Here is a 72089-nt window from a genome sequence, read left to right as displayed (position 1 = left end):
AAGAGATCAAGCACCATTAGGCCGAACACTGAAACACCGAACGCTATATATTAGACCAACACTAATAGGTCGAACACTATTTGGACAACGCTAAGATCGAGCACCTAGGTTGAACGCTAAAACACCGAACGTTATATTAGACCGAACAACATTAGAACGAACACTGTGAGATCAAACTATACCAGGCCGAACGCTCAAAACCGAATACCATATTAGATTGAACACTATTAGGCCGAACGCTAAAACCGAACATCATATTGGATTCAACACTATTTGGCCGAACACTATGAGATTAAGCCCTATTGGGCCGAACGCTAAAACCGAACACTATCGTAAATCGAATACTGTTTGGACGAACGTTCAAAGATCAAGCCTCATCAAGACCGAACACTACCTACGACGAGTACTACTTGAGGACAAACATCATCGAGAACGACCGTTCCCTATGAACGATCACTAACAGAAAAACATCATCAAGACCGAACGTTCACTATGGACGATCACTAACTGAGAATAAACACCATCAAGACCGAACGTTCACTAACACATAATATGACCGAACACTTTAGATTGAAGCCTGAGACTATCTGATCAAGATCGAATGCTAACAATCACTGATACACCAAGATCGAACGCAAACCAGCTAAGCCTCAGAATACCCAATCCAGGTCGAACGCTAACGATTACTAACAGATATCAAGACCGGACGCTCAAGATTGCTATCTGAGGATACTAAATTAAGAACGAACGCTTCTAATCACTAATACAACAAGATCGAACGCTTAAGATTCAAACCTAAGAATCCCAATTAAGACCGAACGCTCACAATCGATCGGTACTAAATCAATTCTGACCGATCGGTACTAAATCAATTCTTGATCGATCAGTACTAAATCAAATCCTGACCGATCGGTACTAAATCAATTTCTTAACAGATCGTTAACACATCAATACCTAACCGAACGGTACCAACTAACCATTTGACCGAACGACACCTTTCGCAATTCTGCAGAATTATGCAGAATCGACTTCCAGAGCACCATTTTCATCCCTTTTTTCCAGATCCTTCTTCAACAACACTATTCTACCATCACTCATATGGATTCATACAAAAAAAGATCACTCTAAACACATATCGTTCATCAAACCACATAATATTACAAATCTCAAACACATGAATTATTCCTACGATCTATAGAAAAAGATCTAGCTCCCCTTACCTGGTTTCTCCAATCACCATAGTCCTACAGCCAAGAACTCAAGCTGCCCCGATCGGAACGACGCAAACGTCCGGTTGAAAATGAAGCTCTCCACTTCACCTCTCCCAGATCTTGCAGCAAAGCTTTTTACTCCCACGGATTTGGTAGCAGGAATTTGCAGAACCCAATTTTCCCCCTTCCATCCTCCATGTTGTGTACAATAAGAAGATGATGATTCTCCTTATCCCACTCTGCACCTTTTTTATTTTTTTGACTTTCTTCAATCAATATGTGCCAAAAGTAAGCAAGGGGGCCCTCCATTTGTGGACATCCGCGTGCTTTCCTCCAAAGGGCACATTCCTTCTATCCATTTTTTTTTATAATGTTTTCACCCCATCATCTTTTAATATTATATATATATATATATATATATATATATATATATATATATATATATATATATAGGTTCTTATAGTAAGTATCATATAATTTCATTATGTTCTTCTAGGTTCATAGAGTACGCGTGTGATTGGTGGCATCAAAGAGTGTATGGTGTTGATAATAGTAGAAAATCACCAATTAGACATTGGAATGATCTAAAAGCATGCATGAGAAAAAAAAATTGTTTCACCTTCTTTAAAGAAAAATCAACAACTTAAACATGAAAAGAGAGAACTCATGGTGAGAGATAGAGAAAATAGTAGAAGTGAAAAAAAGTTCTTTCTTAAAGAGAAGGAGTTTAAAGAGAAAGTTGAAAAGCTCTTGAGGGATAATGAGAGAAGAGATATTGAAAGAAAGAAATATGATCAAATATAACTAGCTAGAAAAGTAAGATAAAAAGATGAGCAAAGACAACAAGCTAGGAAAGGAAAAGAGAAAGAAGATCTAAGAGCTAGAGAAGAGGAAATAAGAGCTAGAGTTGAAGAATTTCTAAGAGCTAGAGAAGAAGAACTCTTAATAGTAAGAGAGGATGAAGCTGACAGAGCGTTGTAGCGGAATGATTAGTGTGAACAATAAACCAAGAGGGGGTGAATTGGTTTCTTATCGCAAATGTGTTCCTTTAATAATTTTCTCTTGTTTAACTAAACAATAATAAAGAGTAAGGAAGAGAGAAAATTGCACAGATAATTTTATACTAGTTCAGATTACAAGGATCCTACGTCTAGTTGCTAATCACAAACGGAGATTAACGTTCCACTAGCACAAATCCAATAAACTATTACAATCACACAGAAAGAAAAGTTTAAGGGTTTATAAAACACCTATCTTGTTTCCATAGGAAATGAAACTCACTTCCCCTAAAGGTCACAAGAGATGAACACCTCCTCAAAATGTTTCACGAAGGATGAACACTTCCTTTGAATCTTCACAAACGATGATAGCCTTCACTCAAAAATAGCAACAGTAATCAATCACAATACCAGTGAAAGTTCTTGCTTTATGCCAACACAAAGTTCTCAAAGCCAAAGCACAAGGGTTACACAAACCCTAGATCACTCTTATCATATAACAAAATACTCATATATGTTTTCGTGTATTAGAATGAGAGTCTTAAACCAATATAGAAAGATCTCACTCAAGGACACCTCCGAAAATCTATTGTTAGCTTTTTCTCGTGTGATAATCGATTATCCACTTATGGTACTTGATTATACATTTAATGAATGCACAACGGCCAAAAACATGCCTAAAAACTCCAACGGCTAGTCGTGATAATCGATTATGGTAAGCCATAATTGATTATGGATAATTGATTATTATAAGCTGGTAATAGATTATTTAAGAGACAAAATGAGTTTTTACCAACCTTTAAAAACCTCTTTGTGATAATCAATTATATTAAGTGTTAATCGATTATTGTAGAGTTTTTATGACTCCAAAACGAATTTTAAAGCATATAATACACGAAATCAACAACAAATGAAGCCTTATACATAAATCTACTTATTACAAAAGCTTTAACACATAAAACAAGTCTTCATGAAAGTCTTCTTAAAACTTGAGCACTTGAGACTTGATTTTGGCATCATCAAAACTTCTATCTTCATGATTTTGCTAACAGAAGCTAGAAAAGAAAGAGAGGAGAGACAAAAGAAAGAGAAAGAAGAAAATGAAAGAAGAGAAAGAGAGGAAAAAGAAAAAGAAGAAATTGAGTGGAGAGAAAAAGAGAAAGAAGAAAACTTACTCAAAGAAGAAGTGTTACTCAAGGCACCTCCTAATCTTCCAATCACAATTGAGTTAAGAGTTCCAAAAGGAGTTTTCCAATATTTCAACTCTTATCATTTCATTAATGCTTCTCATTTCTTGATTCTGACCATTACTTTCGAAAATATTTTAACTCTACCTCCACTCCCCATTGTTTCAAACTCCTCAATAGCTTTTCAAAAATCACACTTTGAGTTGTTGTTGCCTAATAAGTTACAAATAACTCAAGGTGGACAAAAACAATTTTGTGAAGTAGATCTTGTTACTTTTAAAGAAAAATATAAATAAACTATAACGAGAAGTGTTTAGTGCTTCAAGTCTTTTGGAAGAGGAAATATTTATGTTGAATGTCGTCATTAAAGAACATTGTTTTAAAAAGATCAACACATTAAAAGCCTAGATAACTCTCATATTTCACCTAGTGAAAAAAAAAAGGTTTAAAGTCTGTAGAAAAAATAACTACCTTTCATGAAGGAAGCAAAATATTTTTTCTTAAAGAAAATCATTTCAAAAATACAAAAAGAACTTACTCTTTTTTTCATTACTTTAGATATGTCCTTACATTGGTACAAAAACTCATTAAATTTTGTTTTATGGATGTTGCAGGTATATCTTTGATTCATGAGGAAATAAACAACCAAAGTTGTGCTTCCTTAAATACCTTTTCGATTTGAGGGTAGATCGTTTTCAAGAGGGAGGGTATGATGGAAACCCATATAGGGAGCTTGATGTAGATCCATCCAAGGAGCTACAACATGAATCGGGCTAGGAGAATGGAAGAAGAAGAAAGAATTCAATGACTCTAATCTTGTGGAGATGTTGTTTCAAGCTTATTTTTCCCTTCTCTTAATCCTTATAAATATGTACATATGTCGTTTTCGAGGCCTTGTATTTGGGCCAAGGACCTACCCACCAAGGGAGATTAGTAAATGTAGATTATTTTGAAGATTTCACTGCATCCAGCTCAATGTTCTAGAAAATACGTGCTTATAGTCCAATGAAATCCCTTTGAGTCTACTTTCCAACAAAAAAAAATCAGCTCATTTGAAGTTTTGTGAAAGAAGTTATAAGTCAAACAAGCCAAGGTCAGAGCTGCCACGATGTTGTCAATAGGGCTAGTTTTGAGCTTCTAGCGTCATTTGGACCTTGGAAAGGTGAGGAGTGGTCCAACGAACTTGATAAGGAGTCCTAGAGTAGCACGCAGAAGACTTGATTGATGAAGGAAGTGAGATGTGAAGAATGGTCTGGGGAGAGCTCTTGAAGGAGGTTTGACCAACCTCGTAAGAAAGGAGTTAGGAAGAGTCTTAGGAGAAGACAACCTAAGTGATCTTAGAGAAAGTGAGATTGTAATTTGGCGAAGTTTCACTAACATTTATTTCCCAGACCTATTTACAAGAGATAGAACTCTCCTATTATAGGAGACGGAGAACTCTTAGTAGGAAAGAGAGTACATTGAACTAGATTCCTTCTTGAAGCTTCCAATTGTGCAAGGTGGTGAATGAGAGCCTTCTCCCTTAGAAACCATCCAAGGGAGATGCATGGGAGCCTCCTTTAAACTCTAGAATGTTCTTCAAGGCTTCAAACAAGCTAAAAGGTTTCTCCTTATTCTTCTTCCATTCTCCCAACCCAACTCAAGTTGTTGCTCCCTGGATGGATCTCCATCAAACTCCCTAGATGGGTTTCCATCAATTATCAAAGATTTATATCTTGAGCGTCTTTTCGAAGAGGAAGAGGAAGACGTGAATCCAAGAGATCTTTCACTAACATATTTTGAATAGTTAGGTCTGGTAAAGATGAGATTAACTCTCCAGTGTGTTTTCCCATTAATGCTTCCAAACCCACCATTCCAAAACTATAAACATCACATTCTTTTGTCACACTCAAAATATAAGCAAGTTTTGTTGCAACCAACAAAATTAAAATAAAGTTAACTCAACTTATAAAAATATATGGTTACATCAATTCTACATAATGATAAAGATATTGTGGTTTTGTAATACAAAATAGCATTCTTCTTGAGCAATGTAGCCATAGGTGCCAAGTACTAAGGTTTGATTTAAAGAATCAGGATCAAGTAGTATAGTTTTGCAATATATCTCGATTCATCAATTGATGGATCAAAACTTCATGAAAAGGTACAGATAATGACAGTTTGAGACTAAACAGTTTATCAGCCACTTGTTCCATTGATGGCCTCAGGTTTGATTTGGAGCACAAACATGAGAATGATATTGTTAAAGCAAGCTTTATATCTTGAGCATCTTTCTGAAGTGGAAGAGGAAGACGTGAATCCAAGAGATCTTTCACTAACATATTTTGAGTAGTTAGGTCTACTAAAGATGAGATTAGCTCTCCAGGATGTTTTCCCATTAATTCTTCCAAAGCCACCACTCCAAAACAATAAACATCACATTTTTCTGTCATGCTAAATGTATACGCAACCTCTGTTGTAGACAAAAATAAATAAATAAAGTTAACTCAACTTATAAAAATATATCGTTACATCAATTCTAGAGATTGATAAAAATATTGTGGTTTTGTAATACAAAATAGCATTCACCTGGAGCAATGTAGCCAAAGGTGCCAACTACTAAGGTTTGATTTGAAGAATCAGGATCAAGAGATGTGCCAAAGTCTGAGACAATAGCCTCCAATTGTGAGTTTAACAGAATATTGCTACTTGTTACATCTCAATGAACAATTGGTGGGCTACAATCATGATGCATGTAGGATAAAGCCTTTGTCATCCCTTTAATGACATTCACCCTCTTATTCCAATTCAACTCCTTAGCTTCCACCTCATTATTCAAAATATAAAATAAACTACCTCTTTCCATGTATTGATAGACCAGAAACATGCATCGATTGTGGAGGCAAAACCCATGAAGCTTTACAATGTTTTTATGACAAATTTCTGTTAACATCTTCACCTCATTTCGAAAACTTTTGTCAAATGATGAATTTTGAGATTCCATATGGTGGAGCTTTTTTCATGCAACAATGTGTCCACTGGGCAATTTTGCTCTATATACACTACCGTATGCGCCCGTCCCAATGCAATACTTGAGATCAAAATCTTCAGTTGCTTCAATAATATCCTCAAATGCAATTTTCCCATCATAGTTCCATATGGAAAACAAGTCCCCATTCTTTGTTGATATTCCTTCACATTTTTTCTTAGGAATACATGTTGAGAAATATAATATTAGAAGGAGTATTACAACACTGAAGAAAATGACTGGAAGAACAATTAACACAATGATGGGCTTATTTTTTCTACTTTGAGGATTTGTCTCATTGAGCAAGTGGCAATATGTGAAATTGGGCTTGTGGTGATCATCAATTAATGAGTCTTCCTTAAAAGCACAATAGTCTGGTACCTTTGATTTAGAGTCAAGGTCTTGTGAGAAGTCAAAGGAATTGTATGCAAGGTTTATGTATGATAGACTAGCAAGTTCCTTGTGTACTTTGCCCGAAAAATTATTATAACTAAGATCCAATCGCCTAAGTATGAAGCTTATTTTAAAATGAAATGGAATCTCACCAACAAGAAAATTATGACTAAGATTAAGGTCATTGACACAACCAATTTGAGAGGTTATGCTTCCATTAAACAAGTTGTGGCTTAAATCAATTACTCCTACATAAGGACATTTCATGGTTTCTATAGGGATTGAACCACACAACAGATTTGATGAGAGATTTAAAGAGAACAACTTATCCATTTGTAAAAGTTTTGGAGGTACCAAACCCAAAATCTTATTATGAGAAAGTTGTAAAACTTGTAAATTGGATAAGTTCCCTAATTCTTGGGGAATGTGGCCTTCTATTTGGTTAGAATCAACGAAGAGAAGTATCAAATTCTTCAGACGACCTAAACTGGGAGGAATGGAACCGTTGAGGAAATTATTTGACAGATATAATCTTCTTAATCTTTGGAAATTTCCAAATTCTACGGGTATAGGACCAGTAATTTGATTATATTGAAAAAAGAAGTGGGTCAAGTTCTCTAATTGACTCAAAGTAGTGGGAATTGAACTTGTAAATAAATTACGAGAAAGATATAAAGTCTGTAATTTTGTCAAATTCCCTATTTCTGCAGGAATCCTACCTTCAAGATTGTTTGAATCAAGATAGAGAGTGTTTGAATTCTTTAGATGACCCAATGTATACCACTAGTGCAGAAAGGGCTATAGACGTCTGTTCTTTAGGCTTTTTGACGTCCGGCGTTCGACTGACGTCTTTGTGGGTGACGTCTATGTAGACGTCCGTTGTGTCAGGTCGGACGTCTATATAGACGTCCGTTGTGTCAGGACGGACGTCTATATGGACGTCCGCTGTGTCAGGCCGGACGTCTATATAGACGTCCGCTGTCAACCTCTCGGACGTCTATACACTACTGCAGAAAGGGCTTTATTAGACGGGTTATTTAGGGTTATTTACGGGTTATTTAGGGTTATTTAGGATTACAGGGTTTGGACGTTTGTTTGTGCACTGCAACACGTCTGAAGAGTAGATTCAAAATGAAAATGGAGGAAGATGAAGGAGTAAACGACCTAAAACGTAGGCCAAAAAACGCCGCCCAAGAACACGCAACAAACTGCACCAAAATGCACCGAAAACGATTTTTAATCGGTCCAAATGAAAGATATTTCATCACTGAACAATTTAATCGGAATAAAAGTAAGATTAAATGGTCCAAAATAGATAAAAACCAACCTGGAAATGCAAGACGCAGAGGGAACTCTCACGGGTTCGCATCACTCCTTGCGGGTTCGCGTTTTGGTGTGTATGTCCTTATTTTAAACGTCTTTTGAACGTCCGTTGTGGCGAGGGACGGACGTTTACTATATATAGACGTCCATCCCCCTCCAGGACAGACGTTCAACAGACTGATGGGTTCAACTACCCTGTTAGCCCTTGAACGTCCGTCTTGGAGGGGGACGGACGTCTATATATAGTAAACGTCCGTCCCCCTCCAGGACGGATGTTCAAGAAGCTGACAGAGTAGGTGAACCCGTCAGCCTCTTGAACGTCCGTCCTGAAGGGGGACGGACGTTTATTATATATAGATGTCCGTCCCCCTCCAGGACGGACGTTCAAGAGACTGACGGGTTCAACTACCCTGTCAGCCCTTGAACGTCCGTCCTAGAGGGGGACGGACGTCTATATATAGTAAACGTCCGTCCCCCTCCAGGACGGACGTTCAAGAGGCTGACAGAGTAGGTGAACCCGTCAGCCTCTTGAATGTCCATCCTGAAGGGGGACGGACGTTTATTATATATAGACGTTCGTCCCCCTCCAAGGCGGACGTTCAAGAGACTGACGGGTTCATCTACCCTGTCAGCCCTTGAACGTCCGTCCTGGAGGGGGACGGACGTCTATATATAGTAAACGTCCGTCCCCCTCCAGGACGGACGTTCAAGAGGCTGACAGAGTAAGTGAACCCGTCAGCCTCTTGAACGTCCGTCCTGGAGGGGGACGAACGTCTATATATAATAAACGTCCGTCCCCCTTCAGGACGGACATTCAAGAGGCTGACGGGTTCACCTACTCTGTCAGCCTCTTGAACGTCCGTCCTGGAGGGGGACAGACGTTTACTATATATAGACGTCCGTCCTCCTCCAGGACGGACGTTCAAGGGCTGACAGGGTAGTTGAACCCATCAGTCTCTTGAACGTCCGTTATGGAGGGGGACGAACGTTTATTATATATAGACGTCCGTCCCCCTCCAGGACGGACGTTCAAGAGGCTGAATCGTCAACTCTCCCGTCAGGCTCTTGAACGTCCGTTAGAGGGGTCGGACATCTACTATATTATAGACGTCCGGCCCCCTCTAGGACGGACGTCTCCACACTCAATTATTTACATTTATGCCACCGGTCAATTATTTACGTTGGGGTTTTGGTGGACGGACGTCTATGGGGTGACGTTAAAGATCAATTCTGCACTAGTAGATGGGATTGAACCTGCTAGAAAATTATCAAAGAGAGATAATGTCTGCAATTGTGTCAAGTTACCAAGTTGCACCTGTAATTGGATCAGAATAAGAAAGAAATAGTTAGATTCTCCTATTCAGTGAATTTGTAAGATGAAATGAAGAGAATTACAATAACCTACCATGGAGATGATTCTTAGACAAGACAAGAGAAGTAAGGTTTGTAAGTGTGGTTATTTCTGTGGGGATGGTTCCTCTAAGACCCATTCCAGATAGATACAGAATGAGTAAACTGGGAAAGGCAGTGATGTTCAAATTCTGAATCCAAAGCAATTCTTTTGATGAAGGAATTCTCAAGGGACCTCTGACAATTTCAGTAACACTTTCAGCTTCATTGCAAGAGATACCCTCCCAATCACAATGGTTTGAGATATTTGGATGATCACCAACCACTGCGGAGCAAAGACTGTCGTTCCTGATTAATGGATGAAGAAGATGATAGCCCAAACATCATATAGAAGACCATAATTAGTAAACTAAAAACACAACTGGCCATACTTGATTGAGTCAGATTCAAGTGCCTTCAATAACTCATCAACTATATTTTTTATAATGTAATTCGCCATGAGATTTGTTGGTTGCATACATATATAATAGTGGACAATGTACGCTCATGCTGAAACATCCTTTTCAACATTCCTTTCAACCATTTTCCAATTAAGAAAATGGGAGTACAAAGATGCAATTTTTTCAAAGAATTATGATAAGATTAGTTGGAGGGGATCCATATTGTTTAAAAGATAGAGAAAATGTGTGTTGAGTGCATTGACTGAGGAACCTGTGTGACAAAGTGCAGTGAAGACAAAAGTAACCATAACGTCATATTGTTAATAACAAATATCAAATAAGAGTATACATAGACAAAATTAAAGAATAGTTTGAATACTATTTGCCTCTAGGGTAGACTGAACGGTCAGCATTCAGCACCGTTCGGTCCATCCACTCAGGGTCGTTGGGTTTATCCATTACGGTTAATCAGGCAAAGATTGGGCCACAATTGAGCCCGCGCTTAAGCTATTATTGGGTCAATAGTCCAACAGGTGCTAAAATCAAAAAATATTTGATTAAAGATATTGATAAACAGGTTATAAACAACCAACCGGATTTTCAAGTAATTTGTTTATATCTTATTCTGTTTATATTTTATTGAGCTTGTATGAGCTTGTATGAGCTTAGGATCCATGAGGTAAATTATAAATACAAAGTCAGGGCCGAAAGTTACGTTCTATTCACGCTCAATTCATACTCCAATACGTTTCACTCACACTCAACCCATTCTCAAATTTTCAAATAGTGACAACCTTCACTAAGCATTCAATTAAGAGCCAACACTCGTCAAATCACACCCCTAACTTGGGCGTCGAAGTGCCTTTTGTAGGTACCTCCCCCCTCGTCCAGAAGGAGACCGATCGGTCCTCACCAATACTGATCGGGCAACAACAGTAGATTGAAGGTAACCGAGCGGTCCAGATTGAAGAAAGGCAGGTGATCCCAGCGTTCGAAAGCGGGAAATACACGTCAACAGATTAGTCTCTCGGTCTCGAAAATATTTACCGAAACATTTTGGCGCCCACCGTGGGGCTGGGGGACATCCCACTGTGACCACAAAGAACCAGGACTAGCGCTCAGTCTCAACATCGCTACTTCGGATCAAAAACAAGAATTCTCATCAAAGCGCTACACTACATGAATCATCATTTCTACATAAAATTTCATCAAAAGATAAGTATTTTTTATATATGAGTATTTCATATGAACAACTATTTAATTGACAGTAGATATTACAACTATTTAATATAACAAGTTCACGTGTTTAAGATGGAACTCAAATTTTGCAGCGAAGCTCAAGGAAAGATAATCTCTTCCTTCTTAAACTTTAATAAAAAAATAACAAATTTTCATTATAAAAATATATTAGAATATATTATAGAAAGATGTCATAGACCACGACGACTCCAACCTCTGGAAGTCGCTAACTACTTTCTCGATTGCTACAGGAAAATTGGTTTTCCATTATCTTGAATTGCCATTGTGGGCCAAGGGTGAAGTTCTCCCCTTGCAAGTTGGGATGCAAATTGGGATGGGTCTTCATTAGAAAATTTATCTTTTCTCTTCCGTGCGGCACTCTGAAAACGCCTTCCTTCTTTCCATGCGGGATTAGCCTCTTCATCTATACGAGCGACAGCGAAAGGCTTGGACAACTTACGGAGGACCTCGACCCTGCCGAAGGCAACGGTCCTGACCGATCTTCTTCAGAGAAAATCTCAACTGTGACAACCTTCACTCTTCCGATCTCTCCTCCATATGGTTTGGGTCCCCGCCACTGACCACGATTTCCGCATTTACAATGGCAATCCCTTTGGCGAGCAAGTCCGCTGTGAATTTGACGACGAAGGAATCGGTCACGCCGCGATCTCTTCCGCTGCAACATCATCGCCCTCATCAGCGGCAAACCCAATACCCATTACCCTTTCGCTAATACAGTTTCAGATACAAAGTACATAACCCAGTTAATCACAATATTTTTCTGGTGGTTCTCAGCCCTAAATCGGGAAACCAGCGCCCACAACCAATTCGCACAAATCGTATTTTCTCATTCGCGACTAAAACCTGCAGGAAATCATAGGACAAAGCAACCTCCACTGCCTCCACAATCGAAATCGCCACAGCGATACATGACAACTTGGTTCTTATTCAAGCCTCAACCGAGTTGGATGACAATAAAGCACCTACAACTCACCCCTGACATATCTTAATATGGATTCTACATCGAGCGGTCTTACTTGCTTGCTTTCCGGTGATAGGACCCGACGTATAAGCCATTTGATCAAACGAGAGCTTACCGTTCGATGAGGAGCATCCTCAATTGTTCGGCCTTCCATGGCCTCAAGTGTTCAAACATTCGGCCATAAGGCCTTAAAAGTATTCGGACATTCTGCCTCAAAAGTACTCAGCCATTAGGCATCACAGGTATTTGGCCATTTGGCCTCACAAATGCTCGACAATTCAGCCTCTAATGCTCGACCCATCCGACCTCACAGTGCTCGGCCATTTGACCTCTAATGCTCGGATGCTCGGTCATCCGACCTCTTAGGTGCTCGGTCATTCGGCCTCTAACACTTAGCCATTTGGCCTCACAAGTGCTCGCTCATTCGGCCTCTAATGCTCGGCCATCCGGCCTCACAGGTGCTCGACCATCCGGCCTGACAAGTGCTCGGCTATATGGCCTCACAGGTACTGGGTCATCCGGCCTCCCAAGTGCTCGGCCATCGGCCTCTAATGCTCAGCCATCCGGCATCACAGGTGCTCGGCCATCCAGCCTCACAGGTGCTCGTCCATCCGGCCTCTCAGCTGCTCAGCCATTCGGCCTCTAATAATCAGCCATTTGGCCTCATAGGTGGTCGGCCATTCGGTCTCTAATGCTTGGCCATCCGTCCTCACAGGTGCTCTGTCATTCGGCCTCGAACGCTCGGCCATCCGGCCTTACAGGTGCTCGGCCATTCGGCCTCTAACACTCGGTCATCCGTCCTCACAGGTGCTCGGCCATTCGGCCTCTACTGTTCAGCCTTCCGTGGCCTCAAGTATTTAGGTATTCGGTCGTTCGGCCTCACAGGTACTCGATCATCAACTCTAACAAGTATTCGGCCACTCGGCAACTACCGTCTGTCCTTCATGTCTGGTGGTTGTCAGCCCTAAATCGGGAAACCAGTGCCCACAACCAATTCGCACAAATCGCATTTTCTCATTCGCGACTAAAACCTGCAGGAAATCAGAGGACAAAGCAACCTCCACAATCGAAATCGCCACAGCGATACATGACAACTTGGCTCTTATTCAAGCCTCAACCGAGTTGGATGACAATAAAGCACCTACAACTCACCCCTGACATATCTTAATATGGATTCTACATGGAGCGGTCTTACTTGCTTGGTTATCCGGTGATAGGACCCGACGTATAAGCCATTTGATCAAACGAGAGCTTACCGTTCGATGAGCGTCCTCAATTGTTCGGCCTTCCATGGCCTCAAGTGTTCAAACATTCGGCCATTAGGCCTTAAAAGTATTCGTACATTCCGCCTCAAAAGTACTCGGCCATTAGGCATCACAGGTATTTGGCCATTTGGCCTCACAAATGCTCGACAATTCAGCCTCTAATTCTCGGCCATCCGACCTCACAGTGCTCGGCCATTCGACCTCTAATTCTCGGCCATCCGACCTCACAAGTGCTCAATCATCCGACCTCTCAGGTGCTCGGTCATTCGGCCTCTAACACTTAGCCATTCGGCCTCACAAGTGCTCGCTCATTCGGCCTCTAATGCTCGGCCATCCGGCCTCACAGGTGCTCGACCATCCGGCCTGACAAGTGCTCGGCTATATGGCCTCACAGGTACTCGGTCATCCGGCCTCCCAAGTGCTCGGCCATTGGCCTCTAATGCTCAGCCATTCGGCCTCACAGGTGCTCGGCCATCTGATAACATTTGTAAAACTTTTTTTTTCATGCTTAAAGTTGATACTAAAAGCAACCTTTATACTTAGAAACTAGCTTGAAATCATGCTTTTACTCATATTTTCAGAAATAAGAGAGCTGGACAGGTTTATGCTTGATTTCAGTGTTTTTGTGCAGGTTTTAAGGTGAATTTAGTGAAAGAAGTGAAGAAAGAGAGAGATGGAATCAGAAAAGACATCAAAAAGTGCAAAAGGAGAAGCCGCAACTGCCGCTCAGCGGCAGTTTACCGCCGAGCGGCACTCAGGAGCTCACGGGAGAACCGCTGAGGGGCAAAATGGTCGTTGAGGGGAGAAAACGACTCACGCAGTTACCGCTGAGCGGTAGTTTACCACTGAGCGGCACTATTTTTGGGCTTGGGCCTAATTTTCTGTAATTTACGAATAGTATATAAGCTTTAGGGTTTCCTAGGGTTTGTATCTTTGCCTGGGACGAAGCAAACACTCTCTCTTCCACCCCTTTGAAGGAGGATCTTGGATGCTCAGGCTACCTCTTCACCTTTTTAGGGTTTTATCTTTCATTCTTTCATTATTGTTCATCTAGGTTCACCATGAATATGGTGAACTAAACCTTGTATGTTTGTTGGGGAATCAATGTAATCTTTTGAAGCTCTCATATATGGAATTTGTGCTTGCATCTTAATCTAAGACTTATGCTTTCTTTCATCATTAGTTAGGGTTTTTCCTCTTTGCTCAAGGCTTGCTTTATTTAACTCATTCAATGCATGATTATTGATTTTGTCGATACGGGAACGTACGGGGAAGTCTAGATCCGGGGAATTACTCCCAATAGTATATTGGTTGTCGTTAAGCTTATGTGCTAAAAGAACTAATTATTAGGAATGCTAGGAATTGTATGAACTCGTAATTGGGGATAGGCCTTCTCTACAAGGTAATTTAGAGAGTGGCATTAACAATGATGACTTGAATGTTGAATTCCTAAAATATATGAGAGTGGATAAGATGAAATTGACCCCCAACAACATACTCATCCATATATTCCATTGAAAGTATTTGTATTTTGTTTTAGCCATTGATCACCCTCATGCATACATGTTTATTTTCGTCTTTTGCATATAAAATCCAATTATTTTGTTCTTAAGTCTTAGCTAATCAACAAATCACATCACTAAACTAGGCCGTGAGTCCTTTGGGAGAACGATACTTGGTCTTACCAAGTTTATTACTTGAAACGATTCGGTCATACTTGCCGATTGTAAAACAAGTTTGTGACATCATATTTTTGGTGATCATAAATTTGTCATCAAGTTTTTGGCGCCGTTGCCGGGGACTCGTGGTTTAACTGGTTAATTTGTGTGATTATTGATTATCTTTGACTTTAATTTTCAATTTCTGTTTTTATTTTCTGTTTTTATTTTTTCGGTTTTTATTTTATTTTATTTTATTTTATTTTATTTTATTTTATTTTATTTTATTTTATTTTATTTTATTTTATTTTATTTTATTTTATTCTCTGAATATTATATCTTCTCCTATATCTTTTTGTGCTAACCAATTTTTTTTAGGGTTTTGTTTTCTTGTGCATGCAGGAAGCAATTAGAACAAGGAGCAAGAAAACAACAGAACCTCTTCTTGAAGGTTTAGACGAGAGTAGACGGAGGAGAAGAATCCGAACATCTAGAGAACTTTTCCCTTCTCCGGAAACTCTGCTGCAACCATCACCATAAGGAACTGACCATAACGCAATAAATATGGAGAACAATAATATCAGAAGAACTCTTGCTGATTACACCAATACAGCTGGACCTCAGCACTTTAACAGTATAGCTAGACCTAGAGTCAATGCAGCTAACATGGAGGTCAAACCAGCATTGATCCAACTGGTGAAGAGCAATCAATTTAATGGGTTATCTCATGAAAGCCCATATGAGCACCTCACTACCTTCAATGAGATTTGCAACACAATCAAGATTAATGGGGTGCCAGATGAAGTGATCAAACTTAGCTTGTTTCCTTTCTCATTGGGAGGCAATGCTAAGCTTTGGTTAAATTCTTTCCCAGAAGAAAGTTTCATAGAGTGGGAAGCAGTGGTAACAAAGTTTTTAAACCAGTACTTCCCACAATCCAAGGTGACTAAAGGCAAGCAAGAGATTTCTTCATTTAAGCAGGGCATGGAAGAATCACTGGGGCATGCATGAGACAGGTATAAAAGCTTGTTACGTAAAACTCCCATGCATGGTTTTGAAGATCAGGAAGTAGTCTTAACTTTCCTTGGAGGTCTTGGTTCACAAACCAAGATGATGCTAGACGCCTCAGCAGGAGGCAATATTAAATGGAAAACTCCAGAGGAAGCAACAGAGATTATAGAAAACATGGCTACTAGTGATAATGAGCTACACAGTGAGAGAGGAGCTCCTATGCAACAAAAAGGAGTTCTCCAATTACAGACACATGATGCCCTGCTAGCTCAAAACAAAATTCTAACTCAACAGATGGAGACTCTTACTAAAACTCTTGGACAATTACCCAAAGAGTTGAAGACTGCTGCACAGGTACAATCCCAGTTGTGCGAATTGTGTGGAGGTGACCATATCAATGGTCAATGTGCCTTTCCAGCAGAAGCTTTGGAAGATGTGAATTTTATGGCCAACCAGTTTCCGTACCGTCAAGGGAACTACAATCAGGGGTGGAACCACACCCAAGTATTGGTCAAGGGCAAACTGGGCAAGCTGGTCAATATAATAAGCAGCAGCAGCAACCCACCTTATGGCAACAGTTATCTATGCTTAATGAAAGGTCCATGAGGATGGAGGAAACTCTCAACAATTTCATACAGAAAACTGAGTCTACCCAAAAGAGCACTGAAGCTGCTATCAAAAATTTGGAGACTCAGATGGGGCAGATCACCAAGCAGGTGGAAGAAAGGCCAAATAGAAATTTTGGGGCTAATACTGAGGTTAACCCCAGAGAAGAATGCAAGGTGGTAGAGAGTGCTGAAGATGAGACAGTTGAGTTAGAAACAGGAGAAACAGAAGAAATTGAGAGCAAAAATACTTCTTTTTTTCCAATGCATCAAGGGAAACAACTGGACTTCACAAAATTATTCAAGATGGTGGATAATGATGCACCTTGGGAGCAGATTCTACAACAAATCACAGTTTACATGAAATCTGATGAAAACATCTCTACAAAGAAAAGACGTAGAGATGATGAGGTAAAGGAGTGTATAACTGTTAAAAAAGAGCCATTCCCTCCTAAAGCAACAGATCCATGTAGTTTTTCTATCCCTTGTACCACAGGGAAGAAAAGGGTTAAGAAAGCTCTTCTTGATTTAGGTTCAAGTGTTAACTTGATACCTTACTCTTTACTGGAGCAAATTGGCAATGTTAATGTGAAACCTGTAAAGGTTAATCTAGTAATGGCCGATGGATCTTCAAAGGAGCCATGTGGAATTGCAGAGGACATTATAGTTTGTGTTGGCAAACTTTAGTTCTTGGCAGATTTTGTGGTGATGAAGATGGAGACAGAGAAGATACTTATCATACTTGGAAGACCGTTTATGAAAACGGCCAGAGCTATCATTAATGTAAATGAAGGTATAGTGGTGCTCTAGGACCGAGAGGAGAGAGTGGTTGTAGACGTCTTTAAAGATGAGACACAAACACAGGAGGAAGAAGCTAGTTATAAAGCTGCATTTCAAGATGCACACATGACTAGCCATAAAGATGAAAATCCCAAGGTTGCAGATAACCATTGTTTGTTGTTTCAGGTGAAAAAGGAAGAAAAGATTGGAAGAGGAGGAGAAATTCCTGATGACTGGGAGAAAAGAAGACCCCAACTTGGTGCACCTGTGAGAATCAAAAACAAGTTGTGGGTTGTGAAAGGCTTCAAAGAGAAGGAGATGATAGAGATAGAATCTCCATGTCTTAGAAGAATCAAAACAGTGCACAGGAAACAGCTAAGAAGTTGGTGGGATAACAACATCAACTATGAAAAAGGAACTTGAACTTTACTGGGTCAAGCTAATGACGTTAAACGAGCGCTTGCTGGGAGGCAACCCAGTGATTTAAAAACTTTTGATTTTATTTTGGTTTTGTAATTTTTAATTTGTTGAACATTATTGTGTAAATATTTTGTTGGACATAGCATCTACTGAAGGATGCTAGTTGGATATAGCATCTACTGAAGGATGCTAAGTTGTAACACCTACTGATGGGTGTTGGTGAGAAAATTTTGCACCTACTGATGGGTGCTGGTAAGTTTGTAACACCTACTGATGGGTGTTGGTGAGAAAATTTTGCACCTACTGATGGGTGCTGGTAAGTTTGTAACACCTACTGATGGGTGTTGGTGGATTTTGTAACACCTACTGATGCGTGTTGGTGGATTTTGGGTCAGGCTCGTGACGTTAAACAAGCGCTACCTGGGAGGCAACCCAGTTGATTGATTGTTTCTGTTTGTTTCATTTTAGTTGCATAATAGGGTTTGCATAAGTATTTTAAGCATTGAATTGTAGGGAACCAGTGAGGGGCATGCCTAGGAGGCACGTAGGTTAAGAAAAGAAGGAGAAGAGCACTTCACGAAAGTGCCGCTGAGCGGCAACTTACCGCTGAGCGGCAACTTACCGCTGAGCGGTACTCTCGCAGATGGGCTTTAGTTTCCCCTTAGCGGGACTGATGGACAAATTTGTAAGCACCAAAATATGATGTCACAAACTTGTTTCACAATCGGCAAGTATGACTGAATCGTTCAAGTAATAAACTTGGTAAGACCAAGTATCGTTCTTCCCAAAGGACTCACGGCCTAGTTTAGTTGTGTGGTTTGTTGATTAGCTAAGACTTACAAACGAAATAATTAGATTATATTATGCAAAACGAAAACTAAACATGTATGCATGAATTGATCAATGGCAAAGACAAAAGATAAACACTTTCAATGGATTATATGAATGAATATGTTGTTGGGGGTCAATTTCATCTCATCCACTCTCATACATTTTAGGAATTCAACATTCAAATCATCATTGTTAATGCCACTCTCTAAAGTACCATTCTAGATGGCTTCTCCCTAATCAAATAGTTCATACAATTCCTAGCATTCCTAATGATTAGTTCATGAGTGCAGGAGCTTAACGACAACCAATATAATATTGTCAGTATAATATTGGGAGAAATTCCCCGGATCTAGACTTCCCCGTACGTGTCCGTATCGACAAAACCAATAATCATGCAATAGAATGAGTTAAACAATGCAAGCATTAAGCAAAGAGGAAAAACCCTAACTAATGATGAAAGAAAGCATAAGTCTTAGATTAAGATGCAAGCATAAATTCCATATATGAGAGCTTCAAGAGATTACATTGATTCCCCAACAAACATACAAGGTTTAGTTCACCATATTCATGGTGAACCTAGATGAACAATGAAAGAATGAAAGAATAAACCCTAAAAAGGTGAAGAGGTAGCCTGAGCATCCAAGATCCTCCTTCAAAGGGGTGGAAGAGAGAGTGTTTGCCTCGTTTCTGCCAAAGATGTCTAACCCTAGGACGTGCAAGTCCTTATATACTATTCTAGAGTTACAAAAGATTACAAAAGCCCAAGCCCAAAAAGTGCCGCTCAGCGCTATTTACCGCTCAGCGGTGGTTGCGTGACTCGTTTCTTCCCCTCAGCGGCCATTTTGCCCCTCAGCGTGACTCCCGCAACCTCCTGAGTGCCGCTCAGCGGTAAAATGCCGCTGAGCGGTGCCTTCGACTTCTCTTTTTGCACTCTTTGCTTCCTTTTATAATTCCACTTCTCTCCTTCTTTACTTCTTTCACTAAATTCACCTCAAAACCTGCACAAAAACACTCAAATCAAGCATAAACCTGTCCAGCTCTCTTATTTCTGAAAATATAGATAAAAGCATTGATTTCAAGCTAGTTTCTAAGTCTAAAGGTTGCTTTTAATATCAATTTTAAGCATGAAAATAACAGTTTTTCAACTGTTATCACAACCCCAAACTTAGAACTTTGCTTGTCCTCAAGCAAACAAAATGTAACTCCATCTCCAACCAATTCATATGATGATTCACTCATTCAAAATCCTTTTCTCAAGATAAGTAACAACTTCACTCAAACTTATGACCAAGAGTTCATTCAAGATGTGCACATGCTTTAGTGTTCACAAAGTCATTTAAATTCCAACAAATGCTATTTTTCATGAATGATCAATCAATTAAGCATGGATGTTCATGTGCTTATGGAATATTTCCTCACTAGGTAAAGTGTTTCACTCAACACACAAGTGTATAAGAGGTAAAGTGTTTCACTCCTTCACTCTACTATCACAATGTCACATGAATCAACTTTGCCTTTCATTTTACCACAATCAAAAACATTCACAAGCATGCATCATCACAAGGACTTTTTAATGGCTTATAATGTGGCTGGGCTAACAAGAAAATTGGTTTTTCTGGATCACAAAATCCTTGAGTTAAGAGAATCATAACAACACAATCATCTTATTCATTCCCAACTTTCTTTTACCTTTGCATTTGCATTGAGCTTTACTTCTTTTTCTTTTCTCTTTGCATATTCTTACTTTTTAGCTTCTTAGCTCAATGCTTTTCTTTTCATGTTTTCCCAACAACCCCAAACTTGAACATTTAACAATACCATACAAGATCTTCTACTTAACTCAAGGTAAAGATTTTCAATCAAAGGTTTCAAGTGTATGTTCAAGGCTAAGGGTTCAAAGGATATAACACAAAGTGTTCTCTTTTAGTGGGCTAACTTTATGAATTTGGCCAATAAAAAGGGTTCCAACAAATGGCCTTGATCACATGATGCAAAACAAGCAATTGATTCAATCATAGAAAACCTGGGCAAAATCATTCATGCTTTCAAAGTAATAGCATTTAATCATATCAAAAACTCTGGAGCTCAAAACCTCACATATAAGCTCATTCACATTTGACATACACATCCTGCTTAATTTCACAATCACAATCATGATATCATGCATTTGTTCACAAAGCTTGTGAATCACCTGTATAAGCATTTAATGTGCACATCATCTCAACATCAATCAATCAATAAGCATCATCAAGCATTACTTATCAAACAATCACAGTTAATAGCAAACCATTACACAAAACAGGTTTCCAACAGAGTACATCAAACCCTAATCTAAAAACAAAAACAAATAAGTTCAGAAAACTTAAACCACAAAAGCATAATCATTTGATAGCATTCATCAGTAAATGCTATCTCAGCTCCTCATCAGTCTGAGCTGTCCTCTGTATCTTCCTCTTCCTCCTCATCTTCATCTTCATCAAATGCATCTTCCTCCTCAGCTTCATCTTCTTCCATATCTCTTGCTGAAGCTTCAGCTGCTCCAGCTCCTCCTCCATGTACTGGTTCTTCTGGCCAAGCTACGACATTATGGAATTCATCCATAGTCCACCTGTGGGCTGGAGGTGTATCATACATCCCCACTATCATCTCAGCAGTGGCCACATGCCCTCTGTGAATGGACTGCAACTGAGCACCTATAAGAGACATATACATGTCCCTCATCTGGAATGGTTCTGCTTCATGTGTATCAGCAGATGTCTGGCTCTGTGCTGGCCCTCTCTCTCTACGAGCACGGCGTGGTGGAACTGGCTGAGCTACATCCTCACCTCCACAGTACTGTCTATAATAAGCCTCATCAATAGCTTTTCTTGGCCTCTCAAATGGTGGAACAGAAGTGTCCACCCCTGCTAGCTTGCAAAGGTGAGTGATCAAAGAAGGATGTCCTAGTGGTGCTTTGTTGTTTGAGGTGTTAGCACATACACTGATTTCATCAGCTATTACCTGCCCAATATTAACATTCAAGTTTCTGATAGCACAGTAGATGAATAGTGCCCTGCTGAGAGTAATATCTGACACATGTGAACATGGCTGAATGTTGGCATGAGAAAATGCCATCCAATACTTTGCAAGAGGAGTCAAATCTGTCCTCCTAATGTTAACCACTGCGCCAGATCTATTCCTTTGGAAGTGTCCTCCAGATATACACATTACTCTCTCAACATCCTCAAAGTCAGCACCTTCCTCCATGCTAAGAGCAAACTGACATTGCTCACCAGCCCACACAGTATCCAGGAAGTTGTTGATAGAATCAGGATCAAACCTGATAGCATGGCCTCTGACATAGCCCAAATAATTCTCAGCTGGATGATCACCAATCTTCTTTGCATTGGTGTAGAATTCCTTGACCACAGCTATGTTGGCAGGTGCTGGATAAGTGGCTAGCTTTCCCCAATCATTCCCTAACACTTGCTCTCCAAATTGAGGAGCAAAGTTAGGTATCATTCCAACCTTTCTCTCCATTAGAAGTCTCCTGTCCTGAACCACCCTAAAGTGCTTCTCATGTTTCCTAGAGAGGAACCTACTAGAGTGGGGTTGCTCTGGTTCCTTTTCTTTCCTCTTAGTTGCCATGGTTTTCAATCTCTTTCCTGAAGAGGATGCCATTCCTGCATTCAAAACACAAACCAAAACCACAGAACATGATGTTAATCATTAGTAAAACACAGAACATAACTCCTTTTGAAGCTACAACCACCGCTGAGGGCCAGAATTTCCCCTCAGCGCCACCAGCACCACGCAACAAACCAGAAAGATCAAATCTGGCAGAGTGCCGCTCAGCGGTAAATGCCGCTCAGCGGTGACTCTGCAGATTTTTGAAAATCTTGTTTTGAAGCTTTCCTAACTCCACCCAAATGCAATTTTCATATTTCCAGTTCATAATCATGCAGTTTTTAAGTCTAAAGGTTGCTTTTAGTATCAATATTAAGCATGAAAATAACAGTTTTTCAACTGTTATCACAACCCCAAACTTTGATGGCACACTAGTGAAAAAGTGAGTGAAAGAGAGATTTTCTAAAGATGGAAGAGTGTAAAGATGTGGAAAACCTAAGAGAATGTGTGTGGAAGTGTTTGTGCAAAGAGAAGCCAGAAAATAAACCCTAAAACGCAGCTTGGGGTATAAAAATACCCTAATGGGCTCGGGTCCCGCTAAGGGGAACTTAAGCCCCTCTGCGATAGTACCGCTCAGCGGTAATTGACGCTCAGCGGCACTTTCGTGAAGTGCTCCCCTCCTTCTTTTCTTGACCTACGTGCCTTCCCTACATGTCCCTCATAGGTTCCCTGCAATTCAATGTTGAAAATGCTTATGCAAATCCTAACTAAAAATAAACAAACAAAAACAATCAATCAACTGGGTTGCCTCCCAGGTAGCGCTTGTTTAACGTCACGAGCCTGACCCAAAATCCACCAACACCTATCAGTAGGTGTTTCAAACTTACTAGCACCCATCAGTAGGTGCAAAATTTCTTACCAACACCCATCAGTAGGTGTTACAAACCTAGTATCCTTCAGTAGATACTTAACCACCTAGCATCCTTCAGTAGATGCTAAATTCAACAAAATATTTACAAAATAATATTCACAAATTAAACCAAATCAAAATTTAAAAGTTTGTCAATCACTGGGTTGCCTCCCAGCAAGCGCTCTTTTAACGTCATTAGCTTGACCCAAACTCGAGTTCCTTCTTCTTTTTCTTCTTTCTACTGAACTTCTTCAGAAATTTGATCAAACCAGGAACCTGTTGCAGTGTCTCAATCATAGGAACTTTAATCTCCAATTTCTTGAAGATTTCCATAAAGCACTTAAATTTTCTTTCCTTCCTATGATTCTTCTTTAGATGAGGATGGGATTTTTCATATGATTTCTTCTTCTTTCCTCTCATCTTCTTTTTCTTCCTTTTTCTCTCCCCAAATTTTCTCTTTTTCTTTTCTTTTATTTTTTTCTTCCCTTTTCTTTTTCTTTTCAACTTCTTTATTTTCACACAAATCTTCTTTCTCTCTTCTCTCTCAACCACTTCTTTCTCTTTTTCTTCATCTTTATTTTTCTCACTCAACTCTTCTTTCTCTTTTCTCTCTATCTTTTCCGCATCTCCCTCTATTCTTTTCTCATCAAGAATCTTGTCACTTTCAGTGACATTGGTTTGCCCTTCCTCCTTAAGGTTAACTTCAGTATTAACCTCATCATCCAATCTCTGATTAATGTAACGAAAGTGCATCTCCATCCTTTTACATGATTCTTCAATGCTTTTCTGAGTAGAGTCGGAACTTTTCAAAAATCGTTGAAGGGTGTCCTCCAAACTTTCTGATAGAGAGGATTTTTGCTGCCATTGTTGTTGTGGTTGGTTCTCAAATTGTCCGGCAGCTTGCCAAAATTGGCTTTGATCCATGCTTGAGTGAGGTTCCCACCATTGGTTGAGATTACTTTGGTAGAATTGAGTGCCCATATAGTTAAATTCTTGACCAAATTGCATTCTGCAGACATTAGGCACAAAACTCTAGAAAATATTTGTTAGCACAAAAAGATATAGGAGAAGATATAAGATTCAGAGAATAAAATAAAATAAAAATAAAAACAGAAAATAAAATAAAATAAAATAAAATAAAAACAGAAAAATACAATAAAATAAAATAAAATAAAATAAAAACTAAAAACAGAAAATAAAATAAAATAAAATAAAAACTGAAAAATATAAACAAAAAAAAATAAATAAAAAATTCGAAATTTAAATTAAAAATTGAAAAACAAGTCAAAGATAATCAATAATCACACAAATTAACCAGTTAAACCACGAGTCCCCGGCAACGGCGCCAAAAACTTGATGGACAAATTTGTAAGCACCAAAATATGATGTCACAAACTTGTTTCACAATCGGCAAGTATGACCGAATCGTTCAAGTAATAAACTTGGTAAGACCAAGTATCGTTCTTCCCAAAGGACTCACGGCCTAGTTTAGTTGTGTGGTTTGTTGATTAGCTAAGACTTACAAACGAAATAATTAGATTATATTATGCAAAACGAAAACTAAACATGTATGCATGAATTGATCAATGGCAAAGACAAAAGATAAACACTTTCAATGGATTATATGAATGAATATGTTGTTGGGGGTCAATTTCATCTCATCCACTCTCATACATTTTAGGAATTCAACATTCAAATCATCATTGTTAATGCCACTCTCTAAAGTACCATTCTAGATGGCTTCTCCCTAATCAAATAGTTCATACAATTCCTAGCATTCCTAATGATTAGTTCATGAGTGCAGGAGCTTAACGACAACCAATATAATATTGTCAGTATAATATTGGGAGAAATTCCCCGGATCTAGACTTCCCCGTACGTGTCCGTATCGACAAAACCAATAATCATGCAATAGAATGAGTTAAACAATGCAAGCATTAAGCAAAGAGGAAAAACCCTAACTAATGATGAAAGAAAGCATAAGTCTTAGATTAAGATGCAAGCATAAATTCCATATATGAGAGCTTCAAGAGATTACATTGATTCCCCAACAAACATACAAGGTTTAGTTCACCATATTCATGGTGAACCTAGATGAACAATGAAAGAATGAAAGAATAAACCCTAAAAAGGTGAAGAGGTAGCCTGAGCATCCAAGATCCTCCTTCAAAGGGGTGGAAGAGAGAGTGTTTGCCTCGTTTCTGCCAAAGATGTCTAACCCTAGGACGTGCAAGTCCTTATATACTATTCTAGAGTTACAAAAGATTACAAAAGCCCAAGCCCAAAAAGTGCCGCTCAGCGCTATTTACCGCTCAGCGGTGGTTGCGTGACTCGTTTCTTCCCCTCAGCGGCCATTTTGCCCCTCAGCGTGACTCCCGCAACCTCCTGAGTGCCGCTCAGCGGTAAAATGCCGCTGAGCGGTGCCTTCGACTTCTCTTTTTGCACTCTTTGCTTCCTTTTATAATTCCACTTCTCTCCTTCTTTACTTCTTTCACTAAATTCACCTCAAAACCTGCACAAAAACACTCAAATCAAGCATAAACCTGTCCAGCTCTCTTATTTCTGAAAATATAGATAAAAGCATTGATTTCAAGCTAGTTTCTAAGTCTAAAGGTTGCTTTTAATATCAATTTTAAGCATGAAAATAACAGTTTTTCAACTGTTATCAGGGACCCGAGCCCTTAGGGTATTTTTAAACCCTAAGCTGCGTAATTGTTCATTCTTTCAGGCTCTTCTCTGCACAAGCACTCCCACATACCTTCTCCAAGGTTTTCCATATCTTTTCACTCTTCCCTCTTAAGAAAACTTCTCTTCCACTCACTTTTTCACTAGTGTGCCATCAAAGTTTGGGGTTGGAAGAGAGCATTTTAGCTTGGAAGCATTCTCATTGCATCTAGTATCTCCACACAAGTAAGTAAAATGCATTTTGTTCATTCTAGGGTTCTTGATTTTGAATGTGATTGTCAAAGCACGATTATTTAGGGGTTTTGATTTCTATGCATGATTTGATGATATATTTGATGTTTGAACCGATTAAACTGCATGATTATGAACTGGAAAACTGAAAATTGCATTTGGGTGGAGTTAGGACAGCTTTAAAAGAAGTTTTTCAAAATTCTGCAGAGTTACCGCTCAGGGGTAAACTGCCGCTGAGCGGCATTCTGCCAGACTTGTTTTTTTTGTGATCTGGAATGTGGCACTGGTGGCGCTAAGGGGAAATTCTGGCCCTCAGCGGTGGTTTAGCTTCGAAAGGAGTTGTGTTCTGTGTTACTAATGATTAACATCATGTTTTGTGGTTTTGTATCTGTGTTTGAATGCAGGAATGGCATCCTCTTCAGGAAAGAGATTGAAAACCATGGCAACCAAGAGAAAGGAAAAGGAACCAGAACAACCCCATTCTAGTAGGTTCCTCTCTCGGAAACATGAGAAGCACTTTAAGGTGGTGCAAGACAGAAGACTCCTCATGGAAAGAAAAGTAGGAATGATACCTAACTTTGCTCCTCAATTTGGAGAGCAATTGTTAGGGAATGACTGGGGAAAGCTAGCCACATATCCTGCACCTGCCAACATAGCTGTGGTAAAAGAATTCTACACCAATGCAAAGAAAATTGGTGATTATCCAGCTGAAAATTATCTGGGCTATGTCAGAGGCCATGCTATCAGGTATGATCCTGATTCTATTAATAACTTCCTGGATACTGTGTAGGCTGGTGAGCAGTGCCAGTTTGCTCTTTGCACGGAGGAAGGGGCTGATTTTGAGGATGTAGAAAGAGTACTATGTATACCTGGAGGACACTTCCAAAGGAATAGATCTGGCTCAGTGGTAAACATTAGGAGGGTTGATCTCACTCCTCTTGCAAAGTATTGGATGGCATTTTCTCATGCCAACCTTCAGCCATGTTCACATGTGTCAGATATTAGTCTCAGCAGGGCACTCTTCATCTACTGTGCTATCAGGAACTTAAATGTTAACATTGGGCAGGTGATAGCTGATGAGATTAATGTGTGTGCCAATACCTCAAACAACAAAGCACCCTTGGGACATCCCTCCTTGATTACTCACCTTTGCAAGCTAGTTGGGGTGGATACTTCTGTTCCACCATTTGAAAGGCCAAGAAAAGCCATTGATGAGGCTTATTACAGACAGTACTGTGGAGGTGAGGATGCAACTCAGCCAGTTCCACCACGTCCTGCTCGCAGAGAGAGAGGGTCAGCACAGAGCCAGACATCTGCCGAGACACATGAGGCAGAACCGTTTCAGATGAGAGACATGTACATGTCTCTTATAGGTGCTCAGCTACAGTCCATTCATAGAGGGCAGGTGGCTACTGCTGAGATGATTGTGGGGATGTATGACACACCTCCAGCTCACAAGTGGACTATGGATGAATTCCATAATGTGGTAGCTTGGCCAGAGGAGCCAGCGCATGGAGGAGGAGCTGAAGAAGCTGAAGCTTCAGTCAGGGAGATGGAAGAAGATGAAGCTGATGAAGATGATGCAATTGAAGATGATGAAGATGAGGAGGAAGAGGAAGATACAGAGGACAGCTCAGATTGATGAGGAGCTGAGATAGCATTTACTGATGAATGCTATCATATGCTTATGCTTTTGTTTGGTTTAGTGTTCTGAACTTATTTACTTTTGTTTTAGATTAAGGTTGATGTACTCTATTGGAAACCTGGTTTGTTATGATGGTTTGCTATTGACTATGATTGTGTGATAAGTAATACTTGATGATGATTATTGATTGATTGATGTTGAGATAGATGTGCACATAAAATGCTTATACAGGTGATTCACAAGCTTTGTGAACAAATGCAGGATATTATGATTGTGATTGTGAGATTAAGCAGGATGTGTATGTCAAATGTGAATGAGCTTGTATGTGAGGTTTTGAGCTCCAGAGTTTTTATTGATTGAATGCTATTGCTTTGAAAGCATGAATGACTTTGCCCAGGTTTTCTATGATTGAATCAATTGCTTGTTTTGCATCATATGATCAAGGCCATTTGTTGGAACCCTTTTTATTGGCCAAATTCATAAAGTTAGCCCATTAAAAGAGAACACTTTGTGTTCTATCCTTTGAACCCTTAGCCTTGAACATAAATTGAAAACCCTTGTTGAAAAGCTTTACCTTGAGTTAAGTAGAAAATCTTGTGTGGTATTGATAAATGTTCAAGTTTGGGGTTGTTGGGAAAGCATGAAAAAGAAAAAGGGAAAAGCATTGAGCTAAGAGGCCAAGAAATAAGAATGTGAAAAGAAAAAGAGAAAGAAAAGAAAAGAAAGGCAAAGCTCAATGCAAAAGAAAGTTGAGAAAAATAAGAATAATTGTGTTGTTATGATTCTCTTAACTTAAGGATTTTGTGATCCAGAAAAACCAATTTTCTTGTTAGCCCAGCCACGTTATAAGCCATGCAAAAGTCCTTGTGATGATGCATGCTTGTTAATGTTTTTGATTGTGGTTAAATGAAAGGCAAAGTTAATTCATGTGACATTGTGATAGTGGAGTGAATGAGTGATTACCTCTTATACACTTGAGTGTGAGTGAAACACTTTACCTGGTGAGGAAGTATTCCATGAGCACATAAACATCCATGCCTAATTGATTGATCATTCATGAAAAATAGCATTTGTTGGATATTAAATGAATTCGTGAACACTAAAGCATGTGCACATCTTGATTGAAATCTTGGTCATAAGTTTGATTGAAGTTTTTACTTATCTTGAAAAGAAGATTTTTGAATGAGTGAACCATCATATGAATTGGTGGAAGATTGAGTTACATCTTGTTTGCTTGAGGACAAGCAAAGTTCTAAGTTTGGGGTTGTGATAACAGTTGAAAAACTTTTATTTTCATGCTTAAAATTGATACTAAAAGCAACCTTTATACTTAGAAACTAGCTTGAAATCATGCTTTTACTCATATTTTCATAAATAAGAGAGCTGGACAGGTTTATGATTGATTTTAGTGTTTTTGTTCAGGTTTTAAGGTGAATTTAGTGAAAGAAGTGAAGAAGGAGAGAGATGGAATCAGAAAAGACAACAAAAAGTGCAAAGGGAGAAGCCGCAACTGCCGCTCAGCGGCAGTTTACCGCTGAGCGGCACTCAGGAGCTTGAAACGATTCGGTCATACTTGCCGATTGTAAAACAAGTTTGTGACATCATATTTTGGTGATCATAAATTTGTCATCACCATCCAGCCTCACAGGTGCTCGTCTATCCGGCCTCTCATCTGCTAAGCTATTCGACCTCTAATACTCAGCCATTTGGCCTCATAGGTGGTCGGCCATTCGGCCTCTAATGCTTGGCCATCCGCCCTCACAGGTGCTCTGCCATTCGGCCTCGAACGCTCGGCCATCCGGCCTTACAGGTGCTCGGCCATTCGGCCTCTAACACTCGGCCATCCGTCCTCACAGGTGCTCGGCCATTCGGCCTCTACTGTTCAGCCTTTCGTGGCCTCAAGTATTTAGGTATTCGGTCGTTCGGCCTCACAGGTACTCGATCATCAACTCTAACAGGTATTCGGCCACTCGGCAACTATCGTCTGTCCTTCATGGCGTCAATTGTTCAGGCATTCAGCCATTCGGCCTCACAGATTTCATCTACTCGGAGATTCTCGAGGAACTCCTAGGCCACGGGCGACCAATCTCGTTTACTAGGATATTCTCCAGGAAGTCCTGGGCCATGGACAGTCATTAACGTCTATTGAGAAGTTCTTCAGAAACTCCTGAGCCACGGACGGTCACTCACGTCTACTGGGAGATTCTCCAGGAACTCCTGGGCCACAAACGATCATTAATGTCTACTGGGAAGTTCTTCAGAACTCCTAGGCCACGGACGGTCACTCTCGTCTACTTGGAAGTTCTCCAGCAACTCTTTGTCCACGGACGGTCAATCTCGTCTACTGGGAGATTCTTCAGGAACTCCTAGGCCACGGACGATCACTCTCGTCTACTAGGAAGTTCTCCAGGAACTCCTAGGCCACGGACGGTCGATCTCGTCTACTAGGAGATTCTCCAGGAACTCCTAGGCCACGGACGGTCACTCTCGTCTATTGGGAAGTTCTCCAGGAACTCCTAGGTCACGGACAGTCACTCTCGTCTACTGGAAAGTTCTCTAGGAACTCCTAGGCCAAAAACATCGAGTTGAGGAACAGTCACTCTCATTCGGGCATCTTTAACCGAGCGGTCTCCCCTGCTTGGCTATTCGACCTTATAAAATTAGTCTAGTGGTTTACATTCTTTTGACAGTTCATATTCAGTTGTTATTTTCCCTCAGAACAGGTAAGTTGGATAATATCAGTCACTGATCAAATGGGAAAAAGTTCTAAAAAGGACTCCAATCATTTAATGCTCGGTACATGGAAAGTTCGAAAGGAGAACTCATAAATCCCGCCACAGGTGAACAACGACTAAAACAGCCTCCCTCAAACTCATAAGTCCTATAGTTAACTACCGCTAAAGCCGAACGCTTAACTCGGACTTGGGGGGCACATGTATCGTACCTAGGGTAGACCGAACGGTCAGCATTCAGCACCGTTCGGTCCATCCACTCAGGGTCGTTGGGTCCATCCGCTACGGTTAACTTGGTCAAAGATTGGGCCGCAAATGAGACAACGCTTAAGATATTATTGGGCCAATAGCCCAGCAGGTGCTAAAATCAAATAATATCTAATTAAAGATATTGATAAGTAGGTTATAAACAACCAACCGGATTTTCAGTTAATCTGTTTATATCTTATTCTGTTTATATTTTATTGGGCTTGTATCAGCTCAGGATCCATGAGGTAAATTATAAATACAAAGCAAGGGCCTAAATCCAGGTACGTTCTATTCATGCTCAATTCATACTCCAATATGTTTCACTCACACTCAACCCATTATCAAATACTCAAATAGTGACAATCGTTAACTAAGCATTCAATTAAGAGCCAACACTCTTCAAATCACACGCCTAACTTGGGCGTCAAAGTGCCTTTTGCAAGTACCTCCCCCCTCGTCCAGAAGGAGACTAATCGGTCCTCACCAATACCGATCGGGCAACAACAGTAGATTGAAGGTGACCGAACGGTCCAGATTGAAGAAAGGCAAGTGATCCAGGCATTCGGAAGCGGGAAAGACACGTCAACAGGTTAGTCTCTCGGTCTCGAAAATATTTACCAAAACACTATTAAATGAATTTTTTTAATAAAAAATTAAGTAAAAATATTAAAACAAATAGTTCGAGTACTAATATGTTCTTATGTCAATTCCTTTTATTGAACTAAAAAAATAGCATGTCCTGCATTATTGAGAAAATTGACATCCAACAAAACTGATTTACATGTTAAACTAGAATAAAACTAAAACAAAATACAAAAAGTTAGGGATTAAGCCAAATTCATATCACCACCTCTGTAAATCAAATACACCTAAAATTAATAAATTAATGGTGCTTTAATAAATTAAAATGAAAATCCTCATACTCAATTTAAAATATCATATATTAATCAATACACAAAGGGTTCATGTAGGCTTTTTTTATTGATCATATACGATTCCTGTAAACAACATGTTAGACAATATACACTTAGGAAAATGTTGTTCTGTATGTTTTTATTTCGAAAAGACTTTGTATTTGCACTTGGACGATTTGCGTAGCTTCTCGTATAAAACTTTAGGTTTTCATTTGATTAAGCGAACACTTAGATGCTTCAGGTCAAGCAGGCGCTTCTCTTTCTGAAGAGATATTATGTTTAATACTTATTGATAAACTTCAAACTTTGGGTTGCTAGACACACAGTCTAGTCTCTCTAAACAATCTTGTCTTAACATCTTTTTGTGATGCTTTTAGTATTCCTTATAGGTTGTATCTAAAGATGACAACGGGTCAAATCGGACACGAATAATGTCTACCTACTATCAGACTCGCAAAAACACCCGCTACTCGCTCGCTACGATACCCATTTAAAAAATATCATCGAGTATTTTAAAACCCATGAGTACCCGCAAATAATTAAAATTATATATTTTATAGATTTTTAAAAAAAAATTAAAATAAAATTACAAAAAAAATATAAAATATAATATAAATTAAAATTTAATTTTAATTAAATTTAACCTAATAAAATATAAATTAATTTTAATTTTAATTAAATTTAATCTAGTAAAATTTTCATTAAATTTAATTTAATAAAATATATATTAAATTTTTATTTTTATTTTTTGTGGATAACAAATATCTGTAGATACAAATGGTGTAATACTCGCACCGCTACATTTATAAATAGGTATTAAAATACTCATTACCTGCTACATGTGGATATTTATTATCCACATATACCAATCATCTATCTCAAATTTTATGTACAGATATCACATACACGATTTTTATTTTTACCTCCTAACTCTCTTGAGCAGTCAAAGACTCAGTCAATAAAGGTTGTAAAATGCATAGCACTGTTTAAACAATTCGACGGTACATAACCATATTTTTATTAATTTGATGTAAATATGTTTGCCTCAAACATTTGTGTTTCTTCAAAATAAACTTATTAATTAAGTTGCAACAAAAATAATTGAGTGGTTATTATAATTAATAAATGTTAATCATCAATAAATTGCAACTTCAAATAATATTATTTCCAATTTTAAAATTAATAAAATTAAAAAAGTATATATTTCACAATGTGTGTTATAATGTATAAGATAATATACTTTAATTCTTAACCAAAATAAAGGTAACCATAAGTTTGTGATCACTAGTAAAAAAATGGGATTAGAAAGTGCAGTATACGCTTCGGTTTAAGCGAACCCGAAGCGTATAATAGTGCGGTGGCAGAGTTGTAATAATAGCTTAAATATATGCTTCGGTTGTCCTATAACCGGTGCCTAAAGCATGCTACTAACTCGGTTCTACATAAAACCGAGGCATAAAACTATGTCCAAACCTGCTCCGCTGACAACTGTTGGGTCTGATAAGAGCTACTAACTCGGTTGCCCAGCAATCGATGCCTAATGGGCACTACTAACTCGGTTTTAGACGAACCGAGGCATACAACTCTTGCCACCTAACTCGGTTCTCACGTTAACTCTTCATTTTCACTTCTTCTCTCTGTCCGTGGTCTCGGTTCTCACATTAACTCTTCATTTTCACTTCTTCTCTTTGTCCGTGGTCTCCCATTCTTCTTCTCTTCTTCCTACTCACTCCCCTCGTGCTCTCACTCCCCTCGTTCCTCCGCCGCTGTACGTCCTCCGCCGCTGCCTCCGCCGTTGCCTCTGCTGTTGCCTCCGCCGCTCTAGATCCACCGCTCCAGATCGCCATCGCCAAGCCGCTCCAGATCGGTGAGCCCTCCGTCGTTGCTGCGTCCGCCGCCGCTGCCTCCGCCTCTCTAGATCCACCGCTCCAGATCGCCGTCGTCAAGCCGCTCCAGATCGGCGAGCCCTCCGTCGTTGCTGCCTGCCTCCGCCGCTCTCGATCCACCGCTCCAGATCACCGTCGCTAAGCCGCTCCAGATCGTGTTGCCGAGAGGGAGGCTTCGTCTGGAACGAGGCTTGTCGTCGCAGCGGCGGTTGACGCCGTGGCCGAGGCCGACAAGGAGACGAAAGCGTACGTGGCGGATTGCGGTTCTCTGATTTCGATTGTGTTTTTTGTTTGATTGATTCTCTGGGTTCTCTGATTTCGATTGTGGCTATGCCTTGGTGGAGTTAGAAGTTCAGGGTTCCATCAATTGTTTTCTCATTTGATATTCAACGCTGTTCTTCAAATGGTTTTGGGAAAGCGATATTTTAGTTTAGGAACCGTGGATGATGAGAAGGCAGGGAGATGTGTGAAGGCTGTGAAGGAGTTCATGCGTCTTTTCGGGGTGTTCACAGTGGGAGATGATGTTCCTTGGTTGAGATGGTTTGATTTTGGAGGCCATGAGAAGGCCATGAAAGACACTGCCAAGAAAATGGATAGTCTTGTAAGTGAGTGGTTAGAGGAGCATAGACAAAACAAGGCTTTGGGTGGAAAGGTTGATGGATTTCAAGATGTATATATGTTCATACATGAATTTCGATTTTCTGCTGTAACTTTTGTATAATTGTTGATGATGACGAAAAAGAAAAAATCACTTTACTGCCTCGGTTAGATTTAAACCGAGGCATAAGCACTCATCATACTACCTCGGGTGGAGTGAACCGAGGCATAAGCACACATTTTTTTGACTCGGTTCACAACCGAGGCATAAAGCTTATCATTTTTTACCTTGTCTGGATATACCTCGGTTGCAGAACCGATGCGTATAAGCAAAATCAACCGGTGTCATTTCCCTTCATTGTACTAGTGGATAAATGATTTCATGTTTACTTCATATTTATAAACAATTTTTTTTGGAAGAGATTTCTTTAATATGCATTTTTATTTTATCACAATTCACAAGATTACTCATAAATAAAGGTAAACTAGAGAGGTGGTTAAGCTATTAATGTATAGTATATTAACATGTGTTTTGTTGTATTAAATGATGGAAAATATCTTATTCTAAGTATGCAAAGAGTTATTGGGTGGCTTATCAACATGATGGATCAAAGTTTCATGAAAAGGCAAAGATAATGGCAGTTTGAAACTAGAGAGTTTCTTAGCCACTTGTTGCATTGATGGCCTCAAGTATAGGTTAGAGCATAAACATGATAATACTATTGTTAACACAAGATTTATATATCTTCAGCATCTTTCTAAAGAGAAGAGAAAGACGTGAATCCAAGAGATCTTTCTCGAACATGCTTTTAATGGTTGGGTTTCATAAAGATTAGATTAGCTCTCCAAGATGTTTTCCATTTATTCCAAAGTCACCATCCCAAAACTATAAACATCGCAATTTTTTGTCACGCTCAACGAACAAGCAAACTTTGTTGTAGACAAAAAATAAATAAAGTTAACTCAACTTGTAAAAATATATTATTACATCAATTCTAGAGATTGAAAAAAAAAATATTATGGTTCCAGAATAGAAAATAACATTAACCTAGAGCAATGTAGCCATAGGTGTCAACTACAACGGAAGAATCAGGATCAAGGAGTTTAGTTGCGCCAAAGTCTGAAACATAAGCTTGTAATTGTGAGTTTAATAGAACATTGCTAGTTGTTATATCACGATGATAAACGTTGGCTACAATCATTATGCATGTAGGATAAAGCTTTTGCCATCTCTTTAATCATATTCACCCTCTTACTCTAATTCAACTTTTTAGCTTCCACCTCATTATTCAAAATATAAAATAAACTTCCATCTATGGATAGACTAGGAACATGCACCGATTGTGGAGGCAAAAGCCATGAAGCTTTACAATATTTTTATGATGAATTTCTGTTCACATTTTCACCTCATTCCGAAAACTTTTGTTAAATGATGGATTTTAAGATTCCACACGATGGAGCTTTTTTAATGCAACAATATTTTCACTGGGTAGTTGTTCTCTATAGACACTGTCATATGTGCTTGTCCCAATACAATACTTAAGGCCAAAGTCTTCATTTGGTTTAATGATATCCTCAAATGCAATTTTACTATCATAGTTCCACATAGAAAAAAACTAGTCTTCATTCTTTGTTGATATTCCTTAACATTTTCTCTCACAAGTAGAACTTGTGAAATATAATATTATAAGGAGTATTAAAAGAAAAAGATAGGAAGAACAATTGACATGATTATGGGCTTACTTTTCCTAGTTTGAGGATTTGTTTTGATGAGCAAGTGGCAGTATGTGAAATTTGGCATGTGGTGATCATTAATCAATGAATCAAGATTTTGTGAGAAATCAAAGAAATTGTATGAAAGAGTTATGTATGATGGACTAGTAAGTTCCCTATGTACTTTATCAAAGAAATTATTATAACTGTGATTTAATTGACTAGTTTGAAGCTCCTTGTATAAAGAAATGAAATTTCACCAACAAGAAAATTGTGACTAAGATTAAGGGCATTTACACAACCAATGTGAGAAGTTATGTTTCCATTAAACATAAACTGTTGTAGCATAGTGACATCTCATTATTTTTAAAGGGATTGAACCTCATAGATGATTTGCCAAGAGATATAAAGAGGTAATTTTGTCCATTTGCAAAAGTTTTGGGGGTCTTATGAGAAAGGTGCAAAGCTTTCTTTTGATGAAGCAATCCTTTTCATAAAGGAATCTTCAACGAAAAAACTGAAAATACGTGTAACACTTCCAGCTCCATTGTAAGATATACCCTCCCAATCACATTGGTTTAAGACATTTGGTTCATCATTCCACTAACAACCGGGAAACAAAGCATGTCCACTGCTGAGAAAAAAAAAGCTTTTTTTTTAGCTTTGACGTTTGATCCCTTCCTGATGTCGTCATATTGGGTAGAGTTGTCATTTTAATTTGAAACCAAGCCCAGCGTTGGAGGGTTACTCCCTACACCCTGTCATTCCTCTTTTTCCCTTCTTACACGGATGTCGACATCCGTACATGGATATTCGACATCCGTCGAAGAACTCTTCTCCCATTTCATTCCTTCATCGTTGGTCACAAACTGGTCTAGTTTCACCTATTTCAAAGCCCTAAGACCCCTCACTGAATCATGCTTTGCAGCAACAATGCAGAGGTTTTGGAACCCACAGTGGGCTTACCAAAGTAGAAAGTGTCAAGTAGAACCCACACCATGATGCTAGCAGCGGCACACACGTGTGTGTTAAGGACAGCCACAGAAGCCACCGTGCTCACCATGAATGGACCACCACCGTTGAACCCACTCCAACCCATTAGCAAAGAGGGTTTATGGGGTTAGAATACGTGTACCAAGCTCTGCAGCCATGGTTGGGATTGTGATAATTTTTGGATCTGGGTGATGGAGACTAAGCCAATCTTTGCAGGGTACACTCACTGACATTTAAGATAGATAGATAGATAGAAAGATAAAGAGACGGATAGAGGGGATGGGGATGAAATTTGAGCAAAATTAAAAACAAATTAATTTGGTTAAATAGGAGAATGGGGTAATTAAGCACACAGAGAGAATAGGGGTGCGGATCTCTGGGTATGCACTAAGAACAGTTCTATGTGTATGCGCTAAGAACAGATGAAGAGAGAAAGTAGTTTGTCTCCCATCAGAGAAAGATAAAAGGGAAGGATGAAGGGAGGTTTAGAAATTTAGAAAAGGTAAATAAAATTAAATTAACATAGGGTATTTTTGAAATAAAAAAAAATAACAAAGAGATGTAAGGAGCACTTAAGGTGATAAAGGGAACAACTCCTCGTACCCTTCTTTAAAATAGGTCCCATTTTCTTGGCTCACGTTCAGGGCTTTTTCCAAGCCCCTGGCCCCAAAAACCTATAAAAGGGATTGATATTGGGTTAGGGTCGGGTCAGCCCCTTGACCCCAAACAACAAATTTCTCGCACTCACACAAATCCTTCTTCTGACATCATTTCCTTCACATTTCTCTGAAACTTTCTTCCTCGATCATTCTCTTACAAGCCCAAACCTACTTCAATCTCTAAAATCCCAAATTCAAATGCAGAGAACACTCCCCCACTGATCCCAACATCTTGAACAAGCATGACCAATCGTTGCATTTTTACTATCAAGCAATCACTCTGAAAAACCCCAACTTCTCAGAACAATCTCCACCAATCAAAACCACTTTTTTTAAATGTTGAAGTTGTAATATGTTAGTATGAAGATGTAGAATATGTTCGAACGGAATGTGATTGTTGATTTTGTTAATGAGTTGGATTGAATGATTACTAACTATAATTCTGAAGTATCTGTAAAATGTATGTTGTGAACACTGCTTGTCCAGTTATTGTTGACCGTGAGTAGAAATTTAATTTTAAATTTGGAGTTAAACGTCATTGAAATTTAGCAAGATTATTTGAATAAACTTCTCTGCCATCCCAGTAAGTAGCACTGAGAGAGGATCAAGCATGTTGCCACCCCTTAAGGGTTTTTTATTGTTGATTTTCTAAGAAATGAATCACTTAGCTTAATTTATGGTTGTGTTACATAAAGCTGTAATGGCAATGTGGCTGTTTAAGCTACATACACCAATGAAATATCATATATACGTTTTCATGAATATATATATATATATATATATATATATATATATATATATATATATGTGTGTGTGTGTGTGTGTGTGTGTGTGTGTGTGTGTGTGTTTTTGTATGAATGACATTTTGATCCTAGAGAGAACAATACCAGGTGAGATAAATTGGGTTTACACTTATTTCGGTTGTACACTTCTACTTTTCCTTTTGGTTTTCAACCATTTGGGAATTTAATAAATTGGTTCAGAATGTTTTGAATGCATAAAACTGTGAATTTTATATCGGACCAAGATAAATTGAATTAGAATGTTTAGCCTTCTTTAATTACTTGTGTGCAGGTTATAATCACGTGGAATGATTTTATAAGACGATGTTGTTTATCTGTTTTGGTTCATTTTCAATAGATTTGTTCGATTAATAAGCACTCCAGAAGTTCTAGAGAGGTTTGTGATAATAGAGAAGGAGATTGTGCATATTGAAGAGGGGTCGATTCAGTCAAGTGAGAGGACCAATTTGGTCGTAGAAGCAGAAAGTATGAATACAAAATAGTATTCTCGTTATTCACTTGTTGTGTTGATTGGAATTGGAAATCATAGAACATCTAGGTCCTTCTCAATTATTTTCCCCTATCATCATTTTTAATTAAACTTTCTTGTGCTAAATTCTTATTTCTTTCAATAATTCTGCAACTATTCAATTACAAAGGTCATTACTTTTTTTCTTCTTGGCTAATCTAATTGGAAGGGTATCAAATTACTTTGATTTTTTGTACGATCTTTTGTAAGAAAGACTAGCACATGAACCCCTAGGCAGTACCATTAGCCACTTCTCACCTGGTGTTTCATAAAGTTCTATAAAGAAAGACCTATTAAAAATATTTTTCATTTATCTATGCAGTTGTGTGCAATAGCTTTTAAATACGGACCACCTTAAGAGTAATTCTTTAACTTTGGTTGATGATCTTGCATCTAAAACTCTTGGTCCATGCGAGAGTGCTACTGTTATGTATTCGAGTGGGAGACTTAATTAAACACGATCATAGTAGGTAGAAAACACAATGAACGAATGATAATGGACGAATGAATCTCTTTTATTGATGGTAATATCTGAATAAACAAAAGTAAACAAGGGTAATTGGGAGCATAACCTCCGTCAATTACTTGGGAGCATAACCTCCCTCATATGAGCATAGCTGTCTGTTAACAAACTCAATAGTCAAAAGCATAACCCTAACAATAGCCTCTAGCTTTATTTATACTAATTATTTTCTGCCCATTGTGCTAAATCTTTCCCTAGAATATTATTCTAAATAAAATATTTCCGTAGAATAAAATATGAATATTGTTCTAAACAAAATATTTTCCTAGAATAAAATATTTCCCTAGAATAAAATATGAATATTGTTCTAAATAAAATATTTCTCTAGAATAAAATATTTCTCAAGAATAAAATCTTTCCCTAGAATAAAATATGAATATTGTTCTAAATAAACTAAATATTTCCTTCCTATCCTAACTACGAGCAGTTAGGATAGTAACTTCTTCAACCGGTCGGCTCTAGCTTTTCACCGTCTTCCGTTCGACTTACTTCCCCTTAAATCCTCCGCCTTCTGTTTGTCTTGCTTCCCGTTGCCTCCTACCATTCGACTCCATCTCTTCTCGCCTTCTGCCGTTCGGCTTGTTTTCTCCTGTCTCCTACCGTTGGCTCCCCTACCTCCTAGCGTTTGGTTCCCCTGCCTTCTCTTTCAACATTGTGGGCAGTGAAAGTGATCATAGACTCGATGACACCATAGATTTAATTTACTTTCTAATTATTAAATTTTTTACTTATTGTTTATAATTTTTTGGAAATGGTGATAAGATAGTTTAATTTATTCGGTAAACAATTTATTTTGGATGCAGGGCATGCAGCATGGCTTAATTGGATTTAGTCACCTTCTTCCCGGTTTTCTTCCTCAAACAAATTTTACTGAAGATTTAATGGTCGTTCAAAGGGTCCAAGACTTCTTCATTGGGTGGTAAGTAATAATCCAGGCATATTTCAGATTCCATCCAACTAGGCTTGTGTAGCTACTATTCTGATTAAAACTCATATGGCCAAATGGTTTTGGATTAAAATTGGTTTCATCTTGGTTGCATAGTCAGTTTTAATTGCCTTTAATTTTTACTGCACATGTTGCACTAATCTTTGCAAACTTATGGGCAATAATTGAATTGTAAAAGCTAACCAACAATTGTTTCATCACAATTATCTTTTCCTACTGTCATAACCAGATTGGTCTGTTATTATTTCACTTAAACTTTCAGTCTGAACCAGTTTGTCATTAGATGTTCAATGTTATTTATGGTTTAACTGATTGAACTGCAGTATAAGTCTTGAAGTTTTAAAGCTAGAAACAACAACAGCCTTCATCTTGGAACCTTGACAGACCTTCCAAACAATTCATTCTCAGCACTTGAATACAGTAGCAGAATCACGAAGCTGTGAAGCCAAAGAAGCGTAAGTCAAGTTGTCCATATGTTACAATGTATCGTTACAAATATTGTGTGTACTTGCTGGATTTGGAATGTTGTAGTTATGCAGATTTATTCTGGAAGTTGAATGAACTTTATTTGGAGATTCAATGTGGTTTAAGAAGCCAAAATTCTTGCAGAAGCTAAAACTTTTGTTCCTCTATTTTTGCATTGTTTCTGGACCATAATATTTTTCTTCTATACATAAAATTTAGTAAAAAAAAAGCCCACAAGCTAGTTCTGACCCATGTTTTGGCCCTATGAGCTTTTTTGGACTCCAACTCACATGAGCTAAGATTAAATCTTATCAAATGGACTAACTTCATAGCTTTAGTATTAGGTGATGTCAATTGGATGTCAGATCACCCATTAGACGTCAATAGACGTCGGCTTCCCAACCTCAGATGTCAAAATAGATGTTAGACATTGGGGATCTGACGTCTCTCAACGTTGAGCGTCCACTGGCTTGCGTTATGCGAGAAAATCTTTAGACTACTACGGGAAGACATTTATCGTCAAATAGTGCACTATAGACATCAAATAGTAGAGCTGTCAAAACGGGTAATCCGGTCCAGCTCGACCCGACCCACCACGGGTTGGTCACCTAGTGAGCCAACCCAATCCGACTCATTTATTAGCGAGCCGAAAAAATTCGAACCCGACCCAACCCACCACGGGTTGGTGGGTTAAACAGGTTGGCTCATTGGCTCACTTTATTAATTTTTTTTTCATCCTCTTCTTTTCAGATTCTTATAACATGTTACTTTGATCGATCAAATTGAAACAGTAATAATTGGACCAATTGATATAAAAAAAATGAAACAAAAGAAATATATTGTTATATATATTCTAAGTTATCAAACATAAAATTTTGTCAAAATTTAATTTAATGAGACATACACAACCGTTTGACCAAGAAACTACATATAGCTGTTAACAAAAATATATAACACAAGATAAAACTGTCATGCTTGTATATAGGTCTAAAAAAAAGATAAAACAAATGATATATTCTTGAATTATCCAATCTATAATATTATCCATCTATTAAATTGGAGTCCTGAATGGATAATTCCAGAGTATTATACTCTTTTGAAGCATCTTCTTCTTTATCTGCATCTATAATATTATCCAATCTATAATCTTAGAGAGTTTTATTTGTAGAGGAGCACTTTTGGAAAGACAGCAACGCGAAAAACTTTATTGCTAAGTAAAGGTTTACATTTTGAATAATTAATTTAATTAATTTGATTTCACTAAAAAAAATAGGATTTGAATAATTAATTTAATTTAATTAAAAAAAATAGGTGGGTTGGTGAGTCAACCCGACCCACCACGGGTTCAACCCATGTGAGCCGGGTTCTTAGTGAGCCGGGTCAAAATTGGCTCGCATAAAAAATTTTACATTTTTTTTTAATCCAACCCGGCTCAAACCCGTGATGAACCAGATTGACTCACAAGTTTCAATCCATTTTGACAGCCCTGTCGGATAGGGTACTAACCAACGTCAATAAACGTTAGGACACTGACACGACGTGGTTCCTGATTTATGGTAGAAGATATCTCAGCAATCATATAAAAGGCCAAAGTATTAAATTGCAAACACAATTAGCCATGCTTGATTGGTTCAGATTCAAATGCCTTCAATAACTCATCAATTATATTTGTTATATATAATTATGCAATTGGCCATTACATTTGTTATAACTCATCAATACTTAAATAATAGTTTCCAAATGGAAGCATCCTATCAAAAATTTTCTACCCTTTTCGGTAATTTATTTTTATTTAAATTATTGTTATTTTTGTATTTTTACTCTAATTCCACAAACTTCTTCCTTTATGAAAGTAAAAATCGTGTCATTTCATTTACAATAAAAATCAAATGATAAGATATTCAGAGAAAATTAAAAAATATTTGGAATACTCAATAAAATGAAATTTTTTAGTAGAGATTTGATTGGAAAATCTAAATTAAAACTTGATTAAACCTAAACTTTTATTCCCAATTAGTTTTTGAAAGTTTTAGGAATTGTTTTGAAAATGGTCCATATAACATCTCAAAATATAACATAAAATTATATCAAAGAATGATCACAAACATAATATTATAAAACAGTCATAAACTAGAGTATAAAGTGACATTTACAATCATACAAAATTTATATGTTAATAATTAAAATTATCCGATAAAGTTTTTACTAATATGCTTTTATGTTATTTAAGTAATATGGTGCAACTAGTTTGTTCAGTACAATAAATCCGCTAATTTAGTTTAGACTCTATTAATCGTTGAGATAATTCAATATGTATTTGTTCTTTAATAATTGTTGTAACCTTGTGTTTACCTACACATAGCTCCCATTTTTCTTATCTCTCCCTCCCAAGTTTTTTAAAAAAATAAATAAATAATAGTAAAGTAATAAAAAGGAAGGAAGGGATAAACCTCACTTTTACCTAATTATTCTCTCTCAGTGCATATATATAAGCTCTCTTATTCTTCCCTTCTCTTTCTCTTTCTCTTTCTCTTTGCACCTTCAATCATCTCTTCCACTTTGCATCTCCAATTCATTTTTTATCAACTAACTCCATAATATAGGCACTCAAAACAACAAAGAATATCAGGCAAAAATATTCCATGAAATACACAAGAAATTAATTAATCAGATTTTTGTTGAAAATTCAAGTATGAATCTAAGTCTCATATTTGATAGAAATAAGAAAGTAGAGCACTATATAAAGATGAAAAACTCATTAACAAATTGTCTTAAGTTTTTGGTAGAGAGTGGTGTCAATCCTTTATATGGTTGGACTCATATCTCATTAGTGTTTGTATCTCTCTGGTGAACCCCCCTCCTTGTTAGACCCAATAGTGGTATCAGAGCCGATGGTTTGTCTTGGTGACCAGCTCAGACGAGTATAATGGTCCCTATACCGAAAGTCTTCCTGGCAAAGGGTATTCAGGTAAGCGAGTTTCGTTAAGATGAATGGTGGTTGGAAATGGTTACTCGTGATTGTGGTTGGTTGGGAATGCTTCCGCTAGAGGGGGAGTGTACCTATGTGGAAGGGACTCACCCTTGAGGGAGAGATTGTTGGAAATCCAAGTGTGAGTCTAAGTCTCATATTGGATAGAAATTGGTGTTTATGTCTCCCTAGTGAACCCCCTCCTTGTTAGACCCAATAATTTTAAAATAAATAAGTTTTTATTTACTCTACAGAAACGTTCCTTTTTAGTTTTCGGATTATTTTAATCATTAATATTAGTGAGGACAGTTGAGAAAAGTGTTCATCTTAGTTTAATATGAAATTACAAGAAAAACACTAGAAGGGAGTGAATAATATTTTTCAAATCTTTTCGCAAAATTGATAACAGTTGATTTCACCGTTATCTGTGGTGCAATTTTGATAGTAAATTAATCTTTTTTGACTTTGAAGCTTGCTTAAACTCTTGTTTTTAGTTAAATTTTGTGAATAAGAGAATTGAGGTTATACTTAATGATTTTTATCACTAATCCTCTTTATTTTGTAGGATATTGGTATGTTTTGGAAGAAGAGCAAAAGTATCAAGGAAGTGGAACTCAAGAGGGACAACAAAAGTACTGGAGAAGAAGGCTGAAGAAGGCGCATGGTGCCTGGTTGCCCTTTTTTGGGGCCCTCAGTGCAGGTAGGCTCGTATGGACGCCTGGTTGTCCTTTTCAAGGGCCCTCAACACTGAGGTTCGCGCATCATCGCCTGCTTGCCCCCATTTGGGGTGCTGAGCGCCACTCTTCTCGTAGTGTCGCCTTCTTGCCCCTATCCATGGTGCTCAATGTCAGCTACATGTCACGCAGCTCGCCTGGTTGCCCCACTTAAGGCGCTGAGCGCTAGCGACTTTGGCCCATGATCCATGTTTGATCTATTTAAAGGCTTTTACACATTATGGTTGGTATTTTTTGACGGCTGAAGCATAGAGACACAATTTTCGACCCTTTGGAGGCAGATTGGGATGCGGGAGCTTTCCTTCTCATTTTCTAGGGTTTACATTCGTTTATTCTTCCATTGTACACCAAGATTCTCCATGACAATGGAGAACTAAACTCATTTGTTGTTGGGGATAATGTAACCTCTAAACTTTCATGTATTTGAACATGTTTTAAATAATTTATGCTTCTTTCATTGAATGTTAGTGATTTTCTCCTATTCGTAATGCTTGTCTTGTTTTGGCCATTCATGACTTGATGTTTGATTTGTTTTAGTATTGGGAAATATCTTATGAATCATGATCTGGAGGATTTCACCCAAAGGGAATATTGCCTAGAGATAAGGATAGGACGTTTGGTTGTCTTAAGCTTTTTTTCTTAATGTGAAATTGGTTATTAGGGATTCAAGGGATTGAGGCCTAATAATTAAGGCTAGGATTTTTACGTCGAGGAATCGGGTTCTAAGTAATTTCGTAAGTGACATTAACATTCCAATGAAGAAGATGAGTTCTAATATACATGAAAGTGATGTAGGTAAAATCTAACCCCAACAACATCATTATCTCATATCATCTCAATATCATTCATTCATTCTTGTTTTAGCCTCAATAGATCAATTTTACATTCAAGTTATTATGTTTATTTTTACCGCAATTAAATCTCATTCAAATAAATTGTTCTCCAGTCTTAATTAGTTAAGTGATTATACAATTGTTTAGTAACACAAGTCTCTTGGGAAATCATACTTGGTCTTACCATTTATTATTATTTGATACGATTCGGTACACTTGCCGATTCATTAACAAAAATAGCATCTAATAACAATAACTTGCAAAGATAAAGTGTAAGGATTTTAAAATGATTAGACGATGTGTTTTATAATATGAGTAAATAGAAAACGTTTTGAATAGAAAAGTAGTAAGTTGTAGATTTTTATACTGGTTCACTTAACTTGAGTTACGTCCAATTCTCTCTTAAGAACTCTTAAAGGGGTTCCACTAATATTTTTCAAGATTACACGATTTTTGTCACTTAAGCATTTAACTGAGTATTCTCACCACTTTTCGTTACAACGAATATTAGTACCACTCTTGGTTTAGTCAACACGACTACAACGAGTTTAGCCTCTCCAGTATCTTATCCTAGACAAACTGTCTAGACGTTCAACTCAACTTGAGCTGAACAATCAAGTACCTGAGTTCTCTTTAGAACTTACAACAAATCCACAAATCGATTTTCTACAAGGTACCCTTTATTTTTTGCTTTGTAAATTTAAAAAGAAAAATGAATTCTTTAAGATTAAGTGTATATTAATAACATTAATTTTATATTTAATAAACACATTACAATAACTAAATACCAAACATATATATCTCAATTATTAATGAAATTTAAACAAAACTAATAAAATATATCAATATTTGTTATATTAAATTGATAATTTATTTAATTCCTTTTATTGAATTAAAAAAAAAACATACCATGAATTGCATTATGAGTATTTACATCCTAGCAAAATTGACACTTTAATATCCACACATCATATTGAGCATGCTAAGCTAGAATAAAATATAGACTTGCATCTAATTCTTGTTCCGTAATTGTCCAAGGCTTCACAATATCATTAGAAAACTAGAACCAACAATATTCTAAATCGTGTTTCGACTTAGTTTTAATTACCTAATATTTTAAAGAATCGCCTCTCATCTTCTAATATTAAAGTACTCCATCAATATTTTAAATATTCATAAATATTTATAATTTAGATTAAAAGTATATTACATATTTACATGTTTTAAATAATACAATTTAAAATTTAGTAATTTTTACATAATAATTTATCTAATTACACATTAAAACAAATTATTAAATAATAATTCATTTAAAAAAATAATTAATCATTATATGAAGTAAGTTAAAAATTATTTTATAAACTAAAAATTATAAATATTCAAAACCGTATTTATTATAAATAAAAAATTATAATTATTTTTTGAAATAATATCTAATATTAGGTACCAAAATTTGGACAAAGGCCTACGAGGGCATTTATATACAGGTGTGAATTTGTATTTTTAAATTAAAAATACAGTTTAGTCGACGGAGACTAAGGGTTAATTATTGATTCATAATCATTAATTGCATGTGTAAGAAAGCTTTTGAGATGCAATGAATCTTGTTGCCACCTAACCACAGAAACATTACAATAGCCAAAGCTTTCTTATGTTACCTCTTGAATATGGTTACAACTTTGTTTTACTATTGTTATAGATTTTGTATCCAAGGTTATTGCTTTCTGGAAAAAAGTTTCCAAAGTTGTTTATAATGTTTAGAAAAATAAATTCTGGAATTGATAGGGTGTTGAAAGAAATATGCAGGGTGCAGGAAGCAATAGCCATAAAATAGTGATTGTTTCTAAGCCCATTACAAGTTTAACTTTCAAATATCAAACCCAAACAATGAAAGAACTTATTAACAAAAGAACCTCTCTAATATATAAAGGGTTATGATAGGTTGAAATCTTCATCACTTTAATAGATCCTTCATCAATATCTTCTTCAACAAAATGCAATTTGAAATCAATATTTTTACTTTTAATCTCTTCATTGGATACTTAGTTATTTGATGATAATATGACACAATTATTATCATAATAGATTATGATAACTTAGCTATACACAATTCAACTTCTCAATTATCCTCGTTAGTTAGAATGCTTCTTTTACAACTTGAGTTGTGACAATGTACTCAATTTTAGTTGTTAACAATATCTACCTTTTATAAATTGGTCTTTCAGCTAACAACGGTTTGACTTGTAATTATAGGATTTGTGATAAACTTTCTAATATTCAAACATTCTATAATATAATTTTATAAGTTCTTACATTGTAGTATCTTTAACCATCCTTCTGACTCTATCATAAACAATAACTTTATCAAATGATCTCTCTAATTATATTAGGATCTACTTAATAAGAGTCTTAAAATAAGTTCATAAAAGATTTGATATGAACCTGCTAACCATACTCACTATGTTATGTTAGGTCAAATATAAATCATTGTATATATCGTGAAACTAGCATGTTTATAAATGGAAATTGTTTATCACTTATCCTAAAATGTTGTGCCAAATGTGTAGAAATAGGTTCATGTCAAAAATTTTAAGGACTTTTTTCTATGATTATAAGCTTTTGTTTTCTCTATATGACATCAATCCCCAAAATCCTAGTAACAATTTTAAGATCTATCATAGTAAATTCTCCTTTCAACTCAACTCATTCACTCTTTTGACTTCAAACATATTATTTACTAGCTATATGAATAGCATCAACATATAAAAATAATACTATGAATAAACCTTCTGTCTTAAATTTAAAGTAAATTATCATATTTCTTTCTCATGAAACTAACACCGGACAATACATTATCAAATAGTTTGTTTCATTGTCTTGGTGACTGTTTTATTCCTTAGAAAGATATGTTTAGCTTACAAACATAATATTTCTTGTCTTTTTCCTCAAATCCTCTTGGTGACTTCATGTAAATGGTTTTATCAAGATCTCTATACAAATATGAATAACAATAAACTTGTATTCAAAGTAGTGTCTAAAATAATTTCAATTACTTTTACATAATCTCCACATTAACTAGAATAAGTATAAGAATAAAAATAGGTGAGTGTACATGTGCACAAACATGTCTACGTGTGTGTAGTGCTTGTCTTAATTTTGTTTTATTTGACAAAATTCTTCTTTTATTTCATTCTCTTTCTCTCCATTGTTTAACTCATTTGATATTTACCAAATTCACTCAAATCCTCCAAATACTTTCTCTCTCAACATTTTCAAAAGTAATTGATGTGGTAATTGTCATGAAATTTTAGTCATGTGTAATTGTTTACTCTTTTGTATAATTAGTTAACATTTATACAATTTTACTTGATATTCTATTTTAATATTTATGTAATTATAATTTTTTTCCTTAATATTTAAAATTGAAAAAAAAATGTATATATTTTTAGGACATCTTTAATAATTTCATATTTCTCTTTTGTGACTTTTATTTTTTATGAAAAAAAAATATTTAGTTAATATTTGGAATGGCATAAAATTGGATACATATGGATACAAGGATATCTAACAAGAATGGGGGATAAGACACATTTTATACCCGAGAAACATGAATATGATTTTTGATTCTAGAATGGATATGATAAAAAAAAAACTCACCCACCATGTTCTAATCCCTACATACAAAATGTCATCTTGACATTCATATATTCCAACTTGACACAACAACCATGAGTGTTAAAATCCTAACAAGTTTATGTTTCACTATTGGATTGGAGAGAATACTTCATTATAATAATTATTTTTTCTGAGTAAAAAATCTAGTCACTATCATCTTTGATCACTTCCTAGAATTTAGAGGTAGCTAATCTCATCTTTAACAAACTCATTTGCTCAAAACATTTTATCAAAGCACCTTTTGGATTCACATCTTCCTCTTCCTCTCTTACCAAACTAATGTACTCAAGGTATAGTCCATATTGTAATACTAGCATTGGTGTCCTTGAATTCTATAACAAAGTCTACACCATCAAAGAAACAATGGCTGAAGAACTTTCTTCTTCCAAACTACCCCACCTTTGTTTTTTCATGAAATTTCTACTAATCAGGTGATGACTCGGAACATATTGTCTTTCATTTGAGCATCAACAATAAAATCTTACGGAAGTCATATTGTTCTGAATAAAAAGAGAGCTCTACCGTAACAAGTTTAGTGCTTCTACAATCTTGGAGACATAAACAAATGCATATAAAAAGGTAAAGGCACTTAATATTGGATATTTTTCATTTGGATTTCACATTTGGTACAATGCCAAATTATCAATGGCATTGAACATCACTTTTGTCATTCTTTTTGTATTTTAAACTAGACCATCAACTTTAATCTTAGAAGGAAAAATAATTTGCATAACCTAAAGAAAGAAAAATAACCAAATTTTCACTTCTGTGCAGAAAAAAAGAAAAAGAAAAAAAGATGAATATTTATTATAATATTCTGCATAAAACCACTTATTACTTCTACTCTTTTGGTGCAACCTCAAGAAATGAACATGCTGTTCATGTTACATGCACACAATATCCTACTGAGTAAATGCTTTCCCTGCTTCAAACTTTATATCCTATCACTGATTCCATGATCTTTCTACATGTTCGATGCACACAGCTCAAATAGTGGCCAAATCTAGAAATGAAAAAAATAAAATAGCAGAAATAAAGTAGGGTTGAGTTTTTACCAATCATGACTTGCACATAGATATAAAACTCTTCAACACTTAGAAAGTTTGTTAATACAATATAACTTCCATGCCAATCCTACATATTGTAACATATCCACCATTGTTGTAAAATCTGGTAGTGAATGTGTTGCTTTTATACATGGTTTATCATTAACTAAGTTACAATAGTGATTATGTATCTAGAACATCTTTAACTGAAGCTTTGAATTTCAACAGCCTGCAAATCAAAGTCATTGATTATATTGTAAATAGAGATGAAAAAAGTTGAACAAAAATACAATCCAGAAAGTTAAACAAAATTGAACATGAATCTAATACTATGTTAATAGTTAAACAGCAGGGTATCCGCCAAAAAAATGTTCAACAGGACTAATCTTCAGAAAAATAATATTACGTAACAATTTTCTGATATCAGTAAAGTTGGTTAAAGGAGGTTGTTTATGTTCAGAAAAGTCTAGCTATAGTTGCAGAATAAAGATATTATTTGTAGCTTAGTCATAAATGCTTTCTGTTTTACTTAATCAAACACTTCATAGTTTTTCTATTTAAACTATTCATATAACACTTCATTTTAGCTATTTGTTTTGTGTAGTCTTATGCCATGTTTCATATATGATTCTCCACAGGTATGCATTTGAGTTCACAACCCCATTACCATGTGCTTTCTATACATCAGAATCGGTATTAAAACCAATAAAACCTAGAGGTTTACCAATTATGTCTATTGTATTTTCTAAGCCTGTCTCCATGCATGTCCTAAGAAGCGATTGGAAAAAAATAAACTTAATCATTTAGTCTCTAGAGTTACAATGATTTCCCTTCTAGCTTATATACTTAAACATTTCCTTTTAATCTCATCACATCATTCTTTTAGTTCTTACAATGAGGACTAAAGAGTGCAGGATTAAAACAGGATTTTTAAGTATAACAATGAAAGAAAAAATAATTATAAGAACCAACTGAGTAATATAGCCTAGAGAAAATTAAAAGGTTAGGGGCATGCATCTTACCTTTTTGGTTGGACATACAAGGCAGTTTAAACCTGTCAGTGATTTCTAATAGAAAAATCACCAAAAACTATCTCATTTAGTACTCAAACAACTTGAGACTTCATAATTACAATTATACTTTGTCTTTCAATAGATTGTAAAGATTATGGGCATTCTAATAGTGAAGACAAGTCTTAGTGACAAATGCTTCCAACCAATATGAACGCTAACATGTAGGTTCCAACTGCACTAAATCTTGATGACCATTGAATATTCAAAATTGATAACCTAATTAGACGACAATTTATATGCTTAATACATGTATAAAGTAGGAACCTCATTCCTTTAATCAAAAAGTGTATTACACTTAAAAATGGCAAATTTATCATAAATAAAGTTAAAGGTATTTCTAAGGAATCCAGCAAAAACAGTGAGTGGAACCAACACTCATGTCAAGATAACCACTCCCAAATTAAAATCTGCAGTTCTTTTTTATCAGAAAGGGGCAAACTTAGATATATACAAAGGAAGAGAAAAAACCAAAAAGGTATATTCAAATGAAAAATTACATTACAGAAATTAGATATAAAGGGGAAATGAAAAGAAAGAAAAATTAGATAGACAACTTACATTTAAAAGAATGTCTTTAACAGAAAGACTTCAGACATATACGTAGAACCGTTCTTAGTGAACAAAAACATAGGGACACAAGCAAAACAGATATTTATGAAAAATGCATCAATATTTTTAGATAACAAGAGACCAAAATGCAATGAAATTGCAACATAATTTCCAAAATAATATTTCAAAAACAAATCCATTCAAATGATGAGAAAGCATAAAAAGAAAGTCTGTCAATACTTCTTACAACTTATGAATCATTTATCTGACAAAAAATCCAGTAGGTGCACTTAACATTCAAGAACATTCTAATAATCTGCTGATAAACATAAAGGTGCCTGGTGTCACAGCACCGCCAAAAAGCAATAATAGCAACACAAAGTAGTAGAGCTGTGCAAGAATTATTAAACAGGAGTCCATTTATAGCTGAAAAATTACATAAGCAAATAAAATACATGTCTTATTGACTCATTCAGTCAGAAAACTGGAATTCAAACTATCGTGTGATTTTACTAAATTTTCTTAACAATTATTATACACTGCCACCAATCAGCATATGCTCTATCAGTCATGAATGCTACATTTCTAAAACTACAACAATTACATTCAGGAAAAAAAGAATAAAAGAGAATATGATGTATCTGGTTTTCTTGGCATTAATCTCCACCAACAACAAAACTTCCTCAATGCAGGCAGGAAACAAGGTTCCTACTTCCTTCTAATATGGCATCATCCTTGACTCATGAAACACGGTGATCGCACAACGAAAGAAAAACGCTAAGGAACAATCACAAGAATCATAACGAACAAGAATTCAAAGACATTATCACATGGTTAAAAGAATCAGTCACTCATCAGCTTTCTTGCCATCAGAATAGTAATTCAAGTACCACCGCACAAATTTCTTCAAACCACTATGCAGATCTGTGGTCGGCTTATACCCAAGCTCCCTCTGCGCGTAGCTAATGTTGGCATGTGTAAACTGAACATCACCATTCCGTGGCAACCTCATTATATTCCTCTTTGCCTTCACCTTCAGAAGCCTCTCCAAAATGCCCACAAGATCACTAACCGGCACCGGTGAAGTATTCCCCAAATTGAACACCCTCAACTGTGCAGGCCCCCTCTTCTTCCCCCCACTCCCTGTGCTTTTTTCTGCCGTATCTAGAGCCCCTAAACAACCCCTCACAATATCATCAATGTAAGTAAAATCCCTCGCAACGGTGCCATGATTGGCAGCCTCAAATATAGGTATCACCTTCCCCTTGAGAATATCCCTTGTGAAGAAGAAGTAAGCCATATCAGGCCTACCCCAAGGGCCATAAACAGTGAAGAACCTCAAGCCAGTCAATGAAAGACCATAGATATGGTTATAAGTGTGAGCAATCTCCTCACCAGCCTTCTTAGTGGCAGCATACAAACTAGCAGGCTGATCAGTCCTATCCCTCTCAGAGAATGGAACCTTAGTGTTGAGTCCATAAACTGAGCTACTAGATGCCCAAACAATAGCAGGTTGCGGATTCACACTCTTACAAACCTCAAGCAAGTTCACAAAACCAGCAATGTTGCTATGCACATAAGAGCCAGGATTCTCCATGGCATACCTCACACCAGCCTGAGCAGCCAAGTGCATAACGTGAGTGAAAGGAACAACCTCAAAAAGCTTCCTCAAGAGTGCTTCATCATTGATATCACCCTCAACTATGTACACTCCAGTGCGCTCCAAAAGCAACTGGCGTGCACGTTTCAGTGAAGGGTCGTAATAGTCATTGAAATTGTCAATTCCCAGAACCCCATCACCGCGGCGTTTCAGAGCCGCAGAAACATGGGTGCCGACAAAGCCGGCGGCTCCAGTGACCAAAACGGCAAACCCATTTCGGGACCGGACCCGGGCAGAGGCTCGGACCCGTTTCTCCCAGACGGGTCCGCCCCAATTGTAGGTCCTCAATGACCTCCGTGAGAGGTCCGCCGGCACCGGCGTTGACGCCGGCGACCGGAAAAAGAAGATCAAGATCGCGCCCAAAAACACGAAGGACCACATGGCGAGCTTCGCCAGCGAGGTGTGCCACCGCACGCGATTAAAGTACGTGCTTTTCTCCATCTTGAACTTCCCTGGAGTCGAAGGGGCACTGTCTATGTGCGACATTTGCTTCAGTTGGGACTTTCGATAGGGGAAATCTAGGATTTTGAAAGGTGCCCACGATTTCTCGTCCTCCGGTTCGACGAATTGAGAGGTCAATTTTGGTTTCTGGGATTGGGTTTGAGGCTCCCAAAATTGTTGGGTTTCTAGGGTTTTCTGGTAGTGTTATAACGGTGATGATGAAATGGTTTGGTTTGGCTGTGTTTATTTCAGAGATGGGAAAGTTATGGAGAAAACAGGAACAAAATAAAAGGATGGTTTGGTGAGTTGTTTTTTTTTTTCTTTTTAAAAACAAAAGAGAAAAAGAAATATTTGTATGTGGGAAATGGGAATCTTCTAGTTTCTTGGAGGAATGGGTTGAAGGTGCTGCCTCTCTTTTGGGTTCATAGGTTTACTCAAAAAAAAGTTTCAAAATTTAGAGAAGAATGTTAAAATGCATATCAAAGACACAGATGGGTAGAAATATTTTGAGGAAATGTAGATGAAGATGGTGTTTGAGTGTATATTTTTGTGTTAGTATTTCCTCCCTTTGTCTATGAAAGCACAAAAGGTGTTCATTGGAGAAATGCAATGCAAGTGGGTGGGTTGTAAAAGATGCAAAATGCTAATTTGATTGGCTGGAGATCCTTGAATTTGGGGAGGTTTTAAAATAGATTTGTAGAGGCTCTTTGTTTAAGGATATTTTTGTGTGGAGGAAACTTCCTTTGGAGGAGAAGGGTTTTCAAGTGTGAAATTTATCAAGGGGACATAATAATAATGGGTGGTTTGTTGAATTGTGCAAATCCAATGGATGAGATCTTTAGAGCCTTTTTTCTATTAAAGGGAATATGTGTGAGATTCGTGTGAATTTGAATTTTAATAGTTTTAAATGAAATATTTGAGAAAAAAAAGGATTGGGATTAAAGGTTTAATTATAGAGCTAACACCACAATTAATGATTTCTAAAGTTAGAAAAATCTCAATTTAAGTTGTTAGAGAGTCAAAACCCAAAACTTCTTCTTACTAAGTTGGGCACAAAATCCTACTAAAAATTGTCTTGAATATAATTGAGTAAGAGATAGTAAAACTTCTCCTAAATTTAATAGTCAAAACTCTCTAAATTCATAGAATCATTTTAACAATAGTTAGATTTACTTGAGCGGTTATTGAGGCAAAATATTCCCACTTAGTTAGTTTCAATTAATTGATTTGCACATTAATCACATCCATTTCTTGCAATCAAAGTAAACATTGGTCATTAAGTGTAGCATATGATCTTTGATATAACTTTTCCATGAAGACACTTCTTGATTTTCCCTTTACATCAAATTCAACTATACCAATGAATCACTTAAAAGGTTGAGTAATTTACCATCATAAGGAAAAAATACCCTAAATTTATTTTGACATATCTCTTCTTAGAAGTTGAAGCTCATCTTAAAACATTTCCATTCAAGGCATGGAAAAGTCCAAACACAATTTGTTATACATTTTCATTCATACTTTTCTCTCACACCCCATTTTTCTTACCATATACTTGATTTGTCGTAGCAAACTAGCTAAGGTTGAATTTGTGGGATGCCCTAGTATTAGTAATGCTCTCATCACCTTTCTCTTTTGTAAAGTCCCCCTAAAGACCATGAACTCCAACACAAATTTTAATAAAATAAACATTTCACAATAAAGTCAAAATCAAATCATCAAAGTTAAAATCATACTCTATTGGGTAGACTTAAATATAAACAATTTTCAATTTTTATACTCTATTTAATGTTATTATTTCAAAAATATCATTTTTTTCTTTACTCCTACTCATTATTATTCATAACAAATACAATGGAAATAGAAAATGTATCTCTTTGTAGTATACCACAAGAATATTAAACAAAATTTCTTATTAATATGAAAGTAACTAATTTTACTTATAACTCTAAGGTAGTAGATTATCATGTTCTATAATTGTTTGTGTAAATACAAGTTCAAGGACACTCATAACACATGTAATATATGAAATTATAAGTTAGTGGAAGCCATGTATGAAGTAGTAGTGATTAATTATTGTCTACTTGTTTTTGTGTGCTGGAGTCTTAAAGAGAGGTGGACCCAAAAGAAAAGAGAATGCATTGAAAGAACAACTTGAAGTGTAAACAAACTTGAAAATGAAGGCAAAAGCATCTCCCAAGAATCCTTATCAAACAATTTATGTTAGTGCAGCAAAGTATCATGTGCAAAGGTACACGTAAGGACTGGTGTAGAACAACCACAGGATCAGGACAAGATTGCTTTGTTCACAAGGTCTTTCAGGTTTTAAGACTAATATTCAAGGATAGAGTAATACTTAAGAAAACAAAATTGCTCTTCTTGTAATAAATACACATAATATAAACCAGCGCATATGTATTACTTTATATACTAATTTGTATATGAGAAAAAGCATATTATAAAATAGTATTTCAGTTGGTCCATTCACAGATCATAGTAGAATATTAATTTTTATAATGATTACTTTAAAAATCATAAAAATAAGGAAATAAAATTGGTTTATGTTGTTACTACATGACATCTCTTGGAACAAAAGTACTAGAATGGACTCATTGATGAAAATATTTGAATAACTAAGGATTGAAGTGTTGTTCCTTTGTTGAAGAGCTGCAAATGTTCTCTCACATGCAACCGAATTTGAAAAGTGATAAAATAAATATGATTTTGAAGCTGAAATTTCAACCTCTGGAATTTATGTGGCATTTTTCTTCTGAGGATGATATCACATTGGTCACTATCAGAAGGCAACAAACAAGGCATGAAAGAGTAGTGAAAACAGAACAAGAGGTGGTAGAAGTGCTGTACTCTTTTTAAATAGTTATTTTCTCTTTCTCTCTTTTTAGGTAAGGGACAAAAATTAATATCCCACATGAGCCAGTACCCCCTCCCATGTGCAACCTTCTGTTATTAAATAATATTAAAAAGATAGAAAAGAAAAATACACTTCATTATGGTTTTCTTTCTCCTAATTCACATATCATCATTTTCCATGAATTAACATAAGCTGTACTTTGTACATATTTTATTGTCAAAACAGACTGTATAGTAAAACATTTAGTACATTGTCACATGCATTTTGGTGTTACAAAAAAATCTCAGGAGATATGCCATAATCTATGTGTTTTTAGTACTTGGAAAAGTGGATCTGAGCAATGAACCTCACCTGTAGATGTGCAATAATTTATATATTTTCTTAGTCTCTGCCGAACAGCATTTATAATGAGAGTGGTCAAATTGTTGCATAGGCCATGCCTGTGACTAAAGAAAATGAACTGATGAACAAGGAAGCATGTGGTGAATTTCATGTGACTTTCATAGATTATTTTTCTCTGCAATTGCAATGAATATGAACTTTCAATAAAATGAAAAACAAAAGTACATCCTCTAGGACCAGGGCTTTGAAGTTGGTGGGGAAGTTGTACATGGCCATTTGGTCCCCAAGGTCATGCTTGCACTCTACTTGTTGCAGGCCACTCTAGCTTAACATGTCTATTTTTTTACACCATGTAAAGGTCTAGATTACAGAAATTTATGCCTTCTTGCAAAGCACACTAACTCATACAAAACTTTTAATATCTGATATTTTCGATTTTCTACGTCAGACATTATTGTGAGTGACATAAATTGACATTAAAAAGTATAAACTGACGTGAAATAACGATGGTTTTATCCCACACCGACATGAATTTAACGTCAGATATCATACAACACGCTAACTTCATGAAATTGACGTCATTTTTAAACAAGATTGGAATAACATTTAAAGTCTGTTAGTGTAATAACATACGTTAAATACTACTTAGTGAGCAGAAATTTACTTATACCAACAAGAAAATTTGATAATCAAGTAGTATGAATAAAAGACTCGACCAAATGAGTCAAACTTTAATTGATTAGCCTTTAACATTCTGTCAATCATTTATAAATGTCTTGAACTCAAGCATGCAATCACAGACACATTTGCTAGCTAGACTCTTTATTGACCACATATTATCTGGTGTGTTTGACTAAAATGATACACAATGAAAGGTAAGGTCCCATCTCAACCGATAAGGAATCAAATGCAAAGATGTGCACTACCACGTTTAGAGGAAAAGAGCGATGTCACTTGAAAATTAATTTACTTTGATACAACAGAACAAATAGCTCTTTCAACAATACAAATTATCTCACGTCCTTACAGGGTAATTTTTAGAAACAAAAGCAAGCCACATACTCACTGTTTTGTGAGTATTTTATCTCTCTCTCTTTTTCTTCCCTACTCAATGTACAAGAATGTCTAGTGCTTGGTGAACCTCTCAAGGACTTCAAAGTAGTCAGGAAATGTCTTCCTGGTGCAACCAGGATCCTTGATGGTTACTGGAACGTCTCCACAAGCAGCAAGAGAGAATGCCATTGCCATTCTATGATCATCATATGTGTCTATAGATGTTACATTCAATTTCTCGGGAGGAGTAATCACACAGTAATCAGGACCTTCTTCAACCGTTGCTCCTAGCTGAAATGCCAAGACAGTAGGTCAGTGAGATGCTAAAAGTCTATAGGATAGAAACCACAAAGGAAGTAGCAATACCTTTCTGAGTTCAGTGCATATTGCTATCATTCTCTCTGTCTCTTTAACTCGCCAACTCGCCACTGAAAAATAGAGGAAATAATGAATAAATGGGTGTGTTAGAAGCAAACTACTATGCTAAATGATAAAGTAGATAGTTCAAATGCATAACATAGGGAATGACATAAAATGAACCTAATTCTGGCTTACAAGAGAATAGCTGGCTGCCTATTTCTGCTCTCTTTTCGGATACAACTAAAACTTTTCAATTATTAAAAAGATTTAAAAGAAAAACTCAGAACAAGAAGCATCGTAGTTCTTTATGTCAAATTTAAAAAAAGATCATATCTAGTTCAGACACTAATTATACTATACAACTATCACAAAAACTTGAGTTGATACACATGAATGATTCTATACTATAATCCAAACATGCCACCAGATAAAAAAACCTTTTCATCCCAAAGCATGAATAATACACAGGACCCACATGCCTTATACTTAAATTCAACTTTTTATTTGAAGTGGACTAAAATGAAATTTACTAGAAGAACTGGGAGAGACAAGGATTGAACTCAAAGACCACCTAATATAGAGACTAATAATACCATCTTGCTAACCAACTTTCCAAAAGCTTAAGCTATTAGATGAAGGTAAAGTTGATTTTATACCATAATTCCATGTTCTAACATATTCAAGATGCCATAAAAGAACCTTGAGCAGTCTGCACTCTACTGACTTCAATCATTAAGAAAAATACGATTGAAGCATTGAAGTAAAGAAAAGCACAGTTATATAACCCCAAACCAGAAAATAATAAGGCAAATTCATTGAAATAGCATTCTCAAACTAAAAAACTGAAAAAGAATTTTTTTTCAGAATAACATACTATGAAAAAATAAATATAAATATATCAAGGGGAAAAATAATAAATGAAAAAGCAAAGGATTATACAATGTTAACTAGATTCAACAATTATCCAGCATCACATTTGGAGATTGGATCGTTTGATGATAACAATATAAATTAAAAGAGGAGAACATAATTAACAGAGTCAAGTGGTCCGACGCCATAATACACTTTAAAGTAAGGACCATCGTGTTCAAATCTTTCAACTAACCTTTTGGAGTTTTATTTAAAAAGGAGAGGGTGGGGGGTTCAGACCAATCTCAGTGGGTCAACAGGTCTTCACCAGTTAGATGCAAAAGACTGTCATGAGTAAGAACTGGACCAACCCAAGGAGCAGGTGCCCCAGGTTGTACAACTATAAAAACAAATTTTGAAGGAACAACATAGATTCCCCCCCACTCCCATAGATATAAGAAAAACCATCTATAGAGGAAGCTTTTCAAGTTAAAAATTCAAACATTTCACATGGTCAGTGATCCAATTTCAATATTAGAGTAATTATAATAATTTCATTATCAACAACAAAAAAAAATGTGACAACAAGCTCTTGAGCACAAACAAACAGCTAAACCATACCATCTCTTATAGTGGTGGGACCATTAGCAAATAGTGCAACAACAGCAAGTGTCATGGCAACATCTGGCATCTTGTTCATATTGACATCAATGCCTTGCAAGACTTTTCGACCAGAAGAATCTCGTGGTGGTCCAGTAACAGTGACACTGTTCTCTGTCCATGTAACTTGAGCTCCCATCTTTTCAAGAACTTCAGCAAATTTTACATCTCCCTTTACAAAAATAGGGACAGGAAAAAATTTATACATAAGCACAAATTAAAAAAAAAAGGAGGAATTTAAAATGACTGCATGGGGGCTGTCATAGTCTTTACATATGATGAGTAATTAATCACACCATCGACCCTATTTATATTACGAATCAAACCAGTTCTAATTTTGTATTCCCAAAAGATAAAAATTGATAATTAACCAATTAAGAATTCTCTTCACGATAAGATATAATTGTTTAGCTTCTGCATCATTTTTCTGCAAGACAAAATGACAGGGCAGGTGTGGCTTGGGCCTGTGGATCAACAGGCGAATGGGTCTTATGTGTGGGCATATTATCCTGTTTTTAGAGTGTTTGGGCCTCTTGAGTGTTGCTTTATGTAGTGGGCCTATTCTTTCTTTTCTTAGATATTTATGGCTTATTCTGAGTTATAAGCCATTTTTCTCATATATGCCATATATTTTTTAAGAATATGGATGCTAATAGTGTACTTTTTCTTTATAGGATGAATTTTACCACTAAAGTCAAACTTTTAACGATCCACAAGATACAATCTTTGGCCCCCTAAAACGATTCCCAAGTTCAACATTGTCTATGACTAAACCATCAAAAATAGTTATGCAAGCCTTGTAACTTGTTGTAATTAGAAGAAAATCTTCTTAATTAGAGAAAATATCTATAGAATCTTCTAGTTTATTTTTCAGTATTTTGTTTCCTTATTTCCTTCCTTATTTCTCTTTTTTGGAAGATTAGATTGTTACAAATAGGGGTAAGGAGAATGTAATAGACATGAATGATAATAATAAAATTTATTCTCTTCTCAAGTTGGTATCTGAGCTCCCGATCTTCGGAGTTATGTTTCCATTGCAACAATAGCCACTATTTGGCCATTGTGGCTACCGCCGTAGTCGTTGGGATCGTTGATAGGGTAGAAAGGTACGCCCAACTCCGGCAAACACAATGCAGGAAATTGTTCCGGGAAACACGTCACCACGCACCGGCACGTGTAGCCCACGTGTCTAGTTTCAGCGAGACCCACTCGCTGCCGCCATCAAAGAAAGGTTCGTCGGAGCCTCCTAAGTGCGTTCCACAGGTTGGTGACATCCCATTTGGCCCAGATTTGAGTAGATCTAAGTTTTGAGTTCTGCTCCTTTTTCCTGGTGTAGCCCACACATCATGGTTGTGTCGGATAGTCACCGGAAACACCTAATTGTGTTCCAAGGGATGTCTAAGGTAAAAAATTATTCCTTTGATCTTGATATGAAATTTTATAAGGAGGAACTCGAGCGCTTAAAAGCAATGGTTGAATCAATAAATAAGCCCTCTAGATCATGTACTATGTCCATGAAAGGTAAGATTTGTCTCAATATTATTGGTCTTGTGTCTCAAGGTATTTGGATTCTTGAGGAGCAACTGATCATATGAGTCAACAAATATGGCTACATCATAAAAGGCTTGGGCATCCTTCATTCAACCTTATCAAGTCCTTATTTCCCCATTTGTTTACCAAGGAGTCCGTTGAGTCTTTTAATTGTGATATTTTTCGGTTGTCAAAACAACAACGTACATCTTATCCTATTAGTCATAAAAGGAGTGATTCTCCATTTGATTTAATTCACTCTGAAGTTTGGGGACCTGACGTAGAATCTATTTCCGAAGCCAAATGGTTTGTTACCTTTACTGATGATTGTACCCGTGTCACGTGGACATACCTTGTGAAAAATAAATCAAAAGTTTTCCAAATCTTTGTTAATTTTTTCTGTCTTGTCCAAAATCAATTTGGAAAAAATATCAAAAGAATCCGGTCTAATAATGGTACTGAATATGTGAATCATGCATTTCTCAATTTTTTTTTTCTCATAATGGTATTGTTCATGAACTAACATGTGTAAACACCTCTCAACAAAACAGGGTTGCAGAAAGAAAGAATCATCATCTTCTTTAGGTAACTAGATCTCTTCTTTTTCAAATGTCTAATCCAAAAAATTACTTGGGAGAAGCGGTGTTAACTGTCACATGTCTCATCAACAGGTTACCCACCTATATCTAAAATGACATTAGTCCTATACAGTCTCTATTGTCTTTTGTTCCTTCTTCTCCCCTAATATCGAGTCTACCTAGTCGAGTCTTTGGATGTATTGCTTTTGTTCACTCTCATCATCCTAATCATAATAAATTAGATCCAAAAGCTCTTAAATGTGTCTTTATTGGGTATCCTTCTAATAAAAAAGGGTACAAATGTTATCACGCTCAGAGTCGTCGCGTCTTTATAAAACACAATCCTTTTATGCCAGTCCACCACTTCTGAGGAAGAAAACACTTGAAGTGGATGAGCTCTCCTTCTTGTCATTACCATATTTGTCTTTGCAACATACCCAAGATCTGAGCAATGAAACTACCATAGTCCACAATGAGAAAGAAGAGGAAGAAGACATTTTTTTTGGAAAAACATGAAAGAAGAAAACAACTCACTTCGACTCTCATGCCAGAAAAATTGTCTAATCGGAGGTGAGGATCCTTGAAGATAATATTGAGAAGGTAAGTCTTACTAAGGATTTATCCATTGCATTGAGAAAGGAAAGAAGATCATGTGCTAAATATCCTATTTCTCGGTATGTTTGCACTAACAATCTCGCTGAAAAGCACAAAAATTCAACTTGGGAGATTGTTGATAAGCCAAGAGACAAGAAGGCAGTAGGGTGTAGATGGGACCATAGAAAGACATAAAGCTAGATCGGTAGCAAAAAAGGCTATACTCAAAGTTATGGGATTGACTATGAGGAGACGTTTTCCCCGGTGACAAAAATGAATACAATTCGAGTTGTCTCACTTTGGCTACTGTTAGGTTCCTGTGTCCGAAACCTAACGATGGGAACTCACTCACACAATCACAGCAAGAAAAACAATTGGAAAAGAATGAATTATCTGTATTCTCATCAACGAAAGTAGCGTACAATCAGTATCTGGGAGCATAACCTCCCTCCATCTAACGGGAGCCTAACCCCCCTCACAAGGTCCAAGACATGTCTAAACAAAAGAATATGACTAGCTACCCCACGGACTTACCAAAGGTTTACATTTATAGGCCCCTTGCCCGCCTTCTCCACTATTCCCCCGTTCAGTTCTTTCACCCCTATCTTATATCCTATCATTACACACCGCTGCAAAACAACCTTGTCCTCAAGGTTGGAACAATGAAACTTGAGCCCATTGCATTGTGATGTGGTCTTATCATAGAAAGAGAACCCACTGACTACTACTTGCAACTTCAGGTCTGGAGGCTTAGGTGGTGGCAACTCCTCCCCCACTATCTTCCATTCTTCCTCTTTTCTTCCTATCACCCTCAATATCGTTCAAGTTTGACCTATACTAGTCAATACCGTTCGGTTTCGTCCTATATTGGTGAATACCGATCGGTTTCGTCCTATACTGGTCAAAATCGTCCGGTCCCCTGTCGACCCATGCAGCTTCATTGCTTTTGGCTGAATAAGGCCTCCAGCCGAGAGAGTGGACAACTCTGTCTGCTTCCGGTGTAATTCTGTCTCGAACTGCTTGGCAACCGTACCACGTGTTCGTCCCCCAAATGACTTGTCTTCTACCCCACCCCCATTCTCTACCGCTCGGGCATTGATTCTTCCATCCATTCTTCCCTCCGAGGCCTTCATTCCTTCTTTCATCATGCTTCTCTCCCACTGATCCATCCCTCCTAGACCGTTCGGTTCCTTCCGTACTCTTCCGTTCGGGTCCGCCAGTCCTCTCCCGTGCAGTTCCGGCCGTCCTGTCATGTTCGGTTCGTGTAGTCCTCTCCCGTTCGGTTTTGGCAGTACTCAACCGTTCGGTTCCTGAAGTCCTCTCGGGTTCCCAGCCTGTAGTCCTGGCCCGTTCGGTTCCGGCCGTCCTGTCATGTTCTGTTCGTGCAGTCCTCTCCCGTTGGGTTCCTGAAATCCTCTCAGGTTCCCAGCCTGAAGTCCTCTCCCGCTCAGTTCTGGCATTTCTCCCACATTCGATGTGGGACGTATTCTTCCGCGGTTCCCGACTACTTATTGGCCGCCACCCTTTCAAAGATGGTGCCCACGTTATGTTCTCCAAATCGCACCACCACTGCCCCCTTCAGGCCTTCCCAAGAACGATTCTTGGCTTTCTCCTTCTAGGCTCTGAACCAGTAGCCAGCGCTCCCCTCCATACTGATATCAGCTAGGCGCACCCTTTCCTCCTCTGCCACACCTTGCAACTCGAAGAACTGCTCTAACTCAGAGACCCACCCTAACGGATCAAACCCTTCGAAAGTGGGCAGTTCTACCCTTTTTTTCCCGCTGGGTTGCACTTCATGGCGTTCATCCCCTCTCTCCCCTTCCTCTTCCTCTCGCCGGTCCCAATGTTGGCCGTCCTGGTTGTGGCCTCGACCACCCCTGTTTGTGCCTTCATTCTATCAACCGCAATTTCCTTCACCCTCACACGATTCCAGCGGCGTCTTGATCCGACAGTCCCCTCCCAAGCGGATCCGGCAGTCGTCGTTCCCGTTTCTCCTTGCTAGCTCTTCTTCCCTCCGAAACAGATCCGGCAGGTCGGACCAATTTGTTAAGTTCTTGTGTCCAAAACCTAACGATGGGAACTCACTCACACAATCACAGCAAGAAAAACAATTGGAAAAGAATGAATTATTTGTATTCTCATCAACAAAAGTAGCGTACAATCAGTATCTGGGAGCATAACCTCCCTCCATCTAACGGGAGCCTAACCCCCCTCACAAGGTCCAAGACCTATCTAAACAAAAGAATATGACTAGCTACCCCACAGCCTTACCAAAGGTTTACATTTATAGGCCCTTTGCCCGCCTTCTCCACTATTCCCCCGTTCAGTTCTTTCACCCCTATCTTATATCCTATCAGCTACACATTTTGGTTGCGACTTACACCAGTTGGATGTGAAGAATGCCTTTCTACATGGAAATCTAGAAGAGGAAGTGTACATAGAGATTCCCCCAGGTTTTGAAGTGAAAAATGAAAGAAAAAAGGTATGCCTCCTAAAGAAAGCATTGTATGGTCTTAAGCAATTCCCTAGAGCATGGTTTGGAAGATTTACAAAAGCAATGGTTTCCTTGGGATACAGACAAAGCCAAGGAGATCATACTATATTCATAAAGCACTCTTCTATAGGTAAACTCACTTTTGCTTGTTTATGTGGATGATATGATTATTGCAGGAGATGATGAAACAGAAAAATTGGCAGCCCAATTTGAAATGAAAGACCTGGAAAACTCAAATATTTTCTTGGAATAGAGTTTCTTACTCCAAGAACGGAATTTTCATCTCCCAAAGGAAATATGTACTTGATCTCCTCAAAGAAACAATAAAATTGGGATGTAGAACCTCAATAGTTCCTATAGAACAGAATCACAAAATTGGAAGTGAAGAAAGTGCTCCTTTAGAGAAGGCCCAATATCAGATATTGATAGGAAAATTGATTTATTTATCACACACAAGACCAGACATTGCTTATGCAGGTAGTGTAGTGAGCCAATTTATGCATGATCCGAGAGACACATGCAAGCAGTTGACAAAATTCTCTAGTACTTGAAGTCAAGTCCAGGCAAGGGGCTATTATTCAAAAGGAAAGACACATTAACAATGAAAATATATATTAATGTTGACTATGTAGGTTCTATTACTAACAGAAAATCTACTTCTGGGTAATGTATGTTTCTTGGAGATAGTCTGGTAACATGGATAAGCAAAAAGCAAGATAGAGTATCTCGTTCTAGTGCAGAAGTTGAATTTTGAGCTCTTGCTCAAGGAATGTGTGGAGGACTCTAGATGAAAATGTTAGGAATCTAGGTAAGAATCCTAACTTTCTAATTCACTCGCACACCTCAGTAAAATTCACAACAAGAAATGGTAATGAATTGAACTGTATTCATATCAAAAAATCAAGAATACAACTACGAAAATCTAGGAGGTTAACCTCCTTCACCAGGTTTGAACCGGTCTACAAACTCAAAGGTAAAAACTGTCTCCTTGTAACTACAAAAGAGGTCCTTTTTATAGACCTTTTCCCGCCCCCTTAACTGCTCAACAGTTAAGTACTCATCTTTATTTCTCTACTATCTTTCTCCTTTCATAAACCCTCCAGGTCCTAACAGAAAATCATTTTGGATGACCTTAAAGTCAAGGTGGACAACCCTATGCAACTATAATGTGACAATAAGTCTACCATAAGCATTGTTCATAATCCAGTATAACATGACAAGACCAAACACATTGAGATTGACAGACATTTCATCAAAGAGAATCTAGACAGAGGCTTTGTGATTACAACTCATGTTGCTATAGAACTTCAGATAGCATATATTTTTACAAAAGGGCTCCCTTTAGGTAGATTTCAAGATCTTGTAGGCAAGTTGGAAATGATTGATATTTATTTGCCAACTTGAGGAGGAGTATTGTAATTTGAGGAAAATCTTCCTAGTTAGAGAAAATATCTGTAGAATCTTCTAGTTTATTTTTTAGTATATTGTTTCCTTATTTCCCTTTTTTGAAATATTAGATTGTTACAAATAGGGGTAAGGAGAATGTAATAGACATGAATGATAATAATAAAATTCATTCTCTTCTCAAGTCTTGTTATTGTTCTCAATGCTCCCATATAAAATTGACAGATGAACCTACAATTCTCACTCTCTAATTCACGGTTCAATGCAAAAGATGATGTAGACATACATCATAACAAGTTTCATGAGACATTATAGCTATCTGACTCAGCTTGAATTTTGGTTCAGGCTGACTCTACTTGACCTTCAAGCCAGGACGACTGAGCTCAACCTTCAAGCCGGGCCGGCTCAGTTCGACCTTTGATCTGGATTGACTCAACTCAAACTTCAGTTTAGGCCAACTCTAATTGACCTTCAACACTGGACAACTTGGCTCAACCTTTGACCCAGGTTGACGGTATTATATTTAGGAGTTAACTAAAGTCTTGTAGTTGGAGCTTTGGGGGCTAGGGCATTTTTACAGCCCACTCATTTGGTGGCCCATTAAAATGGGGCTCTTTAATGTATTTGTTAAACTATAGAAAAGAGAGGGACATTGAGTTCAAACTGTGTTTAAGAGACAACACACGTACTTGAGAAAACAGAATCAATATAATCCTCTACAAAATCAAAAACAGTATTGTCCAGGCTTTTACCATTTGAATCATCGAGGTATCATTATATGATATACTAACTTGCTTTACTTGACAATATTTTTTATCACTGTTATACAAATGTGGAATAATAAATGTTTTCAGAAAGTACTTTAAAAACAAATAAAATGAGGGGGAGAAAAGATTGTGAGAGCTCACATGATGATATCAATTTATAAACACTACAGAGACAGGGAAAAGTTTGCTGAAAAGGATAATGAAAGCAGTATCAGCTCAAGAGATGAAACAGGATATCCAAGGGCCATTGAGGATACAACTATCTAGTTTTTGGGAGTAAGGACAATAAAAGACATGCATTGAATTAGGAATGGTACAATAAAAGCCATAAAATAAGAAAACACCATGAATACCTGTAAACTGCTTGTGCCACAGCCCTCAACAGTCATAGTCCCCCCAGTGATTGCTGCACCAGCTAGGAAGTAACTGGCACTTGAAGCATCACCTTCAACAAAAGCATTGCCCGGAGACCTGATAGGAATCATGAGTTTTTAATTCATTGTATATTGGATGTGACAAGGCCACTCAACACTAAAGCATAGAAACCTACTTGTACTTTTGACCTCCATGGACCAAGAACCTGTCCCAATTACCACTGTGTTCGACATAAACTCCAAACCGCTCCATCAACTTAAGAGTCATATCAACATATGGAACAGAAATCAGTTTATCAACAATCTCAATTTCCACGTTTCCAAGAGCTAAAGGAGCTGCCATAAGCAAAGCAGTCAAGTATTGACTGCTAACTGATCCAGACAGTTTCACCTGCAAGTGTAATGGGATAATAAGATAAAAAATGGAACAAAAAAAACTGGCAAACGTAAGGAGAAGGCATAACTAAAAAAAGCGTAGTGTTTCTGAAATATGATGATATATATATATAACGTTTATGAATGAGGAAAAAATGTATCTAAGAGAAATAAACAATTGACTCGTGAAGAGACCAAAGGCTATATAATAGAAGTGAGGGATAAACTCCGAAAACGAAAACCAACAAGGCAATGGTCCTTCCAAAATATATTTCAATTACAGTATGTTTGACTTGAAACTCAGGCTTTAAAGGGAAAGGGAACGAGATAAAAATATTCTATTATTGAATTGAGGTATATAATATTTATAAAATAAATAAATGATCAGGATATTAAAGTTATTCTAATCTATCTCTAATTCCTCTCAGATTTCAGAAGAAAAGCAGAGAGAAAGTGTTTTTTGCATTTGAAAGACCAAATTATACTTTCATACTTTTTTATGGAGTATATTTATGTCATTTTATATAATTTATTCCTATCACTTTCTTTACAACCATATAAGATGAGGAAAAATTATAACTTTCTTTTCTTTCACATTCTCTCCTATAAAATAACCTAAATAATCATCTCATTTTCTACTCCTTTTTCATTCTTTTCTCTTTCTTTCCTAAACCAAACAGGCAATAGTGTTTTATCCTTAAGAGGCGGAAACAGGAAGGCTCATTAAATTAGATTTTTGCTTCAGGAAGCTGAGGCCACATTATTCTAAAAGAAATCCAACCATACCTTACCACCAGGAAGTCCCCCCTTCCCATTCACATGAACAGGCGGACAGTTTGTGCCAAGGACGCAATCAACATCTGCACCAAGCTGCTTCAGACCAGCAACCAAATCACCAATTGGCCTCTCTCTCATTCTAGGCACTCCATCAAGTACATAGCTGAAATATTTTGAACATTAAGATCGTCTATTAGATACTCAAAGTAGTGGATGGTGAGATTGAAGTAGATCATGAGGAAGACCCTCAGGTGCGTTCCCCAGTGTATAATCAAAATATCTATAGGCAAGTTTGACAGGCTAATTTACATGTTAAATAAACACATAGCTAATTAGAAGTCCATTTTAAATAAAAAAGAATGACTAATCTCGATGAGATTTAGAGTTATAGCAGGATGCAGGATGAACATGAACTTTGCTTGACAAGTTATACAACAAATAATTCAAATATCATGATGAATGAACAATATAAAAAACAGACCTTGCATTTCCACCAGCTGCAACAACAGCTGCTGTCAAAGGACGCATTGCAGTACCAGCATTACCAAGGAATAAATTGATTTTATCTTTAGATTCTCCAGCAGTGGGAAACAATCCCCCACAGCCTTCCACAATTGCTTGCTTGGTTGTTTTGTCATCTTCCACACGTAGTCCGAGGGTCCTTAATGCACCAAGCATGTAATGAATATCCTCGCTATACAACAAGTTGTCTACAACAGTTGTTCCCTGTATACAAATAACAGAATAACGCATAAGTTATGTCCAACAAGACATCTATTAAGCAATTGAAAGTTGTAAAAATAATACAATTAAAGTAACACAGAACTTCAAACACCATTCTAATTTTCGCTTTGGGAAAGGATTTCTCTTCTAGTGTTAATATTGCTCACACAATCATCACACTTGGATAATCAACACTCAAGGATTGTTTTACTTAAATTGAATCAAATATTGACTGTCTATTTGATAGTTTATTTGAGAAGTTCCTCTCACTCTCTCACCGAATGGATCCAGCTCCTCCAAAGTAAGTAACCCACCTTAGAAGACAGAATCATGAATGTATTGGAATATCATGCATTGATTTTGACATTAATAATTGAGAAGCTAAGTACCTCCCCTAATACATTTCCTATATCCATGTGCATACTCCCACTTGTTTTTAGGAGTACTTTAGCAAGACATACCATTATTAGCACATTACTTGCATACTCCTTTGTACAGACATGTAAATCAATCCAGATATTGAATATGTTACCCAGTCAAAGCACCTACAAACATTTCTATGCTCGTTTTTCATAATAAGCCCCATAGTTTGGCGTAAATATTTGTCATGGGATAGGACGCTACATTTTCACAAGATTACAAAAATTCAAATATTCAAAATCTGGATTACAGCTCCTAATTCCATAACCGCAAAAAATAAACAACAAAATGAATAAACTCTCACCTCAGATAGAGCAGCCAGAAGCAGAATTCGATTGGAAAGAGACTTAGACCCTGGCAATGTGATGGCACCCGAGATTTCCTTAATGGGTTCCAACACAATCTCCGGCGCCGTCGACGGCTTCTCCGTGGCGGCGACAGAGGCAGAAACCTTAAACACGCCGGAATTTCTCATACCCACATTGCAATTTCCCACAACGCTTCCATTTTTATGAATGAGACTCCGAGATTTTGAGGACCCCCAAAGGCGTGGCCTCAACGAAACTGAATTCACTGATTTGGGTTTGTTGGGATTGGAAGAATGACCGAAAATTTGAGTGCTTTGAGCAAGATTGTGCACTCTGCTCACCTGGGCCATTTCAATCTTCCTTAAAGTCGTACACCTTGCGCTCTGCACTCAGTTCCTGGATCTTATTCTGTGAAGGGTGTCTCTTTGAAATGAGGTTGTTTTTGTTTTTTGTCAATGTATGCAATGAGAGGGGTTTTGTGAGGAGAGGGTATGGGGGTTGGTGGCAAATGACAATGCAAGTGGTTGTTGGATTGAGTCACATAAAGTGGTTTTTGGTTGTCAACTAACACATGTAGAATACAGGAATTGCTTGCACCCAAATAATTGAGTGAAAAAGTTGGTGAAGGTTTGGGAACTTTACCTACCAAGGAAATGGCTTCTGGATTAGGATTTTAGGAAGGTTGGTGTGTAGAGTAGTGTCATTTTTTTGACCCAACAGTCCACGTGTAATGTAATATATATGGAATTAAATTTGGTGCCTAAGTAATTAAATTACATAAAATTTGTTGGAATTTTGAATTAGAATTTAGCATACAATAAAATTATAATTGATTTGTTAATTCTTGGAATACCTTAATTGTTCTTTTTTAATTATAACAATAGTAAGTTGGAGTAGTACTATGTCATTTTCTTAAGATAGATTTGAATCTCTAAAGTATGTGACAAGAAATTTAAATTCTCTAATTAAATTTGACGAGAATAAAAAAAATGTTTGTAATAATTGATATTAGATTTACTTCTAATTAATTGATTGGGTAAAAGGATTTAAGTCGACAATATTTAAAAAATCAAACTTTTTTTATAACTACAACACAATTTTTTTCATTGAAGAAGTTTGAATATTTCATATCAATAATATAATTATAAAATATTAAAACATGAGAGAGAAGGTAATGAAAGCAAGAGATAGATCATTTATATATATATAAATATATATATATATATATATATATATATATATACCAATATTATTTTTTATTTATTTATTGTATCATTTATATATTTATTGTATTATTAACATAGTTTATAAATTAACTAAATTTTTTATTATATATCTCTTTTTGAATTGTTTCCAAGAATAATAATGTATGAGCAGTAGAAATATTCGAATTCATACAAATTAGCCATTATTCGAATACTATATAGCCGCCTCTGACTATTTTTCAGCTGCTAAAATTGTAGCAACTAAAGTTGATAAGATAGAAAGGTTAAGGTGTGAGAAGTTTTCGATAAAAATTTAATAATTAAAATATATTAATTTAACTTAAAATAAATAAATTTATTATTATTTTTTTGTTAAATTAGCAAGTAAATATAATTTTTAATTTAAATGTCTTTAAACGTCAATGGCAAATAAAATCATAAAAATAAATTGATTGAAATGAAAATACTCTTTTTCTCTCTATGCTTTTATTTTTTCTTTTTCTTTCTTTTATATGATGCTGCATATGAAAATATATGATGGTTAAGTTGTGGGATGCCAACATAGTTAAAATGTCATGGTTTTATAATGGTATCTAACATTTGTAATAAATAAAATAAAATAAAACATTTACATAAACTCTTTTGTTGTAGAGCAACAAC

The 72089-nt window shown here is 36.9% G+C and overlaps 2 protein-coding genes and 1 pseudogene across 2 annotated transcripts; all 3 read right to left on the bottom strand.

The window, feature by feature from the left end:
• Window positions 1-5474: 5474 nt before the first annotated feature.
• Window positions 5475-7063, bottom strand: LOC108319668 (MDIS1-interacting receptor like kinase 2-like; annotated as a pseudogene).
• Window positions 7064-52044: 44981 nt separating this feature from the next.
• LOC108319665 (UDP-glucuronate 4-epimerase 3) lies at window positions 52045-54493 on the bottom strand. Its single transcript, XM_017550872.2, has one exon. It carries the CDS (start codon window positions 53787-53789, stop codon window positions 52491-52493), a length of 1299 nt encoding a protein of 432 aa, XP_017406361.1. The 5' UTR covers window positions 53790-54493; the 3' UTR covers window positions 52045-52490.
• A 3395-nt stretch (window positions 54494-57888) lies between these two features.
• Window positions 57889-70871, bottom strand: LOC108319672 (3-phosphoshikimate 1-carboxyvinyltransferase 2). The gene is made up of 8 exons (XM_017550879.2): window positions 70221-70871; window positions 69255-69499; window positions 68783-68936; window positions 67798-68012; window positions 67601-67718; window positions 59842-60052; window positions 58378-58439; window positions 57889-58302 (listed from the first exon to the last, which is right to left on the bottom strand). Exons 1-8 carry the CDS (start codon window positions 70572-70574, stop codon window positions 58084-58086), a joined length of 1578 nt encoding a protein of 525 aa, XP_017406368.1. The 5' UTR covers window positions 70575-70871; the 3' UTR covers window positions 57889-58083.
• Between the last annotated feature and the right edge of the window lie 1218 nt (window positions 70872-72089).

Source organism: Vigna angularis, chromosome 9 (genome assembly GCF_016808095.1).
Source record: "Vigna angularis cultivar LongXiaoDou No.4 chromosome 9, ASM1680809v1, whole genome shotgun sequence".
NCBI lineage: Eukaryota > Viridiplantae > Streptophyta > Magnoliopsida > Fabales > Fabaceae > Vigna > Vigna angularis.
The sequence above is the reverse complement of the archived record's forward strand: the minus strand, read 5'-3'. Positions and strand labels throughout refer to the sequence as shown.

Coding starts and splice junctions, on each gene's coding strand:
- LOC108319665 (XM_017550872.2), bottom strand. CDS start 53,789: ATGTCGCACATAGACAGTGCCCCTTCGACTCCAGGGAAGTTCAAGATG.
- LOC108319672 (XM_017550879.2), bottom strand. CDS start 70,574: ATGGCCCAGGTGAGCAGAGTGCACAATCTTGCTCAAAGCACTCAAATT. Junction 69,500..70,220: donor TTCTGGCTGCTCTATCTGAG/GTGAGAGTTTAT, acceptor ATTTGTATACAG/GGAACAACTGTTGTAGACAA. Junction 68,013..68,782: donor GGGGACTTCCTGGTGGTAAG/GTATGGTTGGAT, acceptor TTACACTTGCAG/GTGAAACTGTCTGGATCAGT.